Here is a 71,854-nt window from a genome sequence, read left to right on the forward strand (position 1 = left end):
TGTGAAAATGACAGTTGCAGTTTGGGAGTTAATCACAAGGGGGCGATGAAGGGGTTATGTATGACCAAATATGTGTTTATAACTGTAGGTGGCTGTGGCTGTAGGTGTGATGTCATCGATTGTGGTTCCCTATAAAAGGGATCACACGATCGATGACGGAGCCACAGTGAAGAATGGGGAAGCTGTGTTTACACACGGCTCTCCCCGTTCTTCAGCTCCGGGGAGCGATCGCGGGACTCCAGCTGCGATCGGGTCCGCGGGTCCCGCAGCTTCGGACTGGGTTGCGGGCGTGCGCCTGCCTATGTGGAGAGGGGGTGTGTGTGCGCCTTTCCTCCACTCAGCCATGTTATCTATCTTGGCTGTATGCCCAGATATCGCACTCTGTGTTAACCAGGAAGAGAAAATCTCCCAACACGATCTCAACTTTCTAAACAGTATAAAAAAAGTGAAGACAGCAGATCTACATGTAAAACTAATGTAGGGAGATTTGGTTCATCTCTGTGTATCACCTGAGGCTGTTTACTTCACTGGGTGTATGGAGGGTTTACATCCACTTTAACCACTTCAATACCGGGCTTTAAAACCCACCTCCTTCCCGGGCCTATTCTGACACTTCTCTCCTACATGTACAAATCATCATTCTTTTGCTAGAAAATTACTCAGAACCCCCAAACACTATATATGTTTTTTTCGCAGACACCCTAGGGAATAAAATGGCGGTCATTGCAACTTTTTATCTTGCACCGCATTTGCGCAATAATTTTTCAAGCGGCTTTTTTTTGTAAAAAAATTGTTTCATAAATTAAAAAATAACAAAACAGTAACGTTAGCCCAGTTTTTTGGTAAAATATGAAAGATGAGGTTACGCCGAGTAAATAGATACCTAACATGTCATGCTTTAAAATTGCGCACACTCATGGAATGGCGCCAAACTTCATTACTTAAAAATCTCCATAGGCGACACTAACATTTTTACAGGTTGCCAGTTTAGAGTTACAGAGAAGGTCTAGTGCTAGAATTGTTGCACACGCTCTAACGCACGCGGCGACACCTCACATGTCTGGTTTGAACGACGTTTACATACGTGGGCGGGACTTACGTGTGCGTACGCTTCTGAGCGCGAGCTACCGGGGACAGGGGCATTTAAATTTTTTTATTATTATTTATTTTTAATTTTACTTATTTATTTATTTTTTACACTTTTTAAAAAAAAAAATAAAATTCCAATCGCTTTTATTCCTATTACAAGGAATGTAAACATCCCTTGTAATAGGAAATGTGTGTGACAGGTCCTCTTTATGGAGAGATGCGGGGTCCATAAGACCCCACATCTCTCCTGCAGGCTGGAAAGAATGAGATCGTGAAAAAAAATTCACAGATCTCATTCAAACTAGCCGCAATTGCGTTTTGTTTACTTACGGGGACCCGGGCGTGACATCATCACATCGCGCCCGGGCCTCCGACGATCAGAGATGACTGGTGACCATCTGGTCACCAGTCATCTCTATGGCAAACATCCGGCGGACGGCGATCATCTCTCCGGGCCCCCGATGGCACAGGAGAGCCCAGAGAAGCACCAGATGGCGGCGGGAGGGCGGGGATGTCCCCTCCCGCCGCCTGTAAGAACGATCTAGCGGCGGAATCGCCGCTATGATCGTTCTTACCGTGCGCAGGATCCCCGCCGCTAAAAAATGATATCCGAATGATGCCTCTGGGTGCAGGCATCATTCAGATATCCCCCCGCAAAGCCCAGGATGTCATATGACGTCCACCTGGGATAACAGGTCCCCGTTTTGGACGTCATGACGGCGTGCGGGTATTAAGTGGTTAACACTTTCACCCTGAGCAAACGCATATAAGCGTCCTCGGCTTTCGGGGGTTATACTGGATGATGCCTGCAGCTGCAGGCATCATCCCGGTACCGTTGTTTAGAGCAGACGATTAGCTCTTCAGACATAACAACCGTTGCGGCTAAAAGCCGCTCGGTTGTTATGCCGGAGGAGTGGGAGGGGACATCCCCCCCCTCCCGCCGCCTCTCTGACCGGGCCTCCCGTCCCACCGGGACACTCGATCCTCAATCCGGCGCCTTCTGTGTCCAGGCGGAGACTGAAACTAAGCCGTAAACGGCTTTGATTCAGTCTCTGCAATGGAAACACGGAAGCGACGTCACAACGTCACTTCCGGGTTTCTCGGCTGCCAATGGCGCCGGATTTTAAAAAAGTTGACAGTATTCAGAATCACCGTTTTTGGCGATCTGAATACTTTGAAGTGCAAAGGATGGATCGGGGGTCTTTTAGACCCCCGATCCCTCCATAAAGAGTACCTGTCACCACCTATTACTGTCACAAGGGATGTTTACATTCCTTGTGACAGCAATAAAAGTGATCAAAATGTAAAAAAAAAATTCTTAAGGCGCCCCCCTCCCCGCGAGCTCACGCAAAAAAAAAGAACACGCATACGGAAGTCGCGCCCGCATATGAAAGACTTAGTTAGACTTACCGGTGACGGTATTTCTAAGAGCCTTTCAGGACAACCTTGGAGAGAGCGCAGCTCCGCCTCTTCATTAGGAAACACATGCTAATCTTTAAAAGCCCTCCTCTTCCACCATGGCCTCAGTTATTGTGGTCCGACTCTCTGGAAGACATAGCACAGAAAACCACAACACCATGATAGATTTTATAACTTATTACTTTAACATTTAGGGAGGGTAACAGCGGTTGTCCTGAAAGGCTCTTAGAAATACCGTCACCGGTAAGTCTAACTAAGTCTTTCTCCAGTCGCCTTTCAGGACAACCTTGGAGAGGATAAACAAGTAACTTACCCTAGGGTGGGACTACTGCTTGCAGAACCTTTCTGCCAAAGGCTTGGTCTGCTGCAGACAATAGATCCAACCTGTAGTGCCTTAGGAACGTTGAGTAGTTGCTCCAAGTGGCGGCCTTGCAGATCTGCTCAGGTGTAGCGCCGGCTCTTTCGGCCCAGGAGACTGCAGTTGACCTTGTTGAGTGTGCCACAATACCTGAGGGAGGCACGACTCCTTTGGCTTTATAGGCTTCTGAAATAGCAAGTTTAAGCCATCTGGCTAAAGTACTTTTGGATGCTTTTTCCCCCTTGCGGGGACCTGAGAAAGCTACAAAGAGAGCATTTGACTTTCTGAAATCTCTGGTGACAGAAAGAAACTGTAAAAGACACCTTTTCACGTCTAGTGTATGGAACGCTTCTTCTCCAGCATTAGAAGGGTTTAAAGCAAAAGTGGGTAACACTATTTCCTGTGACCGGTGAAATTTTGATGATACTTTCGGAAGAAACGAAGGATCCGTTTGAAGGATCACTCGGTCTGGAAAAATTCTTAGGAAGGGTTCAGTGATGGCCAGAGCTTGGAGCTCACTGATTCGTCTTGCTGACGTAATAGCCACCAAAAAAACTGTTTTGAGGATTAAGTTTTTCAAAGAAATATTCTCCAATGGTTCGAACGGAACTCCCGTCAAACCTTGTAGTACAACCGATAAGTCCCAACTGGGAAAACTTTTGAGGATCACTGGCCTATTTCGAGCTAGTGCCCTAAAAAACCTGGAAATTAAAGGTTCTCTGGACAGAGTTTTTTCTAAGTAAACAGAAAGAGCCGCTACCTGTGTCTTTAAGGTACTGGCTGCAAGTCCTTTTTCCATTCCTTCATGGAGAAATTCTAGCACTGAGACCACACTCTTAGTTTGAAAGGTCTTGGAAGAACACCATGAGTTATACTTCTTCCACACTTTAAGATAAATTGATCTTGTTACCTCCTTCCTACTGGACAGAAGAGTTTTTACAACCTTGTCCGACAAGCCTTTATTTTTCAAAATGTCTTCCTCAGAAACCAAGCGCTTAGATGTAACCTGTCTGTTTCTGGGTGACACACAGATCCCTGTGTTAGAAGGTCCTTCTTGGGAGGCAACTTCCATGGAGGTTTTGCGGCCAGGTTCAGTATGGTTGCGAACCAAGGCCTCTTTGGCCAAAAGGGAGCAATCAGAATTAGGTCTGTTTTCTCTTCTCTGAATTTCCTTAAGACCAATGGAATCAAGGGAAAGGGGGGAAAGGCGTAGCACAGATGGTAATCCCAGGGATGGGCTAGAGCATCTATGCCTATCGGCTGGTCTTCTCTGTGGAGAGAAAAGAAGTTTTGAACTTTCGTGTTTTGCTGACTGGCAAAAAGGTCTACTTGAGGATGTCCCCATTCCTTGGAGATCATGTTGAAAATCTCCTGACTTAGACTCCATTCTGCTTCTATTACTTTCTTTCTGCTGAGAAGATCTGCCAGCAGGTTTTGGGATCCTTTTAGGTGGATTGCTGATAAAGAGGCCACATTTCTCTCTGCCCAAGTCAGTAACTGATTGGCCAGCTCCATCAATCCCTGGCTCCTGGTCCCGCCTTGTCTGGTCACATAGGCCACTGCTGTAGTGTTGTCCGACAAAATTTGAACATGACAACCCTTCAGCATCTGTTGAAAAGCCAGGAGACCCATAAAAATGGCTTTTAGTTCTCGCCAATTCGATGACCTCCTTGCCTCCACTTTGGTCCATGACCCTTGTGCGGTCTGTCCATCCAAGTGGGCTCCCCATCCCCACGAACTTGCGTCCGTTGTCAGACGTTTGTCCGAGGGAAGGACCCATGAGAGACCTTTTGTGAGATTGGAAGGATCTCTCCACCACCAGAGGGACCGTTTTACCTTTGATGATAGAGAGAAGGTTTTCTCCAGTGACTCCTGGTGAGACCACTCCTGTAGGATGTTCCTCTGTAGGGGTCTGGAATGAAGCCTTGCCCATTGAATGGCAGGGATCGAGGCCGTAAGTTGACCTAGGACTGCCATGGCAGAACGTACTGACACTGGGAGATTCGTTTGAATCTGGCTCACTGCAGAAACTACTTTTTCTACTTTTTCTTGAGGGAGAAACACCTTCTGTAGAACTGAATTGATGGTGTAACCGAGGAACCTCATTTCCTGTGAGGGGTCTAGGTTTGATTTTTCTAAATTCAATATCCACCCCAGGCTCTCGAGATGAGCCTGAGACGTCTGGAGATCTGAAACCAGCTGATCCCTTGAACCTGCAAAGAATAAGAGGTCGTCCAGATAAGGAACAACTGAGACCCCTCTCAGTTTCAGAGGCTCCAAGGCTTCCGCCATCACTTTTGTAAAGATCCTTGGTGAGGATGAGAGGCCGAACGGCAGAGCTCTGAATTGGAGGTGCCGTATTGAAGTTCCCAAGTTTATTGCCAAGCGTAGAAACTTTTGTGAGGCCTGCGCTATTGGCACGTGTAGATACGCATCCCTTAGATCCAGAGAGGCCATGAAGCACTCTGGTGTTAACAACTTTGTGATGGAATAAATGGTGTCCATCCGGAAGTGCTTGTACCTTATAGTTTTGTTCAGGATCTTCAAGTTCAAAATTAGGCGATATTTGCCTGAAGGCTTTTTTACTAAGAATATGTGGGAGTAAAACCCTCTTCCCTCCTGATCTTTTGGGACTTGGACAATAACTTCCTGTTGGATCAGATCCTTTAGAAGGTTCATCATTGCGGAAGCTTTTTCCTGATCCCTTGGTAGGGTTGTCACATAAAACCTGCAAGGAGGGCACTCTGAAAACTCCAGACTGTATCCTTGTGTAACTATGTTTTTCACAAAGGGGCTCTTGGTCAGAAGGCTCCACTGAGAAGAGAAAGCGGACAGTCTTCCCCCCACAGGAGTCAGATTGTCACTTGTCTTTTGATGACTGATCCTGGGGTGACTTAAAGAGGATACCTCCTCTTCCTCTACCTCTTTGAGGAAACCAGCGCTTTTTGTTTTCTTCTTTTTTGGAGGTTTGTGGAAAAGAACGAAAATTCTTTTTAACAGGTTGTTTCTTAGCCGGAAAAGCCTTCTTTTTGTCGGCTGTTCTATCCAGAATTTTTTCAAGATCCGGTCCAAACAGTAAGTCCCCTGAGAAGGGTAACCCGCAGAGTTTGACTTTAGAGGCTGTGTCCCCTGTCCAGGTTTTCAGCCATACTGCACGTCTGGCTGAGTTCACCAGGGCAGCGGATCTAGCTGACAACTTAATTGATTCAGCTGACGCATCAGCCATGTACCTGATTGATTTTAGAATCAATGGAAAGGATTCCAAGATATCCTTCCTTGGTGTACCAGCTTCAACATGGTTCATCAGCTTTTCCACCCAACACTCCAAGTTTCTTGCCACCACTGTGGAGGCCATTGCAGGTTTTAGACTAAGAGAAGTAGAGTCCCAAGCTTTCTTTAACAGGGAGTCCGCTCTTTTGTCCATGGGATCTTTTAGTATCCCCATGTCTTCGAACGCAAGATCCGTGCGTCGAGACACCTGGGAAAAGGCAGCATCAACCTTTGGCTTTTTATTCCAGGCTTCAGAGTCTTTATCTTCAAAGGGAAATCTTTTCCTTAGACTTTTAGAAAAGAAGGGGCCCCTTTCTGGATCTTTCCACTCTTTTCTAATAGTATCTGATACTACTTTGTGAACTGGAAAAACCTTGTGTTTGGAGGCATCCAGACCCTGGTACATTTTATCATGAAGAGATAATTGTACCTCCTCTTCTTGAATATCAAGTGTAGTATAAATTGCTTCAAGAAGATCATCTACTTCATCTAGAGAGACTTTATATCTGGAATTTCTGTACTCTCCTTCCTCTTCCTCCTCATCTGAATCCCTGAGTGAGCGAAGAGTACTTGTCCCTTCATCCCCTGAATCCACAACCTCTGACCTCGAGGTGGAAGCTTTTGGGCTGGGTGGTAAATGTTGGGGTTCAGCTTGCACTGCTGGAGTCTGAACCAACATAGATTTGACCGAATTCAAAGAACTTGCAAGTTCTTGCACTGAAGAAAATAACACTTTATATTGCTGGGATGTCTCTTCTTCCACTAAATCCTTAATACAAGATTTACACATTGCCTTCTGCCATGAATCTCTAAGAGGGTTTTTGCAGGAAGGACATTTCCTTTGAGTTGGTGGCTTTTTAGTTTTTTGTTTCTCCTAAAACACAAAAAAGGGTATTTTACCATTGGAGAAACAATAGGTTTTTTACAAACAAGGAAAAAACCGCCACCACTTTAAAAGGAAGATGTGATAGAAAAGATCCACAGCTAATCAAACACCACCCAGTGCAACTGTCAGGGACCGAGAGAAGTTACCTCTGACCCTGCAGTACAGGCTCCCTTAAGGAGGACAAATAACAAATAACCATATAAGCCCAATAGTAAGGATAGAGGCACCGCTGTACCCCCCTACCTGGACCTGAGCAGCGTCTGAGGCGCCTGTCTCCGCCATGGCTGTAGGTTCTTCCATCGCCGAGAGAAACACAGCCGGGACTGAATGATTTTTAAATCTTTCCCGGGCCCGCGCGTCATCAAAGACGGCCGGAACCGGAAGACGCCGCTCTTAGGCCTGTCCCCTGACCTCTGCGTTACTAGGCGACGTGGACCACGCGTCGCCACGCCTCTACAGGAAACTACGCCGCTGTGCATGACGTCACCCGCCCGCCAGGACCCGGGACCGTCATGCGGCGTTTCAAAAATAAACACCGCCAATGCGGTAGTGTGCCGCCCGGCCACCTGAGCCAAAACAGCGGACCCCTGGGCACTCAGCGCCGCTTCCTGTAGAGCCTTCACTCCACTGAGCAGGGAGAGGCTGGAGACTCCGGAGGACTCCCCCCACCCTTAGGGGAGCCTGGGATGGCCACTGCACACCAAACAGATAAGGTAAGGCTTACCCCTCCAACCTTGGAAAGAGCGCAGCACCCCTGGTCCACAAGCATGCGCTTCCACCATGGCGGAGGAAACACAATAACTGAGGCCATGGTGGAAGAGGAGGGCTTTTAAAGATTAGCATGTGTTTCCTAATGAAGAGGCGGAGCTGCGCTCTCTCCAAGGTTGTCCTGAAAGGCGACTGGAGAAAAGGGTGTTCAAATCACACATGTGAGGCATCGCCGCGATCGTCAGAGCGAGAGCAATAATTCTAGCACTAGAGCTACTCCTTAAATCTAGCCTGGTAACCGTAAAAAAAGTTTAAAGCGTCGCCTATGGAGATTTTTAGTTAGCGTAGTTTGTCGCCATTTCATAATTATATAGCGTGACATGCTTGGTATCTATTTACTCGGCGTAACATCATCTTTCACATTATGCAAAAAAATTGGGCTAACGTTACTTTTTCATTTTTTTAAAATTCATGAAAGTACATTTTTCCCAAAAAGTTGCGTTTGAAACACCGCCGCACAAATACCGTCCGACATAAATGATTGCAACAATCGCCATTTTATTCTCTGAGAGAGAATATATATATATATATATAATGTTTGGGGGTTCTAAGTAATTTTCTAGCAAAAAATATGGATTTTAACACCAAATGTCATAAATAAGCTAATGCATGAAAGGGTGAAGGGCTCCATTAAAGAGATTTCCCCCTCACTTCCTGTCCTGCTAGGGTTGCCACCTGTCCAAGATTCACCTGGACAGTCCTGGTTTTGAATCATGTGTCCGGGTTTCAGTCCGCCTGAAACCCGGACACATTATTCAGACAGGAATGTGGCTCGGAACAGGGCTTGACAGGAGGGTGATTAAGCACTATGCGCGCCGTACTAGTAGTCTCTTTGGAGTGCCCAAAGGTGTCCCAGGTCTAGTACAATCCTATAGTGCAGTGGTCTCCAAACTGCGGCCCGAGGGCCGAATGCGGCCCTTTGCTCTCCTTTATCCGGCCCTTGGGCCACTATCCCTCCCACTGATACAAGACGCTATTCTGCCATCTGACACTGACAATGGAGCACCATTTCTCCCACTGACACAACCAATAGAGCACTATTCCTCCCTATGATACCACTAATGGGGCACTATTCCTCCCTATGATACCAGCAATGGGGCACTATTCCTCCCTATGATACCAGCAATGGGGCACTATTCCTCCCTATGATACCAGCAATGGGGCACTATTCCTCCCTATGATACCAGCAATGGGGCACTATTCCTCCCTATGATACCAGCAATGGGGCACTATTCCTCTTCCTAATACCAGATGTTTACTCCCACTGATGCCAGGAAAATTTTCACTCCCGCTGGCCAAAGTCCGGCCCTCCAAGAGTCTGAAGGACAATAAACCGGCCCTTTGTTTAGAATGTTTGGAGACCCCTGCTATAGTGTGTAGTAAAACAAAAAATTTACTATGTGCCACTAAAGTGTTTGGCTTGAATAAAAAGTGGCAACCCTATGAGCCCATTCACACCTAGGCGTTTTGTCGCCTGTAGCGCGACGCTCACAAACGCCAGAGGGACCAAAATACATGAAAGTCTATGGGGATGGTTCACATCTGAACGCTGATGCGCCTGACGCCCATCGCCTGTAGCCAAAAAAAGTTCCGGACCCTTTTTCGACGCACGTATCGGGCGGTTTGGGCGTATTTGAGCGTTTCCATTTCCCATAGAAAGTAATGGAAACGCTCGATTCAAGCGACTTGCGCGACAACGGGCGTTTCGTCGCTTTAATCAATAGAACTTGTCGCCCAGGCAGAAGATTAAAAAAATCTACCAACATAGCAACAAGTGATGAAAAGATGATAGTTTTTCCTATTGGCTAAAATAAAAAACGTCAAAGTACAAAAACGTCGGACAACGCTGTATGCAAACGCGCAAATAAGCATGAATACGCGCGACAAAACGCCGGAAAAAAACGCAGAAAAAAACGCCGAACGACCAACGCTCAGGTGTGAATGCAGCCTATGTCCTGCTGACAACAGTTTCTCCTGACTGGAAGTGAAACCTCCAACAGGGACACTGTCTCACTTTACTAAAGACAAATATTTTTATTTCTCTCTGTGTTGCTGCCGGATAGTTCCTCCCACTTCCTGTTTGGTAAAAATGTTGTCACCAAGACAGGAAGTGAGAGAAAACCTCTAATGGAGTCACAGATAGCAAACCTGACAGGGGATCCAATCCTTCCCCACTCAAAGAAAAATTAATTTCAGCTGGAAAGTCCCGAACAGGACTTCCCCAGCTCCCTTCCTGACCCTCTACTACAGAGCTCAGGACATCAGATGGGTCATTTGTGTTTTCCTTCAGTGGATCATAGTACCATGAGATCCAATCACAGTGCGTTTATTAACTACTTGCCGACCAGCCGCCGTAGAACCGGTTCTACGGCGGCTGGTCGGCTCCCCTGCGTGAGAGCCCGTAAAATAACGTTGGCTCTCTAAGCGGCCACTAGGGCGCACGCGGCCCCGCTTGTCCCTTACTCCGGAGGGCGCGATCGCCGCCAGGCACCCGCGATTGCTCTTTACAGAGCGGGGACCGGGAGCTGGGTGTGTGTAAACACACAGTCCCCGGGCCTGTCAGGGGGAGAAATGCTGATCTTCTGTTCATACAATGTATCAACAGCGATCAGTCATTTCCCCATGTCAGTCCCACCCCCCCTACAGTTAGAACACACCCAGGGAACATACTTAACCCCTTCCCCGCCCCCTAGTGTTAACCCCTTCACTGCCAGTGCCATTTTTATAGTAATCAATGCATTTTTATAGCACTGATCGCTATAAAAATGCCACTGGTCCCAAAAATGTGTCAGAAGTGTCCGAAGTGTCCGCCATAATGTCGCAGTACCGAAAAATAAATAAATAAAAAAAAAAAAAAAAACGCTGATGGCCGCCATTACTAGTAAAAAAAATATTAATAAAAATGCCATAAACTATCCCCTATTTTGTAAACGCTATAACTTTTGCGCAAGCCAATCAATAAACGTTTATTGCGATTTTTTTGATATTTTTTACCAAAAATAGGTAGAAGAATACGTATCGGCCTAAACTGAGGAAAAAAAAATAGTTTTTGTAATATATTTTTTGGTGATATTTATTATAGCAAAAAAATATTCATTTTTTTCAAATTTGTCGCTCTATTTTTGTTTATAGCGCAAAAACTAAAAACCACAGAGGTGATCAAATACCACCAAAAGAAAGCTCTATTTGTGGGGGGAAAAAAAGGACATAAATTTTGTTTGGGAGCCACGTCTCACGACCGCGCAATTGTCAGTTAAAGCGACGCACTGCCGAATCGCAAAAAGTGCTCTGGTCTTTGACCAGCAATATGGTCCGGGGGTTAAGTGGTTAAAGTAGCACATGCATTACTTTTGGTTTGGCCCGGTGCACTTTATGCATAGTTCCCACCTGTCCTTCATTTGGAGGGATTGTCCCTCTAGGGCTGTGGTTCTCAACCGCAGTCCTCAAGTACCCCCAGCAGGCCAGGTTTGCAGGTTTTCCTTTATCTTGCACAGATGGTTTAAATCAGAGTCAATGGCTTGGCAATTTGGACGGCTATTTTATCCAAGAGAAATTCCCAGAACATGGAAGTCCCTCTGTCCCCGTCTCCTCCTCAGTTGTCCCTCTATGGAAGTCCCTCTGTCCCCGTCTCCTCCTCAGTTGTCCCTCTTGTTGGTGTGAAGTGTAGACCTCTATAAAACGTATTATTAATCACCAAACATGTTATATTGCCACTAAATGCCCACCACTATCACCATCACCATTCAATATCACACCCCAGTCCAGTGATCTCCTGACCAGCAGAGGTCCATGTATTGGAGATATTTCCAGGTTATATACAGACGGTGTACAGAGCTCCAGAGATAACCAGTCCCAACCTTCCAACCAAACCCCTAGCCGTGTCCCGGCACTCACTACACAATAGCAGTCCTAGTTCACCGGCTGCACAGTCCTAACACTTGTCAGCTTCACAATACAAACTCTTCCCAGGATCACCAACCTCAGATCTGAACAGATCCCTCCTGTCTGCTCCGCAGACTACAGAGCTCCGCCTGTGTGTCCCATGGGGACCCTAAACCGCCCAATAGGGAGAGAGCAAAACCCGGAGTGTACCGAGGATCAGAGGGCTGGGAAGGGGGAAGAAAGGGGCCTCATGGAACGTCACTTCCGTTGCCAAGTCTGACTAAACACCGGGTATCTGGCTGCAGACTGGAGCTCCGACCTCCACAGTTTACCTTTTCGCTGCCAGAGCTGTTTTTGCGCACATGATTAACCACTTAAGGACCAAGCCTGTTTTTCAGACTCGGTGTTTACAAGTTAAAAACAGATTTTTTTTTGCTAGAAAATTACTTAGAACCCCCAAACTTTATAGTTTTTTTTGTAACACCCTAGAGAATAAAATGGCGGTCATCACACCGTATTTGCGCAGCGGACTTTTTTTTTGGGAAAAAAATCACCTTTTTGAATAAAAAAATAAGACAACAGTAAAGTTAGCCCAATTTTTTTTATATTGTGAAAGATAATGTTACGCCGAGTAAATTGATACCCAACATGTCACGCTTCAAAATTGCGCTCCGCTCGTGGAATGGCGTCAAACTTTTACCCTTAAAAATCTCCATGGGCGACATTTAACCACTTCAGCCCCGGACCATTTGGCTGGCCAAAGACCGGGCCCCTTTTTGTGATTCGGCACTGTGTCGCTTTAACTGACAATTGCGCGGTGGTGCGACGTGGCATCGAAACAAAATTGAGGTCCTTTTTTTCCCACAAATAGAGCTTTCTTTTGGTGGTATTTGATCACCTCTGCGGTTTTTATTTTTTGCGCTTTAAACAAAAATAGAGCGACAATTTTGAAAAAAATTCAATCGTTTTTTATTTTTGGTATAATAAATATTCCCCAAAAATTTATAAAAAAACATATTTTTTCCTCAGTTTAGGCCGATACGTATTCTTCCACCTATTTTTGGTTTGCGCAAAAGTTATAGCGTCTACAAAATAGGGGATAGTTTTATGGCATTTTTATTATTATTTAATTTTTTTACTACTAATGGCGGCGATCTGCGATTTTTATCATGACTGCGACATTATGGCGGACACATCGGACACTTTTGACACATTTTTGGGACCATTGTCATTTATACAGCAATCAGTGCTATAAAAAAGCGCTGCTTATTGTGAAAATTACACTGGCAGTGAAAGGGGTTAACCTCTAGGGGGCGCTGTAGGGTTTAAGTGTGCCCTAGTGTGTGATTCTTACTGTAGGGGGGGCGTGGCTTGGCGTGTGACGTCACTGATCGTCGTTCCCTATGACAGGGAACAGACGATCACTGACATGCCAATAGGAAGAACGGGGAAAGGTTTGTTTACACTCACCTCTCCCCGTTCTTCAACTCTGTGATCGCAGGACACCGGCGGCGATCGGGTCCGCGGGGCGCGGTCAAGGAGCTCAGGACCGGGTCGCGACCCACGGCTGGGCATCTTAAAGGGGATGTACATGTGCCTCCATATGTCCAGCCGTGCCATTTTGCCGACGTATATAGTCGTGTGGCGGTCCTTAAGTGGTTAAAAAATTCTACAGGTTGCATGTTTTGAGTTACAGAAGAGGTGTAGGGCTAGAATTATTGCTCTCGCTCTACCGATCGCGGCGATACCTCACATGTGTGGTTTAAACACCGGTTTCATATGCGGGCGCTGCTCACGTATGCGTTCGCTTTTGCGCGTGAGCTCGTCGGGACGGGGCGCTTACATTTTTTATTCTTATTTATTTTACTTTATTTTATTGATTTTAAAACAGTTGTTTTTTTTAATTAGATCACTTTTATTGCTAATACAAGGAATGTAAACATCCCATGTAATAGAAAAAAACATGACAGGTCCTCTTAAATATAAGATCTGGGGTCAAAAAGACCTCACCTCTCATATTTGGACTTAAATGCCCCAAAAAAATGCAATTTGAAAAAATGGCAACAAAAAAAGTCTCTTTCAGACGTATGGGCGGAAGTGATGTTTTGACGTCGCTTCCCGCCCTGCAGTGATATGGAGACGGGTGGGGGCCATCTTCCCCCTCACTCGATTTCATACACAGCAAAGGAGAGGACCGGATCGCCTCCGCCGGTACCGACGGCTCCGGTAAGTGGCGGAGGGCACCGGAGAGCGGCGGGAGGTCCGGAAGTGGTTAAAAAATCTTTTTATCCCTGAAATGTACACTAAGGGCCAGATTCACATAGAACTGCGGCGGCGTAACGTATCGTAGGTACGTTACACCGCCACAAGTTTTCATCGCAAGTGAATGATTCACCAAGCACTTGCGATGGAAACTACGCCGGCAGCCTCTGGCGCAAGGCGGGCCAATTCAAATGGGCGCGTGCCATTTAAATTAGGCGCGCTCCCGCGCCGGACCTACTTGCGCATGCTCCGTTTCGCAATTCCCATCATGCTTTGCGCGCCGTGACGTCATTTTTTCGAACGACGACGCGCGTAGCGTACTTCCGTATTCCCGGACGTGTTACGCAAACGACGTTAAGTTTTTAATTTCGACGCGGGAACGACGGCCATACTTTAGACAGCGATACGATTGCTGACTAAAGTTAGGGCACCCAAAACGACGACTAACTTTGCGACGGGAAACTAGACTAGCGGCGACGTAGTGAACGCGAAAATCCTTTGTGGATCGCCGTAACTCCTAATTTGCATACCCTACGCTGGTTTACGACGCGGACTCCACCCAGCGGCGGCCGCGGTACTGCATCCTAAGATCCGACAGTGTAAAACAATTACACCTGTCGGATCTTAGGGATATCTATGCGTAACTGAGTCTATGAATCCGCCGCATAGATAGAAACAGAGATACGACGGCGTATCAGGAGAAACGCCGTCGTATCCCTTTTGTGAATCTGGCCCAAAACTCCGAAACATGGTATATGTTCTGAATCACACTCCCAAATTTCCCATGAGGACGCCATTCTTGGTAGGAAGATTATTCGCACCTCGCACCGCCACCAGGGACCCGAAAACCTGCACAACCACCAGGGACCCTGCACAACCACCAGGGACCCCGCAAGCCACCAGGGACCCCGGGACCCCCCACAACCACCAGGGACCCCGCAAGCCACCAGGGACCCCGGGACCCCCCACAACCACCAGGGACCCCGCAAGCCACCAGGGACCCCGCAAGCCACCAGGGACCCCACAAGCCACAAGGGAAACAGGACCCCACACAGTGACCAGGGACCCGGAATAGCCACTTGAGAAGGAAGGGGCGGGACATTTTTAGATGGAGGGGGGCGCCTGATTTTAGTCTTGCCTAGGGCAGCACAACACCAAAATACACCACTGCATTCACAAACCTGTTAACGCACAAGGCTCTGGCCCCAGCTCGTTTTCACAAAGCTGACATGTTGCTGAGAAGCACAGTACAGATCACACGAAGGGTGCACATGCACATAGTAGCCAGAGGTGGCAGTAAAGAGCTTGATGTCGGAGCTCAGTGACACGAGAATAGCAGAAGTTGGGAGATCGTTATTGTACTGCACAGCACGGCTCCCCTCCACCCGTCCTGCCTTCTTCTGGCCCGGGCGGGGCCCCTTACACTTGTGACGGCTGTACCCCCCTGATGGCAGCCCTGGCTCCATGGATCATCCCACTGTAGATGTTCTCCAACATGAGGGGTTTAAGAAGGAAGAGACTTCATAGTGCAGTACTTTTAAATTACCATTTATTAAAAAAAAATATCTATTGCACTTACATGAAAGCAAATAAAAACACACAGCCGCAGACTCCACCTGTAGACTGGTACGTGGTGACGTCACAGAATTCGGCTCCACCCGACGCGTTTCCCCATAAGAGGCATTGACTGGGAAAACGGAGGCCCTGCATGAGGACATGCAATAGAATGAGACAGGCCTGGGACAAAAAATAGGCCTGGGCATTTTGGACTGAGCAGCCGGGGGGAGGGGGCATGGTGGGATGGGATGTGGGGTTCCAGCACACTGTACCTCTGGACCCCTTTACATTACACAGCACCCTGCACCTCTGGGCCCCTTTACATTACACAGCACCCTGCACCTCTGGACCCCTTTACATTACACAGCACCCTGCACCTCTGGGCCCCTTTACATTACACAGCACCTTGCACCTCTGGACCCCTTTACATTACACAGCACCCTGCATCACTGGATCCCTTTACATTACACAGCACCCTGCACCTCTGGACCCCTTTACATTACACAGCACCCTGCACCTCTGGGCCCCTTTACATTACACAGCACCCTGCACCTCTGGACCCCTTTACATTACACAGCACCCTGCACCTCTGGACCCCTTTACATTGCATAGCACTGCACCTCTGGACCCCTTTACATTACACAGCACTGCACCTCTGGACCCCTTTATATTACACAGAACCCTGCACTTCTAGACCCCTTTACATTACACAGCACCCTGCATCACTGGACCCCTTTACATTATACACCCCCCCACAGTTTGTTGCACAGTCACACCCTAACAGTTCTGAACCCCCTGCATGTTACACAGACCCCCCTACAGTACAGACCTCCCTACAGTACAGACCCCCTCCCTACAGTACAGACCCCCCTCCCTACAGTGCAGACCCCCTCTCTACAGTACAGACCCCCCTCCCTACAGTGCAGACCCCCTCCCTACAGTGCAGACCCCCCTCCCTACAGTGCAGACCCCCCTCCCTACAGTACAGATCTCCTCCCTACAGTGCAGACCCCCCTCCCTACAGTGCAGACCCCCCTCCCTACAGTGCAGACCCCCACCCTACAGTGCAGACCCCCTCCCTACAGTACAGACCCCCTCCTTACAGTGCAGACCCCCCTCCCTACAGTGCAGACCCCCTCCCTACAGTGCAGACCCCCCTCCCTACAGTGCAGACCCCCCTCCCTACAGTGCAGACCCCCCTCCCTACAGTGCAGACCCCCTCCCTACAGTGCAGACCCCCTCCCTACAGTGCAGACCCCCTCCCTACAGTGCAGACCCCCCTCCCTACAGTACAGATCCCCTCCCTACATTACAGACCCTCCTCTACAATACAAATTCCCCTACATTACAGACCCTCTCTACAATACAGACCCCCTTACATTACAGCCCCACTCTACAATACAGCCCATACAGACCCCACTACATTACAGAGGCGCGACCTGCGGCCCACGGGCCGCCGCAGCCCACCAGGCATTTGCCCGGTATGCCCTATGGCCAGTCCGGGCCTGGACAGAGATATCAGAATCCCTCATCCGTCAGTCCCCCGTCCATGACAGATAGACGTGTAGGCCCGGATTCTTAAAGCACTTACGCCGACGTATCTTCTGATACGCCGTGTAAGTGCACGGATGCGCCGTCGTATCTCTGCGCCTAATTCTAAATAGAAGATACGCCTGAATTTTGCCCTCATCCGACCGACGTAAGTCTCCTACGCCGGCGTATCTTGGGCGCATACTTACACTGGCCGCTTCCATTGATTTACGCGTCGAATATGCAAATGACCGATATACGCCGATTCACGAACGTACTTGCGCCCATCGCCGTAGTGTACGCCGTTTACGTAAGGCGTACATCCGGCGTAAAGTTATTCCACCTACAGGAGGCGCATCCCATGCAACGGTATGGACGACGGAACAGCCGTCGTATTTTACGTCGTTTACGCAAGTCGTACGTGACTGGGGCTGGGCGTAGGTTACGTTCACGTCGTAGGCATTGAGCCGTCGTATCATAGGGAGAAAATTTTACGTGATTCTGTGCACGCACACGCGCCGTTCGTTCGGCCCATCATTTGCATGGGGTCACGGTTAATTTAAATGTATCACGCCCACTACCTTCCTACTTTGAATTAGGCGGGCTTACGCCGGCCAATTTACGTTACGCTGGCGCAACGTAGGGAGCGAGTGCTTTGTGAATACTGCTCTTGCCTCTCAGAGTTACGTCGGTGTAGCGCATATGAGATGCGCTACGCCAGAACAACGGTGCGCCGATCTACGTGAATCCGGGCCGTAGTTTGCTAGTTGCAGATCTTTTTATAACTAGACCCCTCAGGGTGAGACTTGTTCACCTCGTTATACAGGACTAGGGATGTGGTCACACCCAGCAATGTGTTGTGTTAGAGATGAATGATATCTGAACGGTCTATACAGGTGTGTTATGTTACTAGAAATCCCTCCTCCTCCTCCCTCGCCTCACCCTCCTCCTCCTCCCTCGCCTCAGCCTCCTCCTCCCTCGCCTCACCCTCCTCCTGGAATCTGGAAGGACGTTATATGAGACGAGGCCGAGTATCCTCCTCGCTCACGTCTGGTCTTCATAGGATGAGAAGAAGTTGGCGTGCCGTGTTTCCAGGTTTTCTCCTCCAGGGTCTTCTGTGATTGGACTCTTCACATTTCTAGGAATATTTTCAGCTCTCTTCATTGTCTGGCGGTACAAACAATCTGATTGGAGGATGTATGGGCAGATCTAACATGGTGAGACCCCACCAATCATTCTTCTGACTGCTTTTTTTATATATATATATATTATTGTATTTCAAAAGAAAAGTACAGATAATAGAAGAATCCAACAAAATAGTGAATCATGGTAACAAACGAGTGACAAAGAGATCTCCATTTAGTCATAGCAAGGAATCGGCTGTGACACACATACAGTGGCCCAGATTCAGGTACATTTGCGCGATATTTGCGGGGGGAGCAGGGCAACGATTTTGCCCTGCGCCCCCGCAAATATTTTGCGCTGCCCTCGATTCACGGAGCAGTAGCTCCGTAAACTGCGAGGGCGCGCCGGCAAAATTGCCCGGCGTAAGCGCGCGCAATGTAAATGATCCCGCCGGGGGCGGGAATCATTTAAATTAGGCGCGCTCCCGCGCCGAGCGTACAAGCGCATGCTCCGTCGGGAAACTTTCCCGACGTGCATTGCGGCAAATGACGTCGCAAGGACGTCATTTGCTTCAAAGTGAACGTGAATGGCGTCCAGCGCCATTCACGAATCACTTACGCAAACGGCGTGAAATTCAAATTTCACGTCGCGGGAGCGGCGGCTATACTTTAGCGCAAGGCTGCCCCTTCTAATAGTAGGGGCAGCCAATCCTAAAGTTGCCGTACGGAAACTCCGTACCTGGCTTGCACGGGGCCCGCGCAAGTTTGTGAATCGGTGATAGTATGCAATTTGCATACTATACACTGATCACAATGGGAGCGCCCCCTAGCGGCCAACGCAAGAATGCAGCCTAAAATCTGCGTGGCATAAGAGCCTTATGCCGCGCAGATTTTAGGCTGCAGTCGGTGTAACGAGGTTCCTGAATCAGGAGCACTCGTTACACCGGAGCAAGTAAGCAATTGCGCCGCGTAACTTATGGTTACACGGGCGCAATTGCTTCTTGAATCTGGGCCAGTATCTCACAAAAGTTAGCACACCCCTCACATTTTTGTAAATATTTTCTTGTACCTTTTCATGTGACAACACTGAAGAAATGACACTTTGCTACAATGTTGTGTAGTGAGTGTACAGCTTGAATAACAGTGTAAATTTGCTGTCCCCTCAAAATAACTCAACACACAGCTGGCAACAAAAGTGTCTAAACAGCTGGCAACAAAAGTGAGGACACCCCTAAGTGATTTAGGCCAATCGGTGTGCAGTACCGTGTTTGGCCTGAGGTGGGGGGCGCCGGAGCCAAGTGGAGCTGAACAGCGCCGAGCAGAGCCAAACGGTGCCGAACGGCACAGAGCAGAGCCAAACGGCGCCGTTTGGAAAGACTCGGAAATACTACATTCCCGAGTCTTTCTGAGGTTTGCTGAGGTCAGCCGAGCTGTCCTCGGACCTTTCCGGCTGTTTCTGAGGCTCTCCGGTGCCCCTCTGCCTCTGGACGAATGCAGTATTGCATGCCATTGAAGTCAATGCGGAACAAATTATTTTCGTTTCCATTGACTTCAAGGGGGAAACTCGCTTTGATATCAGAGTACTTTGGATTACGAGCGTTCTCCTGGAACGGATTATGCTCGCAATCCGAGGTTCCACTGTATGGGATATATAAATCTGAGATACAATTGAAACAGGAAGCATGGATGAGGCACTGTCACTCAGACCCAGGGCCGGCCTTAGGTGTTCAGGCGCCCTGTGCGAGCAAAGCCTGTGGCGCAACCCCCCATCATCACCAATCGATAGATAGATAATTTTGAGAAAGAAAGAGGATGAAGGAAGAAAGAAATAAAAAATAGATAGATAAAGGGAGAGAGAGAAAGAAAAGGAGGATGGATGGAGAAAGAAAGAAAGAAAGAAAGAAAGAAAGAAAGAAAGAAAGAAAGAAAGAAAGAAAGAAAGAAAGAAAGAAAGGGAGGAGAAAAAAGAAAGAAAGAAAGGGAGGAGAAAAAAGAAAGAAAGAAAGAAAGAAAGGGAGGAGAAAGAAAGAAAGAAAGAAAGAAAGAAAGAAAGGGAGAAGAAAGAAAGAAAGAAAGAAAGAAAGAAAGGGAGGAGAAAAAAGAAAGAAAGGGAGGAGAAAGAAAGAAAGACAGAAAGAAAGAAAGAAAGAAAGAAAGAAAGAAAGAGAGGAGAAACAAAGAAAGAAAGGGAGGAGAAAGAAAGAAAGGGAGGAGAAAGAAAGGGAGGAGAAAGAAAGAAAGGGAGGAGAAAAAAAAAGAAAGAAAGAAAGAAAGGGAGGAGAAAGAAAGAAAGAAAGAAAGAAAGAAAGAAAGAAAGAAAGAAAGAAAGGAAGGAGAAAGAAAGAAAGAAAGAAAGAAAGAAAGAAAGAAAAGGAAGAAAGGGAGGAGAAAGAAAGAAATAAAGAATAAAAAAAAAGAGAGAAAGGAGAAAGAGAGAGAAAGAGAGAGAAAGAAAGGGAGGAGAAAGAAAGGGAGGAGAAAGAAAGAAAGGGAGGAGAAAAAAAGAAAGGGAGGAGAAAAAAAGAAAGAAAGGGAGGAGAAAGAAAGAAAGAAGGAAAGGGAGGAGAAAGAAAGAAAGAAAAAAAGAAAGAAAGAGAGAAAGAATAAAAAAAAGAGAAAGAGGAAGAAAGAAAGAAAGAAAGATAGATAGATATATAGATAGATAGATAGATAGATAGATAGATAGATAGATAGATAGATAGATAGATAATAGGGAGAGAGAAAGAAAGAAAGGTGAAGAGAGAGAGAAGGGAATGAAGACCACCCCTACATCAGTGTACAGTGTACTCACTCAGAGGCAGGAGGGACTGACTGGATGGATATCACACTCCTCCATCTTTCCCTTCTGTTTGCTGTGCTTGAGAGGGGAGAGGAGTAAAAGAGTGGGCGGGGCAGACACAAGGAGAGGAAGAGAGGAGGGGAGGAGTAAAAGCAGCTCCTCTCCTCTAACTGGCTGTGCGGGCAGCAAGGGGAGGGGAGAGATGTCAGAGCCGGCTGTGATACGCCCAGCTCATCTCTCTCTCTGGAGCTCTCAGTGTGCTCCGATACCCCTGCTGATCTGTCCCACTCGCGGCCGGCGCTGTGCTAGTGGCTGAGCTTGCTGTGAGCTGTGATGGCCGCACGGCGCCCCCGTTTGCTCAGGGTGCTCTGTGCGGTCGCACGGCTCGCACACCCCAAAGGCCGGCCCTGCTCAGACCCCTAACGCGGGTGGTCAGACACTATAGCTAGCTTCTGTGTTCTTCACCCATAGCAGCCCCCTTTACCACACGGCTAGCAGACCTACTGGTACTCGGTTGCCCCCAGGATTTATACACAATGCTATAGTGCCTGGCTACCACGCCAGGGCAGGCATGAACTGAGCAAAGCAAACGGTTGGCACACAGGCAAGATTCAGAATGTTAGTTCCTCCAGCTGGTCGATGGTAACAGTTCTACAAAGTAGGTGAAACATAAGCCCACAGGGTGATCCAGCTCTCTAGTATTCTACCGGGTGGCAGGAATATATCTGGACAAAAACGAAAGGAAAGGGTCATGTCTGCCCTAGTATGATTCAGCTTTAATGATGACACAATAAAATCACTTCAACTGTAATGCCCTGTACACACGATCGGTTTGTCTGATGAATACGGACCGATGGACCCTTTTCATCGGACGAACCGATCGTGTGTGGGCCCCATCGGTGGAAAAAAAAATAGAACCTGTTTTAAAATGTTCGTACGGTTAAAAAAACCGATAGAAAAAAAATGATCGTCTGTGGGGAAGTCCATCGGTCAAAAATCCACGCATGCTCAGAATCAAGTCGACGCATGCTCGGAAGCATTGATCTTCATTTTTCTCTGCACGTCGTTGTGTTTTAAGTCACCGCGTTGGACAAGATCGGATTTTTAAACGATGGTGTGTAGGAAAGACTGATGAAAGTCAGCTTCATCGGATATCTGATGAAAAAATCCATCGGTCCGTTTTCATCAGAAGAACCGATCGTGTGTACAGGGCACTACACTCACATTTTGACAGAAGGCAATCGTTTTTTCAGAAGCAGTGCTTTTAACCACTTCCCGACCGCCTCATGTACATACGTCGGCAGAATGGCACGGACAGGCACATTGGCGTACCTGTACGTCCCTGCCTAGACGTGGGTCGGGGGTCCGATCGGGACCCCCCCCCGCTACATGCGGCGGTCGGATCCCCTCGGGGAGCGATCCGGGACGACGGCGCGGCTATTCGTTTATAGCCGATCCGTCGCGATCGCTCCCCGGAGCTGAAGAACAGGGAGAGCCGTATGTAAACACGGCTTCCCCGAGCTTCACTGTGGCGGCGCATCGATCGAGTGATCCCTTTTATAGGGAGACTCGATCGATGATGTCATTCCTACAGCCACACCCCCCTACAGTTGTAAACACACACTAGGTGAACCCTAACTCCTACAGCGCCCCCTGTGGTTAACTCCCAAACTGCAACTGTCATTTTCACAATAAACAATGCAATTTAAATGCATTTTTTGCTGTGAAAATGACAATGGTCCCAAAAATGTGTCAAAATTGTCCGAAGTGTCCGCCATAATGTCGCAGTCACGAAAAAAATCGCTGATAGCCGCCATTAGTAGTAAAAAATTTTTTTTTTATAAAAATGCAATAAAAATATCCCCTATTTTGTAAACGCTATAAATTTTGCGCAAACCAATCGATAAACGCTTATTGCAATTTTTTTTACCAAAAATAGGTAGAAGAATACGTATCGGCCTAAACTGAGGGAAAAAAATTTTTTTAGATATGTTTTTGGGGGATATTTATTATAGCAAAAAGTAAAAAATATTGCATTTTTTTCAAAATTGTCTCTCTATTTTTGTTTATAGCGCAAAAAATAAAAACCGCAGAGGTGATCAAATACCACTAAAAGAAAGCTCTATTTGTGGGGAAAAAAGGACGCCAATTTTGTTTGGGAGCCACGTCGCACGACCGCGCAATTGTCTGTTAAAGCAACGCCGTTGCCGAATTGTAAAAACCCCTTGGGTCATTTAGCTGCATATTGGTCCGGTCCTTAAGTGGTTAATTATGCTTCAGCCCTGGTTCACACTGATGCGATTTGACATGTGATTGACATGTCAAATCGCATGTCAAATCTGCGGCAATTGCCGGTAATGGCACCATCCTAATTGGTGCGACGCCGCATCTGCGGCGCTACACCGATTTCAAAAGTAGATTCTGTACTACTTTTTGCGATCTGTGCAGATGTCTCTGTAATCGGGGACAGACAGGCAGGAGTGAAATCTTTCCAAATATAGTGCCTGGGGGGTTCTCTTAAAGTACCTGTAAAGTAAAGCATCTGTAGCATGTATAGAACATGCTGCAGCAAAACTGCCCCAAAGCACCTTGTCCCCATGTTGTGGGGACAAGGGCCTCTTCACGACAATCCTGGGCTATGGTTGTTGGGGTCTGCAGCCGGGGGTTTATCGGAATCTGGAACCCTCTTAGAAACAAGCGGACCCCCAGATCCCACCCCCCCACCCCCATGTGAATGGGTATTGGGTACATGGTACTCCTACCCATTCACCAAAAAAGTGTCAAAAAGTAAAAAAAAACACAAGAAATAGTTTTTGACAAGTTCTTTATTGAAAAATGTAAAATAATGAAATGGTGTCCCTCGATGTTAATCCATTATCAATCATGCCACCCGCTGGGGCCGGAAAATAGAAAAAAAAATGCTTCATCGCGTAAGAGGCCGCGCGTCGTGTGCCCACTCTGCGCTTTGTCAGTTCTTATATAGGTAAGGGGCTGGGCCTTCTTCTGATGTCACGTGACATCACATGACCCTCCTTAAAGTGGAGGTTCACCCAAAAACTTAATTTTTAACATTAGATTGAGGCTCATTTTGTCTAGGGGAATCGGGTGTTTTTTTTTAAATCGAAGCAGTACTTACCGTTTTAGAGATAGATCTTCTCCGCCGCTTCCAGGTACGGTCTGCGGGACTGGGCGTTCCTATTTGATTGACAGGCTTCCGTCAGGCTTCCGACGGTCGCATACATCGCGTCACGATTTTCCGAAAGTAGCCGAACGGCGGTGCGCAGGCGCAGTATAGAGCCGCACCGATGTTCGGCTTCTTTCGGCTACTCGTGACGCGATGTATGCGACCATCGGAAGCCTGTCGGAAGTATGTCAATCAAATAGGAACGCCCAGTCTGAAGACCATACCCGGAAGCGGCGGAGAAGATCACTCTCTAAAACGGTAAGTACGACTTCGATTTAAAAAAAAAACACCCGATTCCCCTTCACAAAATGAGCCTCAATCTAATGTTAAAAATAGTTTTTCGGGTGAACTCCCGCTTTAACAACCAGCAAGGTGTTTATTGGGGTGAACAACCTGCAAATTCTAGTGTTTTTGAATAATTTTTGAAGCGAAGCAAAGCAGACACAAGTTGTAAACAAGACTGTAAGCTCACCATTTCATTTAGTGACAGGAGCTTTGACTGGCATTCAGAGCGCTTTAAAAAAAGCCTGTCCAATGTCATGTTTTGAAGCAAGTGAACAAGCACTAACACAATGACATCACTCAGCATGCCGGGCAGAGCGATACGATTGCAGACACTTATACTAGGGTGACCAGACATCCCCGGTTTCCGGGGACAGTCCCCGGATTGAGGACACTGTCCCCGGACCAAGTCTGTCCCTGATTTTGTCCCTGGATTGGATTTGAACAGGGTCAGTGCAGAATTAAAAAAATAATTTAATTACAACCCCCCGCTCTGCCGCTCCTACTAGCTTAGAGGGGTGTATTTTTTTTTTCATGATCTGTGCATCTTTCTGATGATCATGTGCTGGTCGGAGTAGTGGGAATATTCCTTCCGTTTCGGGGTGCCCATTCAGCTCCGCTCGCATGTTCTTCTGCCTTGGCTCAAATCCCGACCAGCCGCCTACCTGCCTATCTCCTTGCCTTCCCTGGCGGAGTGATCTTCCTCCACTCCCCACCCAGTAGTAGCCGGGGGCCCAGAGAGTAAGACTTGACAGGATCAGGGCTCAAGTCCTGCGGGAACACGTGGGAACGGAGTTTCTGCACTTTTTTCACAGCAGGAACTCAGTTCCCTTTGCAGGACTAGAGCAGCCGAGCCGCCCGAGCCAATCCTTCACTAAGCAGCGATGCCCAGCTCGAGTCACTGTCAGGGGCAGGCAAACCTTAGTAATCCTTTATGTTACTGGCCGCTTCCTGTAAATGGATTCATCGGGTAGTGTGCGGGTATTCCGTCAGATCCTCGATGCTGCAATGTCTCCTGGGAGCTTTTGTCATTGTTCCCAGGAGACATTGCGGAGGTATGACGCGAGTTATCGCAGGATTTAGAAAGAACTTGCTTCTTTCTAAATCCCGCGATAACTCGCGGCAGACATAAAGGATTACAGTGGATCGAAAAAAAAAAAACATGCGGTTTAGTAATTATGCATATGAGCGTATCATTTTTTTTTGGTGGGGGAGTAGATCTTGGGTGGGAGTTCCCACACTTTTTTCCCCAGGACTTGACCCCTAGACAGGATGTGAGGCGGTCAGCGGCGGCAACGGGCAGAGAGTCGCTGATTGCCGCCATTACTTGTAAAAAAAATATGTCCCTGGATTTCATTTAAAAAATCTGGTCACCTAAACGTATACAGAACCTCTATACAGAACCTCCATATTTATAGCTGTATTCCTGGGAGACCCTCATGACTGTTGCTCGGGGTTCTGAGCCTTGTGCCCCATGCATCCACCTGAACCTCCATCAGAAAGAGGAGTCAAGGCTCCAGATTCTAGGTGTTTGCCCTTTAAGCCCTGCATAGAGAATTGGGGGCTTTTCTGGTCCCCCCACCATGGTCACATGTCACTGCAATGTGCTGAGATGTTACCAGGCAGACAAAGACCCTCCCCATCACCTGGAGGAGAGACTCCAATCTACAGAGGGTTGGTGGGATGATGGTGTCTGGGAGGATCTGCTACACTAATAATTCTCTTAGTTATTATTTTATACATTTCAGAGGTTTGTCAGGACTAATCACTTCCCTGATCTTATTTCCAGCCAAACTGAAGAAGATGACACATGACAACAGATACTCAGGTTAGTAGGACATCCACGTCTGATATGAGATCTCTTTTTTGGATGAACATTTCATTATGTTGTAGTCTGGATCAGTGGCAGAACTCCCAGGGTCACAAAGTTCGCACTTGTGACCGGGCCCTGACATTCTGGCGCGGTGGGGAGGCCCTAAGACTGCAGGAGGGCCCTGCTGCAGAACATTGGCTTTTTTCACACTGTTGCAACCCCCAAAGTCATGCGACTTGCTTGCAACTTGCTTGTGATTTTCTTGTTACTTTCTTGCAACTTTTGGTATTTGGTCTATGGATATCACACCAAAGTTGTAGTGCAGGAATCTTTTTTTTTTTTTTTTTTGCTGTGACTTGAGTCGCATTGATTAAAGGGGTTGTAAACCTTCATGTTTTTTCACCTTAATGCATCCTATGCATTAAAGTGAAAAACCATCCGTTACTTTCCGCCCCCCAAGCCCCCGTTTACTTACCTGAGCCCTCAAAAGGCCCATGTCAAGAATGGGCTTGCTTCTTGGCTCTTCTCGGCCCGCTCTTTATTGGATAGATTGATGGCAGCGCAGCCATTGGCTCGTGCTGCTGTCAATCAACTACAATGACGTGAAGGCCAGGGGGTGGGCCCAGTCCTGTAGTCAGCAGCTATGGACGCCGGATACAGGACTCGGGAGTGCGCCCGCAAGCTAACCCCCTTGGGCGAGCGCTTCCCAGGGAAGTTACCAGAAGCGAGGAGGAGCCGAGACAGCCGCCAAGGGACCCCAGAAGACATGGATCGGGGGCACTCTGTGCATAACGAGCTGCACAGTGGAGGTAAGTATGTTTGTTATTTAAAAAAAAAAACCCATACAACCCTTTTAAGGTAGCACCCATTGAAATTAATTTATCTTGACTGGTCAGGCAACTTTTTTTTTCGCAAGTCACATGATAAGTTGCAGCAGTGTGAACCGGGGCTTATAAAGGGCCCCATGATAGAAGTAAGTAGGAAGGGCCCCGGGCCAGAGGGAAGGGCCCAAGGCTTGAAGGGAATGAGTGAATGAGTGAGTGAGAAACTTGTAAAGCGCAACACATGCAAACTGAATCGCCTCTGGGCGCTTTTTCCATTTAATGGCCCTTTGACCAGAGAAAGGGTCCCAGAGAGCAATGGAAAGAGCACCAAGACCGATTGAGATGGTGGTCAGAGGGGCCCTTCATGATTTCTTGCACCGGGGGCCCTTCGTTTTCTAGTTATCGTTCTGGTCTGGATGATGACTACATAGTTTGGATAATTACACAATCCTCCTGTAATTTATGGGATACAGTAGGTGTTTGTGATATTGTGTTTTTAGCATGACAGCATCGCGCTGATTCTCGGCGACATGGTGCCGAGATTTCGCCGACATCTCGCACTCACTGGAATAGTGACAGCACATTCCAACGTGCGCGTCATAGAAGCGACGGGAGACCCGACTTTGATTCCCGCCAATTCTACACGTGTGCGGCGCTGGCTCCCGCGATGGGGCTCGTAGGTGGTCAATCTCGCCGAGAAAGGGAGCGAGATTGACACAATATCGAGTTCACCTACTGTACCCCATATCCATTCACTTAGGGTGGGGGGCCGGTATCTGGGGGCCCCCTTATTAAAGGGGGCTCCCAGCTTCCGATAAGCCTCCCGCCCGCATACCCCGACAACCAACGGCCAGGGTTGTCGGGAAGGGGCCCTGTCCTCATCAACATGGGGACACGGTGCTCTGAGGTGGGGGGGCCACAGTGCGCCCCCCTGCCCCAGAGCACCCAACCCCCCCATGTTGAGGGCATGCAGCCTGGTACGGCTCAGGAGGGGGGGGGCGCTCGCTCGTCCCCACTCCTTTCCTGGCCGGCCGGGTAGCGTGCTTTGGATACGGGTCTGGTATGGATTGTAGGGGGACCCCCTACGCCGTTTTTTCGGCGTAGGGGGGGCTCTCCTTACAACCCATAACAGACCTAAGGGCCCGGTATGCTCCTGAGGGGGGAACCCATGCCGGATTTTTATTTAAAAATGCCGGCTCGTAGGTGCTCAATCTCGCCGAGAAATGGAGCGAGATTGACACAATATCGCGTGCACCTACTGTTTCTTCTTTTAAGGTTCCATTATTGGGACTTATGGTTAGAATACTAAATTTCAAACTCTGTCTTATAAATACTATTTCATGTGTGTATGTGGAATAAAATATTCTTCTTTCTCTCATAAAGAAATCGGAAAAGAATACAGAGAGTCTGCAAAAGAGACGTTCCAAAGATTTAATGAATATAATTCCCATATGGAGGAGGATGTTCCTCTACAGAAAAGATTCCCCAAGTACGGACCCCAGAATAAAGAGGGAAAAGATGAAGACATAAGGAGTTCAGGCAGAAGACATCTACAGCTCATGGAGAAAAGATCCCCAACCACAATCCCGGCCCTTTTTGACCCCGATGAAGACGGTTCCATCCCTAAGATTGTGGTGTTAGAAGGAGCGGCTGGGATTGGGAAAACAATGACCTCCAAGAAGATCATGCTGGACTGGGCCTCTGAGGATCTCTACCGAGACAAGTTTGACTTTGTGTTTTATCTGAGCTGTAGAGAAATCAACACCATCCCTGGAGACATAAGTCTTGTGGGACTTTTATCCAGATCCTGCAGACTGAGTTCAGGTGACCTGGTGTCTATTCTGGAGGATCCTGGAAGTCAGAGAAAACTTCTCATCATAGTTGATGGGTTTGATGAACTGAGGTGGACTCTGGAGGGGAAATCTGAGGGTTGTCCTGACATTTCTATGGAAACCCACAAAGAAATAATTCTCCAAAGCTTGCTCAGGAGACAGGTTCTCCCAGAATCTTCTCTGATAATCACCACAAGGTCACTGGCCATGGAGAAACTTAACACATTCATTGATGATTCTCGCAATGTGGAAATCCAGGGATTTACAAGGGAAGATCGGGAGGAATATGTCCATAAATTCTATGGAAATAAAGAAGATGCAGACAAGGTTCTCCGTATAATAAAAGAGGATGACGTTGTGTACACCATGTGTGCCGTCCCCATCACATGCTGGATTGTCTGCACTGTAATGAAACAAGAAATAAGAAAAGATTTGGCTTTAATTCGGTGTCATACGACGACTTCAATTTACCTTCTCTACCTGGAGATTTTACTAACCCATCACAGCAAGACGGGGCCGTCTGTACCCAGGAAACAAACCTGTCTGAAGAAGCTGTGTGCTCTGGCCAATCAGGGAGTTCTGACCCAACAAATCTTATTTGAGAAGAAAGATCTAGAAAGACACGGACTTTCTCTGGATGAGGTGGAGTCCGTATTTCTGAAGGAGAACATCTTTCATTGGGACGTCCGAACCCAGACCTGCTACAGCTTCATCCACCTGAGTGTACAGGAGTTCCTTGCTGCTCTCTATTATGGGATGGATGATGGGTCTGGGTCTATGGAAGGGACTTTCCTCCCGGAGATCTGTAAAGGGGAATCACTCCGTGACCTCAGTTCAGATTCCCCACATTTATCATTATCTGTACAATTCCTGTTTGGTCTCCTAAATGAGAATCAGGTGAAGACATTCTCCGAGATCTCGGGAATCCCCGTCTCACTCCGAGCCAAACCTGCAATCATAGAATGGGCCATGAAGGACATCGATCAGACATTCCCTACTCAGACCATCTTCTGTCTGTATGAGACTCAGGATGAGGACTTCATTAGGAGAGTCATGTCTCGTTGTTCAGATTTGATTCTGTATGGCTCACGTACTGATCACTTGTGGATGGACAGGAATTATTCCAACCAGCTGAGCTATTGCTTGAAGGCTTTGAAGAGAGAAAGTTTTCAGTCTTTATATTTTCTATATCTCACTCTGGGTCCAGAGTTCCAGAAAATTCTATCTCCATTCCTACACAGGAGTCAGAAGGTCAGGTAAGTCAGTGTGAGGAAATCCTAACTGAATTCAGAGAATGGGCAGGAACCTGCATGCAGTATAACCGTGATTATCTAACATGTTCCACCTACCACATTTGTTAGAAGATCGGGGAATTCATGCTTTCCTCAGCCCTAAGCCCTGCAATTTTCCAGTTACCTGTGACATTCTGGCAACATGTAAAGTTGCAGGTTAAGTGAAAACCCATGGATTTGAATCTGTGTTATCATAGGCCTTTGGAGGGGGTGTGCCGGATGTGCCTGGCCACACCCTTATAACCCCCTGTGTCAGTAGTATAAGTTGTCTGCATCTGTCATGGATGAGTGACCCTGACTTCCTGTCAGAGCCCAGACAGCATGGCTCCTCCCCAGAGAGGAGTATGCCTTGGTTTGCTCCTCCTCCTGCCCCTCTTCCCCTGTGCCCGCCAACATTCCGAGCTAGCCAGAAGCTAGTTCCCGCACATGAAAACCATGAAAACCAGGGGAGGAGGCCACTGTGGGGGATTGGGGGGGGGGGGGGAGGCCAGACTGTGGATCCCCAGCAGCTGCAGGGCTCTGAGCTGAGAGTCTCTCTTTCTCACAGCCCGGTGACAGCGCAGACAGTTCTCCCCTCCACGGACTGGAGAGGAGAGGAGACAGAGAGCTAGTTCTGCTCCTCCTCCTCCTCCCCTCTCTGTAGTATAATTCATATTAATATGTTTTTTTGTTTGGTTTATATTGTTGTGGTAGAAGGCAATTAAGAATAATTCAGAAAAGTAAGGAAAACCTAGAGATGGCTTCAATCTTAAGAGCCAGGGATGTCTGAGCAGTTTGGTTGTGAATCGATTTTAATTTGAACCGATTCAAGTGGGGGAATATGTAGTAGTATATGTGGTAATATGTTGGGTGTTATATATATAAATATATGTATATTTATATATATATATATATATATATATATATATTATATAAGTCTAACATATACAGGCCAGATCTCAGTAACCTGTAATTACACGTTACAAGGCAAAAGAATTGTGTCCATTGTCAATGGGTGGGGAGACAGGAAGGGTCTCAAACCACTACTCAATCAGTTGAATTAAATTAAATGATAAGTCTAGTTTACACATCAGACATATAGTTACATAGTTACATAGTTACATAGTTAGTCAGGTTGAAAAAAGACACAAGTCCATCCAGTTCAACCACAAAAAAATAAAAAAAACAAAATAAATAAACAAACAAAATAAAAAACACAATGCAATCCCATACACCCAACTCCATACCCACAGTTGATCCAGAGGAAGGCAAAAAAACCCTAGCAGAGCATGATCCAATTTGCTGCAGCAGGGGAAAAAATTCCTTCCTGATCCCCCGAGAGGCAATGGGATTTACCATGGATCAACTATACCAGGGATATGCAATTAGCGGACCTCCAGCTGTTGCAGAACTACAAGTCCCATGAGGCATAGCAAGACTCTGACAGCAACAAGCATGACACCCAGAGGCAGAGGCATGATGGGACTTGTAGTTTTGCAACAGCTGGAGGTCCACTAATTGCATATCCCTGAACTATACCTATAAATGTTAGTACTCAGTTATATTCTGTACATTTAGGAAAGAATCCAGGCCTTTCTTTAAGCAATCTACTGAGCTGGCCAGAACCACCTCTGGAGGGAGTCTGTTCCACATTTTCACAGCTCTTACTGTGAAGAAACCTTTCCGTATTTGGAGATGAAATCTCTTTTCCTCTAGACGTAGAGAGTGCCCCCTTGTCCTCAGGGTTGACCGTAAAGTGAATAACTGTAATTACATGTTACAAGTCAAAAGAGGTTTGTCTATTGTCAAATAGGCAGAGACAGGATGGAGTCGTTTTTACATATCAAACCATTACTCAGATCACATGCAATCTAATTACTTATTAGAGGGGGCTTATTAGTATGCAAGGATGTATACTAATTAGTGACTTTGGCTGAAGTAATTTACCTGCTACTCTAAAAGACAGGGGCCCAGATTCAAGAAGCACTTGCGCCCGCGCAACCATAGGTTGCGCGGCGCAAGTGCTTACTTGCTCCGGTGTAACGAGTGCTCCTGATTCAGGAACCTCGTTACACCGAATGCAGCCTAGGATGTGACAAACATAAGCCTCCTTATGCCTTCACATCCCAGGCTGCATTCTTGCGTTGGCCGCTAGGGGGCGCGGCCTTTGTGATCGGCGTGTAGTATGCAAATTGCATACTACCACCGATTCACAAAAGTTGCGCGGGCCCTTCTCACGCAAGGTACGGAGTTTCCGTACGGCGCCTTTAGCATAAGGTTGCTCCTGCTATAGCAGGCGCAGCCAATGCTAAAGTATAGCTGCGCCTCCCGCTCGCGACGTTCAAATTTAACGTCGTTTACGTAAGTGAACCGTGAATGGCGCTGGACGCCATTCACGTTCACTTACAAGCAAATGACGTCCTTGCGACGTCATTTGCCGCAATGCACGTCGGGAAAGTTTCCCGACGGAGCATGCGCTGTTCGCTCGGCGCGGGAGCGCGCCTAATTTAAATGATTCCCGCCCCCGGCGGGATCATTTACATTAGGCAGCCTTGCACCCGGCTGCTTAGCATATTGCCCGCGCAATTTACGGAGCAACTGCTCCGTGAATCGCGGGCAAAGCGCAATATTTGCGTGGGCGCAGAGAAAAAAATTTGCTCTTTGCCCACGCAAATATTGCGCGATTCTACTTGAATCTGGGCCCGGATGTGTTTCCTGTCTTTCAAATAAAAGATGACCAATCAAATTGCTCAGCTATTCAATAAAACAAGCAATAAATATCTTGGAAGTTCAGTCTTGTGACAGAGAGAATGCATTCACGGTATCCTCTCTGTATGGGTTTGGAGACATAGGGCTCTGAAGAGATTTGAATTATATTCTGTTGGACTTTTGTATCATCTGTGGACTTTGGACTTTGTAAGTTATTGGAAGTTAATTAAATTTGCGTTCTCTGGAGAACCTGGAGTGAGTTGCTGCGAAACAACTTAATTTATGGTCATCATACTAACATCTAAGATATTAATTATCTAACCAGAGTACTGGACACTATACATACACATCTAGATCACTACACTCTCCTCTATGTTTGCCCCAGTTTTTTTTTACCCCAACAAAAATGCAGCTAGCAGAACTTGTAAGAGCCCTTTCACAATGATCAGGTTTTCAGTTAAAAGTGGAAAAATACATGAAAAAGACACCCCTTTAAATTCTATGGTCACACTGGTCAGTTGCGTTTTTAAAAGTCCTGCTTGCTGCATTTTTTTTTGCATGTTCAGTGAAAGGGTGTACTTAAAATGCACCTCTTCATTAAAATGGCAAAAATGCATCAAAACCCCAACACACCTATGTGAAGTGCTTTGTCCAGTCACATGTCAAGGGGAAAAAACACAGCGCAAATGCATCAAAAACGCAACGCACTGCAGCAAAAATGCAAAGCTTACCATAGTTCCCTGTCCTCTCATAGGATTCATATATACAGCAGAATAGTATAGGAAAGAATAAAACAGAATATAATAGAAAATAGACTATAAAATAATAGAACAAAATAAAATAGGATAGAATAGAATGAATATAGCCATCTTCCAAGTCTCAAATCTTTTTCAAATCAATTCGAAAATAAGTACAGATTTAGAATATATGAAACAAATTCCGAAACCGAATCATGCTAATATGACAAAACAAAATTTCAACTTAACGAACAAATCCAAAAACTATACATTTTTTTTCAATGTCTATGGCCTTCCCATTGTGACTGCACCTCATAGAGTTTGTCCAGTGTTCAGCAGTGGTGCCATCTGACATATTGCCCTCCTCCTGCCGGGTCAGGTATGATCTGCCCGTCATTCCTTGGTGGGCAGGAACAGGGCTGTGGAGTCGGAGTCGGAGTCGAGGAGTCGGAGTCGGGGGAAATTTTAGGTACCTGGAGTCGGAGTCGGCAAACAATGCACCGACTCCGACTCCGACTCCTACTAAATTTAGATTGGAATTTAAAAAAAAATTCCAACAGGAGTTTTATAAAGCACTAAAAGAAGTTGAAAAGTATGATCGCTCATCAAAACTTACTGTTGAAGAAGCCATCCTTGTTTATCCAGAGATCGTTAGTGATGTGGCCAGAATAGTTACTGCAATGCCACCCACCCAAGTCAGTGTCGAAAGATTATTTTCAGCCCTAAAAATAATAAAGTCTGACTTAAGAGCCTCTATGAAAGAGGATCTGGCAGAGGCAATTCTCTTCCTTAGAACTCTACATTGAATTGATTTGCATTTGCTAAGCCTAGAACTACATTTCAAGATTAATATAAACCATTTCTAGGTTTTACAGATTTTGTTTTTGGTTCATTATAGATAAGCTTTGTTTTTGTTCTAAAACAACCAAATACTGTGGTTTGTATTTTTGAACTGGTAAAGATCCTGTTCCTGATGTTTATGCCTGCTGCTACTATCCAGCCACTTGATTGATTAATATTTTTTTTTTTTATAAAACTTTGTTTTCATTGTGTTTGTCTTTTGCTTAAACTGTGCAATACAGTAGACTGTTGGCTTCCCAGCCAGTAGTCCTGTGGTAGGCAGGGCCATCTTTTCCATTGGGCACGCTGGGCAGTTGCCCGGGGGCCCCGCTTGCCTGGGGGGCCGCACCGGCTGCCCAGCAACCCCAGTAAAAAATTATGGAGAGTGACGGGTTAGAACTGCCCATGCCCAGTTCGCGGAAATCACAGAGAAGATCCGGTCCTCCACGAGTGCGGGGGGGGGTTGCTGATGTAAGGGGGGAGTGAATGCAAAAATGTAAGGGGGCACTGATATAAAGGTTCCCCCTCCTATATTAGTGACCCCCCTTACCTTAGTGTATTTAATCTAAGGAAGGTGGTCTCTGGTCACCAGAGTACCCCCCACATCAGAGTCTGCAGGATTCCCCCTTACAATGCAAGGGGGAACTCAGTCTGCGGACCCTGATGTAAGTGGGAAAGAGAAAGCAGTGGACTCTGATATAAGGTTGTCTCTGGTCACCAGAGCCCCCCTCCACATCAGAGTTCCCCCCTTAGATCATGATCTGCAGCGTTCCCCTTTACATAAGAGTTCCCTTTCACTGTAAGGGGGAATCCTGCAGACTCTGATGTAAGAGGAAACTCTGTGCTGGCTGGGTTATAGTAACCTGACCTTCATGTCAATGAAGACATTTTTTTTTTTTTACTTTTGTTTAACTTAAACACATTGCTAATAGCACTAGCTATATGTTTATAGTTTAAATACTGACATTTGCATTGTCCGGCACTGAAAACTGAAATTTTAGGTACTTTTTTTTGCAGTGGCAGTAAAAAATGTGGTTCTGCCAGTAAATTTTATGATTTTTGTCAGTAAATTCTCGTGCGTGATTGTGTAGACAGGGCCCCAGTGCACTGTATTGCCCGGGGGCCTATAATGCTCTTAAGATGACACTGGTGGTAGGTTGCGTTTCTTTCCCTCAAGGAATGTATAAAATACATTTGCATATTAATACAGAGGAGTCGGAGTCGAGGAGTCGGAGTCGGAAGTACATAAAACTGAGGAGTTGGAGTCGGAGTCGGAACATTTATCTACCGACTCCACAGCCCTGGGCAGGAATGGGTGTGTCCATTCGATGGAGGGAAAGCTTAGTGTTCAGAGATCTTAGCGAAGGGAAAGCGATACCAACTGTGAATTAGAGTGCTGCACACCCCTGATCAAACTTGAAAAAAGGAAAAAGTACCCCTAGGGGCTTTGAATTGCAGCGATAAGTAGAAATGATTGAGGTAAGAGTTGTAAAAAGGTATAACGTTTATCTCTGCAATTCAAAGCCCCTAGGGGTACTTTTTCAGTTTTTCAAGTGTTCAGAGATGTGGGGGGTGGAAATAATGCCATGGGGTGTGACATCATCATCTCAACAACATTGGAGGGGGCGATTGTCTGCAGAAGTGGGTGGAAATGGGAATGTCTAGATTGCATTTTATGTTTGGAACCAAAGTGATGTTCCAGGATTTTCCAGAAACTGTCGCTGAATGGAGACCCCTGCGTAGGTAGGCTGGAGATCCTGTATATATTTTAGGGGTCTCCTTTAACCACCTCAATACCGGGCTTTAAAACCCACCTCCATACCGGGCCTATTCTGGCACTTCTCTCCTACATGTACAAATCATCATTCTTTTGCTAGAAAATTACTCAGAACCCCCCAAACATTAACCTGAAATGGCGCCAACACCGGACCTGACAGGGGAGGAGGATTAAATACTCAGCAGACTCCGCCTACAAATACAGGCTAGCCCTCAGCCAGCCTTATACATGTTTTTTTAGCAGACACCCTAGGGAATAAAATGGCGGTCATTGCAACTTTTTATCTTGCACGGTATTTGCGCAATAATTTTTCAAACGCCTTTTTTTTGTAAATTGAATTAAAAAATAACAAAACAGTAAAGTTAGCTCAATTTTTTGGTAAAATATGAAAGATGATGTTACGCCGAGTAAATAGATACCTAACGTGTCATGCTTTAAGATTGCGCACACTCATGGAATGGCGCCAAACTTCGTTACTTAAAAATCTCCATAGGCGACGCTTTACATTTTTTACAGGTTACCAGTTTAGAGTTACAGAGGAGGTCTAGTGCTATAAATTGTTGCAGATGCTCTAACGCACACGGCGACACCTCACATGTGTGGTTTGAACGACGTTTACATATGTGGGCGGGACTTACGTGTGCGCTTGCTTCTGAGCGCGAGCTACCGGAGACAGGGGCGTTTTAATTTTTATTTATTTATTTTACTTATTTATTTATTTTTTACAGTTTTTTTTTAAAAAAAAAATTCGATCGCTTTTATTCCTAGTACAAGGAATGTAAACATCCCTTGTAATAGGAATAGTGTGTGACAGGTCCTCTTTAAGGAAAGATGCGGGGTCAATAAGACCCCACATCTCTCCTCCAGGCTGGAAAGAATGAGATTTTGAAAACAAATTCACAGATCTCATTCTTTCTAGCCGCAATTGCGGTTTGTTTACTTCCGGGTACCCGGGCGTGACGTCATCACATCGCGCCCGGGCCTCCGACAGTCATAGAGATGACTGGTGACGAGTCATCTCTATGCTGCACATCCGGCGGACCGCGATCATCTCTCCGGGCCCCCGATGGGATGGGAGAGCCCGGAGAAGCACTGGATGGCGGCGGGAGGGGGGATGTCTCCTCCCACCGCCTGTAAGAACGATCAAGCGGCGGAACTGCCACTATGATCGTTCTTACGGTGCGCAGGATCGCCGCCAGAAGAAAATTATATCTGAAACATGCCTCTAGGTGCAGGCATCATTCAGATATCCCCCCCCAAAGCCCAGGACGTCATATGACGTCATATGACGTCCACCCGGGATAACAGATCCCCTTTTTGGACGTCATTTGGCGGTGTGCGGGTTTAAAGTGGTTAAGCTTGTCTGGAAACTGCTCCCAGCCTCCAATGAAAAGTCCTCATCAGGTCCAGTATGAGACTGTAGAGCCAGAGGGAAGGCAGCCAAGTGGAAAGGAAATGTTGGGTGTTGCATTGTTATTCTTATGCCGCGTACACATGATCGGAAATTCCGTCAAGAAACCCGTGGATTTTTTTCCGACGGAATGTTGGCTCAAACTTGTGTTGCATACACACGGTCACACAAAATTCCGACCGCCAGGAACGCAGTGATATACAAAACACAACAATCGGAGAAAAATTAAAGTGGAGTTCCACCCATTTTTTTATGTTTGTCTGTGCTGCATGCCCTAATCTCATATTGTTCAGAATGGACAATTTTTATTTATGTTGTTGCTTGTAAATACCTTTATTTTGTAGTCCTTCATTACTTCCTCCTCCTTATTAGCCTAGGCTATTAAGTCACAAGGCTATTCGCAAGGTTTTCTGGGATAGGCATCAGGTATCCCAGTAGTCCTTGCAAATAGCCTATTTGCATAGAGAAGGGGCGGCAACTTCCTCTGACACTCCCGTTGCTATGGAAACCTGACTGAAACCTATTACATCGCTTGTGCATTACTGAGCATGTGTGAGATCTGCAAGGCTGAAATCCAGGAAGTCATACAGTCTGGCTTCATGATGCCCACACTTAAGATGGCCACGGTCAATTTCTAGATTATAAACGAACTAAATGCTCTAACAACCTAACAAAACGGACCTTAGTTTTCAGACTAACTTTACTAGACTACATTAAGCTTGTGTATTACAGGGGTATTTATATTTAAAAAGTGAAATTGTGGGTGGAACTCCCCTTTAAGTTCAATGATTCCGAGCATGCGTCGCATTGATTCCGAGTATGCATGTTTTTTGCACGTCAGAAATTGCATACAGACGATCGGAAAAATTGAGAACCAGCTCTCAAATTTTTGCTGGCGGAAATTCCGACAGAAAAAGTCAGATGGAGCCTACGCACGGTCAGAATTTCCGATCAAAAGCTTACATCAGACTTTTGTCGTCTGAGTTTCCGGTCGTGTGTACGCGGCATAAGTGTCAGAGGTCATACATTTTTGGTGGTAATTATTATCTCACTGTTGTGTTTTAGATTTGAGGATTGTACATTCTCCAGTAAAGATTGTCTGGGAGAGAACAAAGCAGAAGATGAAGAAGAGTCCTCCTCTTCAGGAGATAATATGGATTTTGCTAATCTTTCCTTCCTGATGAACCCGGAGAGTAAAATCCAGATATTATAGTAAGAGAAATGTGTGATGCGGAAATGTAATGTCTTGTGATTGTTCCCGTCTCTCAGTGTTTTCCATATTTTCCTTCCTCAATGACGTAGAATCTTCCATCACCTCTCCTCTTCTCGTGTCTCCTCTCTCTGAGGGAATCTTTCTCTTTGTAATCTCATTAATGGGATTCGGGGGTTCCCCTTAAAGTAGAATTGTGACCCGGGTCATGTACAGATGGAAAGAACATCCATATTCCTAACAAGCAGTAAATAGGATTTAAACAAGTTTTTACTGACCTCTGTAGCTGCAGACACCATGGATCAATTCATTCTCAGTTTTCACAGTCAGTGACATTCCATGAAGACAGAAGGGTGTGGTGCCACCAAGTGACACAACCATGTGGCCCCACCCCTTACCTATATAAGAATTGTCAAACGGTGGAGCTTGCAGTAGGCGGCCTTTATAGATGGCAGGGGCGTTTTTGTTGGGGGGTCCGGAGGGTGGCGTGATTGACGATGAATTTACATCGGGGGACACTGTTTTTTTTATTTTGGCTTTTTTAATAAAGGAATTTTCAAAAACTGCCTCTGTGTTTTTATTACTTTTTTAACCACTTCCTTACTGGGCACGTATACCCCTTCCTGACCAGGTGAAATTTCAGCTTCTGGCACTGCGTCGCTTTAACTGACAATTGCGCAGTCGTGCGACGTGGCTCCCAAACAAAATTGGCGTCCTTTTTTCCCCACAAAATAGAGCTTTCTTTTGGTGGTATTTGATCACCTCTGCGGTTTTTATTTTTTGCGCCATAAACAAAAAAAGAGCGACAATTTTGAAAAAAAGTCAATATTTTTTACTTGTTACTATAATAAATATCCCATTTTTTTTTTTTTTTTTAATATTTTTTTTTCTCAGTTTAGGCCGATACGAATTCTTCTACATATTTTTGGTAAAAAAAAAAAAAAGTCGCAATAAGCGACTGGTTTGCGCAAAAGTTATAGCGCTTACAAAATAGGGGACAGATTTATTATTCATTTTTATTATAATTTTTTTTTACTAGTAATGGCGGCGATCTGCGATTTTTATTGGGACTGCGACGTTATGGCGGACACATCGGACACTTTTGACACATTTTTGGCGCCATTCACATTTATACTGAGATCAGTGCTATAAAAATGCACCGATTACTGTATAAATGTGACTGGCATTGAAGGGGTTAACACTAGGGGGGCATGGAAGGGGTTAAATGTATTCCCTGGGTGTGTTCTAACTGTGGGGGGAGGGGGGTGACTGGGGGAGGTGACCGATGCTGTGTCCCTCTGTACAAGAGACACAGATCGGCCTCCTCTCTCCCTGACAGGACGTGGAGCTCTGTGTTTACACACAGAGCTCCACGTCTTGTCCCTGTAGCCGCCGATCGCGAGTGCCCGGCGGACATCGCGGCCGCCAGGCACGCGCATCGGTATCTCAGGAATGCGGCGGGCACGCGCGCGCCGCCTGCGGCGCTCGCGCGCCCTCTAGTGGCCTGGAAGAGCGGAGGACGCATATATGCGTCCTGTTAGAGATTTAGAACCACCCTGCGGCCGCACATATTCGTACGGCCGTCGGGAAGTGGTTAAGCGATTTGGGTAGGGGTACGATGTACCCGATACTCGTTCACACAGAGGGCAGGATGTGGGGGCCCCCTGGTGAAAGATTATGATAAGCCTCTGCCCACAGACCCCCACAACGACCAGCCCCAGTTTTGTCCCTATTCATGGGGACAAGGTACTTTGGGCCCCAAAGCACCAACCCTCCCATGTTGGGGGCATGTGGTCTGGTATGGCCCAGAATGGGGGACGTTCGCTCGTTCCCGTGACCTGCCAGTCTGCATGCCTGGAATGATTACATCCTGTGGGTGGTCTCTGGTATACAGGACTATAAATGGAGTCCTGGCCATGGGGAGGGAGGAAGTCTGTTTGGAGCTGTGGAAAGATGCAGCCAAGTTTTTGCATTGTCATTGTTCGGTTCCAGTTTATCCAGATATCCAATGTAAGCTGTTGCCATTCAACTACCAGAGCTAAGTATTATTTGACCTTTCTTTGAGATATTGGAAGTATTCCTGGACTTTTTAGGCTACAGTGGAACCTCGGTTTAAGAGCGTCTTGTTTTGCAAGCAACTTAAAAAAAAAAATTCTGACTCGGTTTGCGAGTGTTGACTCGCAAGACTGGTAGAATTCAAGCTACCGTATTTATCGGGGTATAGCGCGCTCCGGCGTATAGCGCGCAGCCCTAAAGTTGCCCCGAATTCCTGTGGAAAAAAGTTTTTTTGTACTTACAGTTTTGGTGTCTTGCGCGGCGTCCATCGGCGGCCTCGTCGGGTCCGGCGTCCGTCTGCGGCTTCGGGTGTCCTCTTCATCGGGTCCGGCGTCCTTCTGCGGCGTCCTCCCCGCTCGTTTCCCGCGCCGAGTTTGAATACTGCGCCGACATATACCGAGCGCAGTACACTTGTGTATTGTCGGGCAGGCTCGGCTACTCTCGCGCTGACGTCCTGTACGTCCAGGACGTCAGCGCGAGAGGCGCCGAGACTGCCCGAAGATACACGAGTGTACTGCGCTCGGTATATGCCGGCGCAGTATTCAAACTCGGCGCGGGAAAGCGGGTATCGGCGTATGCCGCACACCCACGATTTTGCCTTTCAGGGCAAAATAGTGTGCGGTATACGCCGATAAATATGCCTGCAGTACCTTATTTGGCCTGAGGTACGGGGGCGCAGAAGCCGAGAAAAGCCGAACACTGGCCTGCAGTACCTCATTTAGCCTGAGGTACGGGGGGCGCAGAAGCCGAGAAAAGCCGAACATTGGCCTGCAGTTCCCTAATTTGGCCTGAGGTATGGGGGCGCAGAAAACTAGCCAAAGTGACTTGTTATTTGATGTTATGTTTATGGTAACTTTTATATGTGAGGAACTTTTATGTATTTTAATGTCCAATAAAGTTTTATGCTCTTGGTGTGTCTGTTCATTATACTGTTAATATTCACTAGATATTTGTGTAACTGTCCAGTATACCTGTATTTTTAGTATGTTAGTATGTTGTGCTACATTAAGCTCAAGCGTATGCAGTCTTTTTTGCTTTTATAAATGTTGTTGCTTCTCACAGTTAGATTACTATTTATAATCCAATACTAGCCTTATATTTTCCACATTTGATACAGAGAGTCATTTTAAATGTGAGTTGACTTTTTTTTTTTTTATAAATGTAATTTTTACTGCAGCAGGTTGTATACATGGTACAGATGTGCCACTTTACAGGCAGACTAAGGGGACCTCCCAGGCACTATATTTAAAGGAGTTTTTCATTTTTATTGTTTGCATTGATACATGTCCCCCAGGTCAGTACCGGAACCCCCATACCCTTTTTATGTCCAATTACTTGCATATACAGTAATTCTTCAAAATGGCGACTTTTGATTTTTCTTATAGACTTCAATGGGGTTCCCCGTTGGGGTTAGAACTTTTCCCTGTTTGGGAGTTCTGCTGCAAACCAAACAGGGGGGTGTTTGGCCCATCTCTACAGATGACATGTTGCTATGTCATTTATAACAGATTTTGACATCGTGGTGGCTGGTGGTACTTTTTGGGGGGCAGCAATCCGCCCATCATTCGCCTCCCCCATAGTCGGACAGTCAGTCTAGTCTCCCACCCCCCAGGTCAGTCGATCGGTCCCCACACTTACCCCATCTAGGTACTCCAGACAAAGGGTAGCATCTTCTCCTTCCTTGGCTTTACGATGGCACGGTTTTCCCTGCGTCTCTTCCCTCCTCCTCCTAGGGGGCCAATAGGATCCCCTCTCCTTTCGGACAATCGGGAAGCAGATCTCATGACCAGCTTCCTGATTGGACGGGAAGAGAATCAGTGTGACAATAACAAATATTCATTCGGTTAGCCCCTAATCGGTCTGCACACTTACCGCATCTAGGTCTTCCGGTCCTCTGGGCGACAGGTGGTGTCACCTTCCTCGGCTTGATAGGAGCGCGGCTTCCCCTGCATCGTCTCCCTCCTCCTCCTAGGCAGTCAATAGGATCGCCTCTCCTTTTGGCCAATCGGGAAATGGGTTGCACAACCCACTTCCTGATTGGCTGGGAGGAGAATCAGTGTGACAATAGCGAATATTCATTCAGTTAGCCCCTAATCGGTCCACGCACTTACCCCATCTAGGTCTTCCGTTCTTCTGGGCGACAGGTGGTGTCACCTTCCTCGGCTTGATAGGAGCGCGGCTTCCCCTGCATCGTCTCCCTCCTCCTCCTAGGCGGTCAATAGGATCGCCTCTCCTTTTGGCCAATCGGGAAACGTGTTGCACAACCCATTTCCTGATTGGCTGGGAGGAGAATCAGTGTGACAATAGCGAATATTCATTCACTATTGTCACACAACTTGCTGGGCTTAGGAAGAAGTGTTCTGTGCCCGAGCCCACCCTTTTTAAAAGTCTATTAGAGCCTCCAGCTCTAATCACGTGCTTTAAAAAAAAAAAAAAAACTCATATTGGAATCCATGTGTCCGGCGTTCTGCACGTAGATTAGGGGGCCGGACGCATGGATGGGGTGGTGGCGCCCCTAATGGAGGGGCCACCACTGCTCCAGATTAACCATTAACTGGGATAAATCCACAATATTGCCACTAGATGGTGGAGACTAGGGTTGTCCCGATACCAATACCAGTATCGGTATCGGGACCGATACCGAGTATTTGCGGGAGTACTCGCACTCCCGCAAATACCCCCGATACTGAAATAGAATACTTGCCCCCCCCCCGCCGCCAACCGCAAAGCCGCCGCCTCCGTTAATCAGCGCGCGGGGAACATTACAGCTTTAGTTTGAATAGCTGTATCCCCGCCGCCTATAGACACTCCCCCTTGCGCGGGATTGGATGGATGATCTGTCCAATCCCGAGCAAGGGGGAGTGTCTATGCGCGGCGGGGATACAGCTATTCAAACGGAAGCTGTAATGTTCCCCGCACGCTGATTAACGCGGCACGTGCGGCATCATCAAGGTATGTGGGACATGGCTGCAATATGTGGGGGGACATGGCTGCATTATGTGGGGGACATGGCTGGAATATGTGGGGGACATGGCTGGAATATGTGGGGGACATGGCTGTAATATGTGGGGGACATGGCTGTAATATGTGGGGGACATGGCTGTAATATGTGGGGGACATGGCTGCAATATGTGGGGGACATGGCTTCATATGTGGGGGGACATGGCTGCATTTGGGGACACATTTAAAAAAAAGTATCGGTATTCGGTATCGGCGAGTACATGAAAAAAAGTATCGGTATTCGGTATCGGCGAGTACATGAAAAAAAGTATCGGTATTCGGTATCGGCGAGTACATGAAAAAAAGTATCGGTATTCGGTATCGGCGAGTACATGAAAAAAGTATCGGTATTCGGTATCGGAGAGTACATGAAAAAAAGTATCGGTACTTGTACTCAGTCCTAAAAAAATGGTATCGGGACAACCCTAGTGGAGACAATCCTCAGTTATCTTCCTTTTGTCCAATTCCTGTTACATCCTTAGATAAATTAGATAAGATAACAAGATCTTCCCAGTTGAATACCTCTCCATTGTTCCCTAGATTTTGGGACAAAACTGTAAAAAAAAAAAAATAGTTTTCAGCAGAATCATTTCTCATAGTCATCATAAAATATATCACGTGTCTGGATTTGTCTCTGCAGTTTGTTTGGATGTGATTTGACCTCCTCCTGCTGTGATGCTCTCCGATCCATTCTTGTCACTAACCGATCCCTCACCAGACTGGATTTATCAGATAATAATCTGCAAGACTCTGGGATACAACTTCTATGTGAGGGGCTCAGACAACCTGGCTGTACTCTGCAGGAGCTGAGGTGAGTCCTTGTCCGCCATAAAAAGCCTCAAGGCTTCCTCTGTCTTGGCTCTGGGGGGTTCTGCTCAGGTATGAAGGTCATATCTTATGGACATAAACCCCCTCCGAGTCCCCCCCACAACCATATATTATACTATATTATATTATACTACATAGAGCTGGCCAGGCAGCTTCATCTTATAGAATTTTGTTCTTTTATGTTTGATTTCCTCTTTACAAACTACCGTATATACTCGAGTATAAGCCGACCCGAGTATAGACAGAGGCCCTAATTTTACCACAAAAAAACTGTGAAAACATATTGACTCGAGTATAAGCCTAGGGTGAGAATGCAGCAGCTACTGTAAGTGGAAAAGAGGGTCAACAATGCCCATTTGCAACCTTACTGTGCCCATTGCAGCCTTACTGTGCCCAGAGGTGATTCAGTTTGCATGTGTTGCACTATATAAGTTTCTCACTCACTCACTCACTCACTCACTCACTCACTCACTCATTGCAGCCTTACTGTGCCCATTCTCACTATGGCCATTGTAGCCTTACTGTGCCCATTGTCACTGTGACCATTGCAGCCTCACTGTGCCCATTGCAGCCTTACTGTGCCAATTCTCACTGTGCCCGTTGCAGCCTTACTGTGCCAATTCTCGCTGTGCCCATTGCAGCCTTACTGTGCCCATTCTCACTGTGCCCATTGCAACCTTACTGTGCCCATTCTCACTGTGCCCATTGCCGCCTCACTGTGCCTATTCTCACTATGGCCATTGTAGCCTTACTGTGCCCATTCTCACTGTGCCCATTGCAGCCTTACTGTGCCCATTGCAGCCTTAGCCCACATTCACATCTAGGCGTTTTTACGCCTGTAGCGCTACGCCGCTGCCGCCAGAGGGCTGGAAACACATTTCCCTCTATGGAGATGGTTCACATCTCCACGCCGAACGCCGGACGCCTGACGCCTGAAAAAAGGTCCCGGACCTTTTTTTCAGGCGTCTTTCGGCGTTCGGCTAGGAGATGGGAAGCATCTCCATAGAGGGGGGTCAATCCGGGGCACATCTAGGCGGACAATACCGGCGTTTTGTCGGCGCAAATCGCGGTACAAAACGCCGCCTTTTTGTACCGCGATTTGCGGCGACAAAACGCCGCGATTTCGTCCGCCTAGATGTGAATGGAGCCTTACTGTGCCAATTGCAGCCTTACTGTGCCAATTCTCACTGTGCCCATTGCAGCCTTACTGTGGCCATTCTCCCTGTGCCCATTGCAGCCTTACTGTGGCCATTCTCACTGTGCCCATTGCAGCCTTACTGTGCCTATTCTCACTATGCCCATTGTAGCCTTACTGTGCACATTATCACTGTGCCCATTGCAACCTCAGTGTACCTGTATTGTTGACAGGCTGCGGGCATCCATTTTTCAAAAGTCGCGGCTTCCTCTTGGTCCCATTCAGTCAGTGTACCTTTTGGGTCGCGGGCATTCATTTTTCAAAAGTCGCGGCTTCCTCCTGGTCCATGATAGGCGTTTGACACTGTGTTTGGCTACAGCCTATCACGGAGGTCCTCTCAGACTCAGTTTCACAGCAGACACTGTGTTCAGTGTTCCGCCAATCACGGACCTTCTTTCATCCTCGGACAAGAGGATGTCCATGATAGGCGGAACACTGAACTGCTGGGAAAGTCAGAGGATGAGAGGACCTCCGTGATAGGCGGTATCGGAACACAGTGTCAAACGCCTATCACAGTGCTCTGAAAAAGTATTCATACCCCTTTTTTCATGTCTGCTCTCAGCAAGGACTTCACCGGTGCTGAATTAGAGATCATGCCCTCATTCGTGATTAGTTCTATTTCTGGAGTATCCTATTAAATCTCCTTCCCTATCCAAGTTCTCCAAAAATAAAACTACAAAACAAAACCCCTAGACTGGTCATTGAAGACAACAAGTGGAAGTGTGTGTGCACCTGGCAGTGTGAATCTACCTTGTGCCTGGGAAGACATGGGCAAAATACCAGAGGCACCTACGAAGGTTAGGCCACAGAGTGAATGGACTGCTGGAGATATTTACACCCTCTTCCATGGATCATAATTTTTTTTTAAATTTTTCCTATTCTATTAGTTTTATTAGGGTTGTCCCGATACCAGTTTTTTTAAGACCGAGTACAAGTACCGATACTTTTTTTCAAGTACTCGCCGATACCGAATACCGATACTTTTTTTTTTTAATGTCATGTGTCAGTATTTTTATTTTTTTATTTTACAATTTTCATTTTTCACTATTTTTTGTTTTTTTTATACAATGCTTTCTTGAGGGGGGGATGGATGTGTCAGTGTGATTTTTATTTTAATATGTATTATTTTTTACAATTACTTTTATTATTTATTGCTATTTTTTCTTTCTTAGCCCTGTTGGGGGGCTTTGATGAGATATCAGGGGTCTTAACAGACCTCTGACATCTCCCCTTTGAGACATAGAAAGGGACTAGGGACACAGATTCCCCAGTCCCTTTCTCAGCTGCACTGGAAATTAATGGACAGGAGACAAGAGGCTCCTCCATTCATAAACTGAAGCATTGTAAACACAGTTTATGATGCTCAGTTATATGAATGGACAGAGGCAGTGATCACTGACTCTGTTCATTCAGAAAAGGTAGGAGCCTGACAGAGGGGGCGGAGGAGGACATGAAGGGGGACACAGACCACGGAGGGGGGACACAGACCACGGAGGGGGGACACGGAACATGGAGGGGGGAGAGCAGAATAGAGGACAGCTGCGGCACGGCACGGAGGGGAAGGACAGCTGTGGCATGGCACGGAGGGGGAGAACAGAACGGAGGACAGCTGCGGCACGGCACGGAGGGGGAGAACAGAACGGAGGACAGCTACGGCACGGAGGGGTAGAACAGAACGGAGGACAGCTGTGGCACGCACGGAGGGAGTAAGCAGAATGGCAGCGGCACGGAGGGGGAGAACAGAACGGAGGACAGCTGCGGCACGGCACGGAGGGGGAGGACAGCTGCGGCATGGCACGGAGGGGGAGAACAGAACGGAGGACAGCTGCGGCACGGCACGGAGGGGGAGAACAGAACGGAGGACAGCTGCGGCATGGCACGGAGGGGGAGAACAGAACGGAGGACAGCTGTGGCACGCACGGAGGGAGTAAGCAGAATGGCAGCGGCACGGAGGGGGAGAACAGAACGGAGGACAGCTGCGGCACAGCACGGAGGGGGAGGACAGCTGCGGCATGGCACGGAGGGGGAGAACAGAACGGAGGACAGCTGCGGCATGGCACGGAGGAGGAGAACAGAACGGAGGACAGCTGCGGCACGGAGGGGGAGAACAGAACGGAGGACAGCTGCGGCACGGAGGGGGAGAACAGAACGGAGGACAGCTACGGCACGGAGGGGGAGAACAGAACGGAGGACAGCTGCGGCACAGCACGGAGGGGGAGGACAGCTGCGGCATGGCACGGAGGGGGAGAACAGAACGGAGGACAGCTGCGGCATGGCACGGAGGAGGAGAACAGAACGGAGGACAGCTGCGGCACGGAGGGGGAGAACAGAACGGAGGACAGCTGCGGCACGGAGGGGGAGAACAGAACGGAGGACAGCTACGGCACGGAGGGGGAGAACAGAACGGAGGACAGCTGCGGCACGCACGGAGGGAGTAAGCAGAATGGCAGCGGCACGGAGGGGGGGGGACATAGGAGCATGGAGGAAGAGAGCAGATGGGCAGCAGCACGGAGGGGGGGACACAGGAGCATGGAGGAAGAGAGCAGACGGGCAGCGGCACGGAGGGGGGGACACAGGAGCATGGAGGAAGTAAGTAGAATGGCAGTGGCACAGAGGGGGGGGGACACAAGAGCATGGAGGGAGAGAGTAGACGGGCAGGGGCACGGAGGGGGGGACACAGGAGCATGGAGGAAGAGAGCAGACGGGCAGCGGCACGGAGAGGGGACACAGAGCATGGAGGAAGTAAGTAGAAAGGCAGCGGCACAGAGGGGGGGGACACAAGAGCATGGAGGGAGAGAGTAGACGGGCAGGGGCACGGAGGGGGGACACAGGAGCATGGAGAAAGAGATCAGAACGGATGGGGGAACTGGAGATGGATACAGGGAAAGTCAGGTATCGTGTAAAGTATCGGAGCATTTTCCACGAGTACAAGTATACTAGTATCGGTATCGGGACAACCCTAAGTTTTATAATCACCATTCCCTAATGCCGCATACACACGATCGAAAATTCCTTCAGCAAAAGTCCGATGTGAGCTTTTCATCGGAGACTCCTACCGTGTGTAGGCTCCATCAGGCCTTTTCTGTCGGAGTTTCCACCAGCAAAAGTTTGAGAGCAGGTTCTCAATTTTTCCGACGGAAAAAAATTCCAATCGTCTGTGGCAATTTCGATGGCGCAAAATTCCGACGCATGCTCGGAAACAATTCGATGCATGCTCGGAACCATTGAACTTCATTTTCTCGGCTTGCCGTAGTGTTGTACGTCACCGCGTTCTTGGCGGTCGAAAGTTCAGAGAACTTTTGTGTGACCGTGTGTATGCAAGCCAAGTTTGAGCGGAATTCTGTCGGAAAAAAACATCCAACGTTTTTCCGACGGAAAATCCGATCGTGTGTACGTGGCATCAGGGTTTTTGGTTAATACCCTAATGCCCTGTACACACGATCGGAGTTTCCATCGGAATAAACTCTGATGGGTTTTTCCGACGGAATTCCATTCAAGCTTGTCTTGCATACGCACAAACACAAAAATTCCGACCGTCAAAAACGCGGTGACGTACAACACTACGATGAGCCTAGAAAAATTGTTCCCGAGCATGTGTATTTTTTCTCCGTCGGAGTTCCAAACAGACGAACGGAATTTCCGATAGATTTTTTTTCTGCCGAAAAAAAGAGAACATGTTCTCTTTCTAACTCCGTCGGAATTTCCAATGGAAAAAGTCAGATGGGGCCATACACACGGTCCGAATATCCGATGAAAAAATTCCGTCTAACTTTTTCCATCGGAAATTCAGATCGTGTGTACAAGGCATTTCGAGTTTGTGGGTTTTTCCCTAATCATGTGTCTGTATTTGTCTTTGCAGTTTTGTTTGGTGTGGTGTGACTTCCTCCGGCTGTGATGATCTCCATTCCATTCTTATCACTAACCGATCCCTCATCACCCTGGATTTATCATATAATGATCTGCAAGACAATGGAATAAAATGTCTGTGTGAGGGACTCAGACATCCTGGCTGTACTCTGCAGGAGATAAGGTGAGAATTATAACATACATGATATAATATTCTGCAGGACAGTATACATTTTCTCTGTGAGGGACTCCAGGATGTACCTTGAAGTAGATGAGGTGGAAAATATACTATAAATTATATAATATTCTGCCGAATTTCAGAAAAAAAACTTCTGTGTTAGGGGTCCAGACATGTTAACAAAAGTTATACAAAGACAGGGCCAGATTCCCAAAAGAATTACGCTGGTGTATCTACAGATACACTGGCGTAATTCGAAAATCCCGCCGGCGTATCATTGTTTTGTATTCTCAAAACAAGATACGCCAGAATTAGGCTAGGATCCGACTGGTGTAAGTCACTTACACTGTCGGATCCTAAATGCAATACTACGCTGGCCGCTAGGTGGCTTTTACATCAATTTCAGCGTCGCATATGCAAATGAGCCGAATACGCCGATTCCTGAAAGTTTTTGCGCCACTTCGCCGTAGTTTACATAGTTTCCGTAAGCGTAAGGTTACCCCTGCTATATGAGGGGTAACCTTACGTCTGTCCGCCGTATGCCATGTTAAGTATGGCCGTCAGGGACAGCGTCGGGTTTTTCCGTCGTTTACGTTGTTTATGTAACTCGTTGTGAATAGGGCTGTGCGTTAATTACGTTCACGTTGCAACCAATGTATTTGCGGCGTACTACAGAGCATGCGCAGTGGCCTACGTTTAAGGCCGGCGCATGCGCAGTTCTTTCGGCACGGGGGCGCGCCTAATTTAAATACAAGCCCGCCCCCTTTGATTTACGCGGGGATACGCCGGGCCATTTAGACTACGCCGCCGCAAATTACTGAGCAAGTGCTTGGAGAATACGGCACTTGCTCCAGTAAGTTGCGGCGGCGTAGTGTTAATGGCATATGCTACGCCCCGCTCGTAGATACGCTGATCTACGAGAATCTGGCCCACAGACTTTTTCTTGGCAGGTTACATTGGGAGTTTTCATCATAGTCCTTCAGGTCACTTGCCGTTATTGGCTTCCATCTCCTCCACCCCTCCACTGATTATCAGAGATCAGACTTGATGTGTGTGTTGAGGAGGATTGTTGTTTGTATGATATAAAAATCCAATTAAATGTATTTGGTCCATAGAGACTGAGTGATAATGTTTTTCACCCAATACAACAAGGTCCAGATCTCTCCATCCACCAGACAAATGTTTCTTGTATAGACTGTATAACGTAGAACATCAGATGTGTACTGACTAGTAGGGATGAGTGAATCTGCCTGGGTTCAGGTCCCTGCAGGGTCAGGATATCCTGTCTGAAATCTGTGTAATGCTGTGCATTGTTACTGTAATGCCAATTTATATTTTGACCACAAGATGGCAGTGTTTAACTTCTTTGCTCAACATGGTTTTAGTACTGGAGTGCAGGGACTGCTGTAATTTGTATGCTGGAAGCAGACCTTTTCTTCACAGTGGATATGAATCTAAACTACAGTACAAGACCCTGAGGCAATTGCCAGGGGGCGGGAGAATATTGTCAGAAACCATGAATCAGACCGAGACAGAAGTAGAGTAATTAAATCACACTTGTTTAATAATAATAAAAAAAAGAGAAACAAAGTAAGCATAGTCAAAACATAGCCAGAGTTCAGGGATCGGATCGTCAGCCAAGCCAAATGTCAGAGAGCCACAGATATACGTATTAGAACAGCAAGCAGGATCAGAAGCCAGAAGGGACGTCAGCCGAGCAAAGTCTTCAACAGGAATGCAGGAGAAAGTCTCTGTGATGTTGACCAAGGCGAAGGCAGAGATCATCTGAACAGGAAGCCATAAGTAGGCAGGACTGACGAGCAGGATACTGTCACTGTGGAGAGATAGGAGCTGCCAATTAGCCGACAGCTCAGAGAAGGAAGGGCCTAGCCCAGCCCTGACAAATATATAAGTAAAAGCTCAGCAACACAAAGGGGTGTTGAACTTGGCTGATGAGAGGAGGTGTATATGTGTGAACACTTTGAGGAGCCATGTGGGCCTGGACCCGACAGGGTGAAGCCTAGAAGTCAAAACATACAGTGTCTGGGCCTGGACTTGAACCTGGGACCTCTGCTGTGTCTGGCACTGATTCTTTTTGCTGAGCTACCTGAAATCCTGAGCAGCACCCTCTCTGATCCATTGGACAATCCTTGTGCCTTGACTCATGCAGAACCTTGAACTCTTTGCTCCTCCCATGATCTTCCCGATTTTAAGCCATATGTCTGCACGTCCTGTTTGCCAGATTATTATGCTTTCTCCAGACAATATTTTGCACTTGTCTCTCCTGCTGCTGTCTGTATCTTTGCCACCATTCATTACCGATATTTGGCTTGTTTTGTGACTACACTTCTGCTTATCCTTACCTGGTTAATCTCCTACTGGACCCCGGCTTGCTTGCCTCCTGGTTGAGCAAACCTGAGGATTGCAACCTGGTACTAACATGCAGCAAAACACAACTCCACCATCAGGAGCTCTGGTGAATACCAGTTAGTACTTAAAACCCGCACCTCAGAAGAGCCAGCATCATCTGCCAGGGTAACCTGCTTGTACACCTGTCCTGCTGGTTGGTGGGTGCCGTTGCTATAGCTACTGGTCTCCGAGACTGACTTCAGACCATGACACACAGAAAAGCCGGGTGCCCTGTAAAAGGCAGACTGGTGGAGACCTGTTCACTGCAGGATCGAAGAAGACATCGTCATAATCTTTTCAGCTGCATTATTCAAAGGGACAAGAGCCTCCCCCCAGCTGGATGCCCATTACTTCACCCTGATTAAAGGAGAAGTCCAGCATGTGCTTTTTTGGGTCAAAGGAGTGCATTTTGTTTTGCACTCCTGTGACCCAATATTCCATAAAATCATCAATCCAAATGTCCAAACATTTAATTTTCTAAGACTCCGCCCACTGATTATTCATTGGAATGTGTCTTCTTCTGCCAGTCACTGGATAAACATTTCACCTCTCTTTCCTGTTTAACCCAACAGTTTTGTTGGCTGTAATGGGACTTTATCGTGCTGTGATGATCTTTGTTCCATTATCAACACAAACCAAACTCTGACCAGACTGGACATAAAATTGGATGATGATGGGAAGATGTCCGACTCAGAAGTGGGAGGTTGTTTTGAGGTCCTCCGGAATGCTGGCTTCACTGTGGATAGATGGTAAGAACTGTTATACTGGAGGTAACACACGGCCGGGTTTCCCGGAAGACTTTTTACCGCCAGGAAACCCGAGGGGAAAGCCGAGAACCTGCTCGGTCAGTCTTTCCCCCTACACATGTACGGGTTTCCCGGCAGACTTTTTACCGCCGGGAAAGGGGAAAGCCGAGAACCTGCTCGGTCAGTCTTTCCCCCTACACGCGGCCGGGTTTCCCGACAGGAAAACTGCCATGAGAGCTTTAGTTGGGAATCCCGGCCGTGTGTATGCTCCCCACAGGCTTTCCCCATAGGAACACTGAGGTTAAAAACCGCCGGGAATCCCGGCGGAAAAAAAGGAAACGTGTTCTAATTTTTCTTGTCGGGAAAACTGCCATGGAACCTACACACGGGCAGTTTTCCCAGCCTAAAGCTGTCATGGCAGCCCTTCTTTTCCATCATTTGCACAATACGAGCCCCCCTTTTCCATAATTTCTTACAGAGCACAGTATGAGCCCCCCCTTTTCCATAATTTCTTACAAAGCACAGTATGAGCCCCCCCTTTTCTATCATTTATTACAGAGCACAGTACGACCCCCCCTTTTCCATCATTTCTTACAGAGCACAGTACGACCCCCCCCCCCTTTTCTATCATTTATTACAGAGCACAGTACGTGCCCCCCCTTTTTTTATAATTTCTTACTAAGCACAGGAACATTTTCTCATCTAACATTCTCATTTTATTCTCCTATGAAGGGGACAAAACTGGTTTGTATCTATAGACAGAAGAAGAGTAGAACATGGTCTTGGTGAAGACGTCTCGTCCGATGCAGGTAATACACGACTCCTCCCCCTCTTAGAAAATACACGGCTCCTCCCCCTCTCAGGTAATACACGGCTCCTCCCCTCTCAGGTAATGATATGATATGAAGAGAATGTCCAGAATGGAATGATATCAGAGTAACTTGTTCATGACGCTGATAATTTATAATTTTCCTTTTCTTCACATACAGAAGATGAGGATTCTACTGACTGATATCTACTGAACGTTATTCCCGGAATGATCTGAGTGGTGATCTGTCTTTTCTCTGATTCCTAAATTTCTATATTGTATTGTATTGTTACTCCATAATGTATGTATTACTACAAAATAAAAATTAGATTTTTGGATCTTTACACAAAAACTGCCACCACTAATGAGACCAGCACGCTGGGGAAATTCTCAAGCCCTCAATATATGCTTAGCCCCAGGGAGGCTGATAGAAATCATGGGGCCCCATACAGCCTAGCTGACGGGCCCCTTCAGCTCCACCCCTGGTTTCCCCTTTAGCCCCACCCCTGGCCCCTCCCCAGACCCTGCCTTGAAACAAAGTCAATATGGCCAATGCCATGTTGTGCTGCAGACAGTGCCACCCATGAAGCTAATGCCATAACGCATGTGTTACCTGCTGACAGTGCCACTCATGCCGCCAATGCTATATTGTGCTGCAGACAGTGCCACCCATGCTGCCAATGGCACAATGCCATTGGCATCATGGGTGGCACTGTCTCTGCAAGCAGCACATGCGTTATGGCTGGCACTGTCTGCAGCACATTACGGCATTGGCGGCATGGGTGGCACTGTTTCTGCAGGCAGCACATGCGTTATGGGCCATAATGCATGTGCTACCTGCAGACAGTGCCACCCATGCTGCCACGTGGAGAGAGAGGAATCACTTTGCGGCACCAGGGGGACGACACTATAGCGGACACGCTGGCTGTGACTTGATCCAGCATGAGGAGCAGGCACGGAAGAGGCATTCTTCTGTGACAGAAACAGAAGAAATAGTCACTCCCCTGCCACCACCTTGTCGGCAGATAGCTATAAAAAAAAAAACATAAAAAGTTAAAAAGTAAACAGTGGGGGGGGGGGGGGTTGGTTCTACTGGTTGGATTATGTTAGGTCTCGGACGGACTCTGATCAATGATGGCTGGCAGATTTTTTTTATTTTGTTAATATTATTACTTATCTGTTCGCGTTGCCCAGGCCCCCCTGCTGGCTGGGCCTGGTACAACAGGGCCAGTTGTACTGGCCTATCAGCAGCCCTGCTTACCCCCCTCAAAGTTATCTGAACTCCAACAGGTCCTACCATTTTCTTCTCTTTTTCACCTCAATACATTCCTTATCTGGGAATCAACTTGACTGCAGACCCTACTGCGCTGTATCCCACTAACAGCCGCACAGTACCAAAAGACAGGGAAGCTGGTGACATCATTGACCTAATATGGCCACATAGACATTAACTAAATATGGTCATGTAGCCATTATTAGGGAAATTATGTCACCAGCATTCCCGTCACTTTCTTACACATGGCTGCGGGTCTGGGAGTTCATTGAGTGCAGCTGATTGGTGACCTTCTATCATCTGACAGTTCCCTGTGTTCACCCCAAACCCTAGCTCCTTACAAATTTTTAACCAATGTTTTTAGTGCGGGTAAATGTGTCTGTGGGCAGTATAAGATTATGGTTGTTCAAAACCACAGTCAGGTTTTTCAAGTTGTCTGTGTCCCCACAGGGGGAGATTCCCCCTTTTTAACTGTTGTGGTGACCATTTTTACTGAAACAGGAAGTGATGGGAAACCAGATAAAGAGAAGTTGGGAATTGAAAAAACAAACAAACAATCATACTCACCTAGATGGCCGCAGCACCGATCACAGCTGCCGATTGTGTGTGGGCCCCATAGGTTATTTAACCATTGGTTAAAAAAAAGCCAACTTGCTTTAAATTTAACTATTTAAATAAAATCCATGCATGCTCAGAATCAAGTCGACGCATGCTTGGAAGCATTGAACTTCATTTTTTTCAGCACGTCGTTGTGTTTTACGTCACCGCGTTCTGACCTGATCGTTTTTTTAACTGGTGGTGTGTGGGCGCAATGGACCATCAGTCAGCTTCATCGATTAGCCTCTGCCACAGGCCAATTACAATAACTGAGCTAGATGGATAAATGGAGCGAATCCTCCCAGTAGTTTTCTGCATTGGTTACCAGATGACAGCAAACACACCTGTCAGTACTCTGGTCCAGGGCCGGACTGGCCTACAGGGAGACCGGGAAAATTCCCGGTAGGCTGGCTGCCTGGCTGCGCCTGAGGCCGCTGTGAGGGCAGCGGCTCCCGGAAAATATATGGCTGTGGCTGGGCCGACATGCACCTGCGCATGCGCCAGCTCAGTTCCGACGGTAGCCGTGCTCAGGAAAGCTCGTACCCGCTCGGCAATTTCTGGAAAGGCGGGCGCATGTTCAGTGACACGATGGCGCAGAGCGGTGCCATTTTTAAAAACAAAAGCAGTACCGCGCCGCTCAGTGAGTTCTCGTCTGGCACGCGTGTGCCTCTTCCTATGCCCCCCTCCCCCTCCGCAGGCTCTGACCTCCTGGAACAGCCCCTGACCTCCTGTCCAGCCCTCACACAGCCTCTGACCACCTGTCCACCCCCCCACAGCCTCTGACCTCCTGGAACAGCCCTCACGCAGCCTCTAAACTCCTGTCCACCATCCCCCTGCCGCCTCTGACCACCTGTCCACCCCCCTGCAGCCTCTGACCACCTGTCCACCCCCCTGCAGCCTCTGACCACCCATCCAGCCCCCCTGCAGCCTCTGACCACCCGTCCAGCCCCCCTGCAGCCTCTGACCTCTTGTCCACCCCCCTGCAGCCTCTGACCACCCGTCCACCCCCCTTGCAGCCTCTGACCACCTGTCCACCCCCCCTGCAGCCTCTGACCACCTGTCCACCCCCCTGCAGCCTCTGACCACCTGTCCACCCCCCTGCAGCCTCTGACCACCTGTCCACTCCCCCTGCAGCCTCTGACCTCCTGTCCACCCCCCCTGCAGCCTCTGACCACCCGTCCACCCCCCCTTCAGCCTCTGACCACCCGTCCACCCCCTCTGCAGCCTCTGACCTCCTGTCCACCCCCCCTGCAGCCTCTGACCACCCGTCCACCCCCCTTCAGCCTCTGACCACCCGTCCACCCCCTCTGCAGCCTCTGACCTCCTGTCCACCCCCCCTGCAGCCTCTGACCTCTTGTCCACCCCCCTGCAGCCTCTGACCACCCGTCCACCCCCCTTGCAGCCTCTGACCACCTGTCCACCCCCCCTGCAGCCTCTGACCACCTGTCCACCCCCCTGCAGCCTCTGACCACCTGTCCACCCCCCCTGCAGCCTCTGACCTCCTGTCCACCCCCCTCTGCAGCCTCAGACCACCCATCCACCCCGCCTTCAGACTCTGACCACCCGTCCACCCCCTCTGCAGCCTCTGACCTCCTGTCCACCCCCCCTCAGCCTCTGACCTCCTGTCCACCCCCCCTGCAGCCTCTGACCACCCGTCCACCCCCCTTCAGCCTCTGACCTCCTGTCCACCCCCCCTGCAGCCTCTGACCACCCGTCCACCCCCCCTTCAGCCTCTGACCACCCGCCCACCCCCTCTGCAGCCTCTGACCTCCTGTCCACCCCCCCTGCAGCCTCTGACCTCCTGTCCACCCCCCCTGCAGCCTCTGACCACCCGTCCACCCCCCCTTCAGCCTCTGACCACCCGTCCACCCCCTCTGCAGCCTCTGACCTCCTGTCCACCCCCTCTGCAGACTCTGACCTCCTGTCCACCCCCTCTGCAGCCTCTGACCACCCGTCCACCCCCCACGCAGTCTCTGACCTCCTGTCCACCCCCTCTGCAGCCTCTGACCTCCCGTCCACCCCCCCTTCAGCCTCTGACCACCCGTCCACCCCCTCTGCAGCCTCTGACCTCCTGTCCACCCCCCCTGCAGCCTCTGACCTCCTGTCCACCCCCCCTGCAGCCTCTGAACACCCGTCCACCCCCCCTTCAGCCTCTGACCACCCGTCCACCCCCTCTGCAGGCTCTTACCTTCTGTCTACCCCCTCTGCAGCCTCTGACCTCCTGTCCACCCCCTCTGCAGCCTCTGACCTCCTGTCCACCCCCACGCAGCCTCTGACCTCCTGTCCACCCCCACACAGCCTCTGACCACCTGTCCACCCCCCCTGCAGCCTCTGACCTCTTGTCCACCCCCCTGCAGCCTCTGACCACCCGTCCACCCCCCTTGCAGCCTCTGACCACCTGTCCACCCCCCCTGCAGCCTCTGACCACCTGTCCACCCCCCTGCAGCCTCTGACCACCTGTCCACCCCCCCTGCAGCCTCTGACCTCCTGTCCACCCCCCTCTGCAGCCTCAGACCACCCATCCACCCCGCCTTCAGACTCTGACCACCCGTCCACCCCCTCTGCAGCCTCTGACCTCCTGTCCACCCCCCCTCAGCCTCTGACCTCCTGTCCACCCCCCCTGCAGCCTCTGACCACCCGTCCACCCCCCCTTCAGCCTCTGACCTCCTGTCCACCCCCCCTGCAGCCTCTGACCACCCGTCCACCCCCCCTTCAGCCTCTGACCACCCGCCCACCCCCTCTGCAGCCTCTGACCTCCTGTCCACCCCCCCTGCAGCCTCTGACCTCCTGTCCACCCCCCCTGCAGCCTCTGACCACCCGTCCACCCCCCCTTCAGCCTCTGACCACCCGTCCACCCCCTCTGCAGCCTCTGACCTCCTGTCCACCCCCTCTGCAGACTCTGACCTCCTGTCCACCCCCTCTGCAGCCTCTGACCACCCGTCCACCCCCCACGCAGTCTCTGACCTCCTGTCCACCCCCTCTGCAGCCTCTGACCTCCCGTCCACCCCCCCTTCAGCCTCTGACCACCCGTCCACCCCCTCTGCAGCCTCTGACCTCCTGTCCACCCCCCCTGCAGCCTCTGACCTCCTGTCCACCCCCCCTGCAGCCTCTGAACACCCGTCCACCCCCCCTTCAGCCTCTGACCACCCGTCCACCCCCTCTGCAGGCTCTTACCTTCTGTCTACCCCCTCTGCAGCCTCTGACCTCCTGTCCACCCCCTCTGCAGCCTCTGACCTCCTGTCCACCCCCACGCAGCCTCTGACCTCCTGTCCACCCCCACACAGCCTCTGACCACCTGTCCACCCCCCTGCAGCCTCTGACCACCTGCCCACCCCCCCACACAGCCTCTGACCTCCTGCCCACCCCCCACGCATCCTCTGACCTCCTGTCCACCCCCTTTGCAGCCTCTGACCTCCTGTCTACCCCCTCTGCAGCCTCTGACCTCCTATCCACCCCCTTTGTAGCCTCTGACCTCCTGCCCACCCCCCACGCAGCCTCTGACCTCCTGTCCACCCCCTTTGCAGCCTCTGACCTCCTGTCTACCCCCTCTGCAGCCTCTGACTTCCTATCCACCCCCTTTGTAGCCTCTGACCTCCTGTCCACCCCCTCTGCAGCCTCTGACCTCCTGCCCACCCCCTCATCAGCCTCTGACCTCCTGTCCACCCCCCCCCCCACAGCCTATGACCTCCTGTCCACCCCCCACGCAGCCTCTGACCTCTCCTGTCCACCACCCACGCAGCCTCTGACCTCCTGTCCCCCCCCTCTGCAGCCTCTGACCTCTCCTGTCCCCCCCTCTGCAGCCTCTGACCTCCCCTGTACCATCCTCTGCCTCTGACCTCCCCTGTACCATCCTCCGCCTCTGACCTCCCCTGTACCATTCCGCAGCCTCTGACCATCTCTTGTCTTACTGTATATCACGTCTGCAGTCTGGAGAGGAGTCAAGAATGGTAGCGCCGCCAGGATGGGGGTCATGGGAGTCAGACATGTATGGACTGTGGAGAGGAGACTATAGGAATACCAGAGCCACTAAGCTGGAGCCGACTGACTGAGCCCCGTGCAGTGCACCTGAGAGGAGGTCAGTGACAGCGCCACCAGACCAGTCTAAGGGGGGGGGGCACTAATGTAAGGGGGCACTGATATAAAGGTTTCCCCCTTATATTAGTAAACCCCCTTACTTTAGTGTTTTCTTTCTGCAGAAGGTGGTCTCTGGTCAGCAGAGTCCTCCCCACATTCCCAGAGTTCCCCTTTACATCATAGTCTGCAGGATTCCACCTTTTAGCGCAAGGGGGATCTCTGATGTAAAGGGGAATGCAGTAGACTCTGCTATAAGTGGGGTCTCTGGTCACCAGCGCCGCCCCTTTATATCAGAGTTCCCACTTAGATCATGATCTGCAATGTTCCCCTTTATGTCAGAGTTCCCTTGCACTGTAAAGGGGAATCCTGCAGACTCCTGATATATGGGAGAACTCTGTTCTAGCTGGGTTATATTAATCTCGCCTTCATGTAAATGGAGATATTTGGTTTTTTACTTTTGTTTATAGCCTAAATATTGATATTTTAGGCACTTTTTTTGCAGTGTCAGTAAAAAATGTGTCTGTGCCAGTAAATCGCATGATTTTTGCCAGTAAATTGGTGTTGTTTGTAAATTCAGTCTCTCTTATCTATATGTAATACACTCTTCAAATGTGCTTTAAAATGTATGGTTTTCCCTTTTATGAACAAAAAAAATGATGACGTTATGATGTTGGGCTGGTATAATATTGCTGTGGGGCTGGTATGAAATTATTTCCAGGGCTGGATTTTATTCCCAGTCCGGCCCTGCTCTGGTGACCGGATCCCCAATTGGTTTGTTCAGGCTCTGTTGGACAACCTGCCTCTGGGTCCTCCTTAAACCGACTCCCCAATCGAACGGCACCCAGCCTGGGATCCTTTTAATAGAACTGGGAACCCAGTAAGTCACTAGGGGTCCCCTTGTACCACCGGATGAGGTTCCAAGTAGTCTGCAACTTTGGCCAGGTGGGCCGAAGCCGGCTTCTGACGGCAACTCCGCTCGCGCCGCAATCGGCATGTTTGGGGGGGGGGGGGAGTTCTCCATTAGGAAGAATAAAGGTTGCACCTTCTTGGATCCATGGGCATCTTGTATAGTGACCACATTTAAAGGTACCCCGAGGGCCCCCCGCAGCCCGTGGGTTGGCTCGATAATGACTGCTGATATAATAGTCCCTCAGGGTAGTGGCTCTCCTAAACACAAGTTCCGGGTTAGGTCTTACATATTTACCCAGAACGTGGTGATTTGTCAGAGGATGGCAATGCTCGGATAAAAGTGTACGTAGTTGGTTGTGGTAAGTGGAGAATTTGGCGACTATTTTGAACATTTGAGGTGGCTGTCACGATCAGGCGTCGGGCTTGAAGGCCAGTAGCAATAGCAGTTGCATGACTATGGTATACCAGAATATACCCTGACCGCTAAGACCCCTTTACAGTTAATACCCCCACATTAACCCTTAATAAATAATGAGACCACTACTTTAATTTTGGAGTAAAAACTGGCCGTAGCAGCCTCCTTTATTTTAAATACTCTTTAAATAATAAATAACCAATAACACATGGAAAAAACACATACTTCCTGAGATAATAACCTCTCCTAAAATGGTGCTGGACTTTGCAGGACCCATTAACCACTAAACTTGTTAACATTTTAACTTTGTAACCTTGTAACACTTTTTTGGCACTGCGGTGTCCTAACCTCTGGTCATAGGCCTCAAGCCGAAGCTGGCTCAAAGACGACCATTGACCGCAGTGCCCCCATTCACCAACCTTCCAGTTACATTAGTAGACTGCCAACTAGAAACCCCTTCAGAACCCGTCCCACCGCTGGGTACTGGCGTCCATCTTTGGGGTAATATCTTCTCCTGCAAAGTCCAAAACACCCGCCACTGCCACGACGACGTGATCCTTAAACCTGCAATGAAACAAACACAAAAACAGCACCAAAACACATACTAATTTATCAATATACCATCAGTACCGTAATCAATAAACCAACAAGAAGGGAGGGTGGGTGGGAACTTCGTTCCCCCACGCTGCCACTGCCCGGGAAAAACGGAGGGTAGGAGATATATATAATCTCCCCTCCCACCGCTCTTACTCCTCCCCCTCCAGCTACCAGGGTTTCTGTTAACCCTGTCATGGCCGGCCCTACGCTGACTTTCAGTTGCTCCGGGCCTCACTGGACAGGTATATAGGCAGTCACTTCTGGCAGATGACACAGGCTCACCTGAGGTGCGGAGTCTAAGTACTAGCTGGTTCTCCCCAAAGCTCCTGATGGTGGAGATGGATTTAGCTGCAAGCTAGTACCAGGTCGCGGTCCTCAGGTTTTCCCCACCAGGGGTTGAGCAAGCCGGGGTGGAGCCGTCGTTAGCGGCGGAGGCGATCCGGTCCTCTCCCTTGCTGTGTTGTGACAAGTGAGGGGAAGATGGCCCCCACCCGTCTCCATATCACTGCAGGGTGGAAGCGACGTCAAAACGTCACTTCCGCCCATACGTCTTAAAGGGACATTTTTTTGTTGCCATTTTTTCAAATGACAATTTGTTTTATTTTATTGCATTTAAGTCCAAATATGAGATGTGACGTCTTTTTGACCCCAGATCTCATAATTAAGAGGACATGTCATGCTTTTCTCTATTACAAGGGATGTTTATATTCCTTGTAATAGGAATAAAAGTGACCCACTTAAAAAAAAAAACAGTTTTAAATCAATAAAAACATTTTTTAAAGCGCCCCGTCCTGATGATCTCACGCACAGAAGTGAACGCATACGTTAGCATGCGCCCGCATATGAAAAGGGAGGTCAAACCACACATATGGGGTATCGTCGCGATCGTTAAAGCGAGAGCAATAATTCTAGCCCTAGAGCTCCTCTGTAACTCAAAACATGCAACCTGTAGAATTTTTTAAACGTCGCCTATGGAGATTTTTAAGGGTAAAAGTTTGACGCCATTCCACGAGCGGGCGCAATTTTGAAGCGTGACATGTTGGGTATCAATTTACTCAGAGTAACATTATCTTTCACTCAATAAAAAAATAATTGGGCTAACTTTACTGTTGTCTTATTCTTTAATTCAAAAAACTTATTTTTTTCCAAAAAGATGCGCTTGTAAGGCCGCTGTGCAAATACGGTGTGACAAAAAGTATTGCAATGGCCGCAATTTTGTTCTGTAGGGTGTTAGAACAAAAATATATAATGTTTGGAGGTTCTAAGTAATTTTCTAGAAAAAAATTATTGTTTTTAACTTGTAAACACTGAGTCTTAAAAACAGGCTCGGTCTTGAAGTGGTTAATAGCCACCACTTGGCATGGCTGGTGGCTCTGAATCCATAAGAAGTCCTGTTTGCAGTTTGTGAGAAGCCATGTGGGGGACACAGCAAACATGTGGAAGAAGGGGCTCTGGTCAGATGAGACCAAAATTTTACTTTTTTGGCCTAAAAACAAAACATTTTAGCCCGGATTCACAAAGCACTTACGCCGACGTATCTCGAGATACGCCGCGTAAGTCTATCTATGTGCCGTCGTATCTGTGCGCCGTGCCCACAATCTGAGATACGCCTGAAAATAGGCTTCTTACGACCGACGTAACTTGCCTACGCCGTCGTATCGTGGGCGCATATTTACGCCGGGCGCATTTTCCGCTCCCATAGATTTTCTATGCACATATGCAAATGAGGTAGATACGCCGATTCACGAACGTAGTTGCGCCCGGCGCATAATATACGCGGTTTGCGTAAGGCGTACGTCTGGCGTAAAGTTATTCCCCATGTAGGAGGCGCAACTCATGCAAAAGTATGGACCAGGGAACACAGCCGTCGTATTTTACGTAGTACGTGAATAGGGCTGGGTGTAGGTTAAGTTCACGTCGTAGGCAGTGATCCGTCGTATCTTAGGGAGTAGTTCCGACATGATTCTGCGCATACGCACTGGGATGCGTCCACGGGACTGCGCATGCGCCATACGTTATTCGTATCTTTTTGACGCTTAATCCATCATTTACATGGGGTCATGCCTCATTAGCATTGCTCACACCCACTTACTACTATGCTGGTTTACGCCAAGGAAACCCAGCGTATCTTTAAGAGCGAGTGGAAGTGTCTGCTTTGTGAATCCAGTGCTCGCCTCTGTGCGCTGCGCTGGCGTAGCGTAAAAGAGATACGCTACGGCGGCATAAATATGTGCCGATGTATGTGAATCCGGGCCTATGTGTGGGGGAAAACTAACACCGCACATCACCCTGAACACACCATCCCCACCGTGAAACATGGTGGTGGTAGCATCATGTTGTGGGGATACTTTTCTTCAGCAGGGACAGGGAAGCTGGTCAGATTTGATGGGAAGATGAATGGAGCCAAATACAGGACAATCTTAGAAGAAAACTGTTGGAGTCTGCAAAAGACTTGAGACCGGGGTGGAGGTTCACCTTCCAGCAGAACAACGACCCTAAAGTACAGCCAGAGCTACAATGGAATGGTTTAGATCAAAACATATTCATGTGTTAGAATGGCCCAGTCACAGTCCAGACCTAAATCCCATTGAGAATCTGTAACTTGAAAATATCAACCAGTTTAATTTACGTCTTACATTCACTTATGACTAGAACCAGATTTATTTCCTTGATTTGAAGATCATTAAAAACCCTGCTGGCCAAATAGTAACGGACCTTTTAAAAAAAAAAAAACACAGCGGGCAACACGCTGCTTCATGTTTCCAACTCTCATCCCCGTCCTCTGATACGTATTCCTTACGCTCAGTATCTTAGACTGCGTCATTACTGCTCAGAGGAAAGGGATGTTTACATCCAAGCAGCACTGGATGTGAACGCCTCCTTATTTGTAGCTACACCGGTACCAACCTCAGAAATGCCCACATCAAGGCCTTTGCACAAACTAGGTTGTCAGTTCTGTTTGGCCCTCCCCGTGTAGAGCCACTGTCAGGACCTGGGCTTGAACCTGGGACCTCTTCTGTGTCTAGCATTAACTCTTCCCATTGAGCTGTCTAGGATGCTGGACAGCTCCCTGTCTGATCTGCTGGACAGCTCCCTGTCTGATCTGCTGGACAGCTCCCTGTCTGATCTCCTGGACAGCTCCCCGTCTGATCTTCTGGACAGCTCCCAGTCTGATCTTCTGGACAGCTCCCAGTCCGATCTGCTGGACAGCTCCCAGTCTGATCTGCTGGACAGCTCCCAGTCCGATCTGCTGGACAGCTCCCTGTCTGATCTGCTGGACAGCTCCCTGTCTGATCTCCTGGACAGCTCCCCGTCTGATCTTCTGGACAGCTCCCAGTCCGATCTGCTGGACAGCTCCCCGTCTGATCTGCTGGACAGCTCCCAGTCCGATCTGCTGGACAGCTCCCAGTCTGATCTGCTGGACAGCTCCCTGTCTGATCTGCTGGACAGCTCCCTGTCTGATCTGCTGGACAGCTCCCAGCCTCATCTGCTGGACAGCTCCCTGTCCGATCTGCTGGACAGCTCCCAGCCTCATCTGCTGGACAGCTCCTCGTCTGATCTGCTGGACAGCTCCCTGTCCGATCTGCTGGACAGCTCCCTGTCCGATCTGCTGGACAGCTCCCTGTCCGATCTGCTGGACAGCTCCCTGTCCGATCTGCTGGACAGCTCCCCGTCTGATCTGCTGGACAGCTCCCAGTCCGATCTGCTGGACAGCTCGACAGCTCCCAGTCTGATCTGCTGGACAGCTCCCAGTCTGATCTGCTGGACAGCTCCCTGTCTGATCTGCTGGACAGCTCCCTGTCTGATCTGCTGGACAGCTCCCTGTCTGATCTGCTGGACAGCTCCCTGTCTGATCTGCTGGACATCTCCCTTTTGGATCCGGGATGGTCATGGCACAGGTTTTTTTGGCTGGGCGGTGGGGGTAAGCTCACTTGCTGGTTGCTGCCTGGCTTACTACATAAATTTTAAACACTAAACTCACCTACCTGACACACTGACCATTACACTGACTACCTGACATACATACACCACCTACCTGACATACATACACCTACCTGACCTACATACACTCACTCACACTACCTGACATACATACACCTACCTGACCTACATACACTCACCCACACTACCTGACATACATACACCTACCTGACTTTGCATTTACATTTACTTTACTGCCTGTTGGACCTAGTGGCCTTTTTATCTTTCTATCACCCGATCGCTCCTCCGCTGGCCTGATCTCTCCCGATCGATGCGTGAGCCGCCCGCCCAAGCTCCGAATGGGGATCATCTCAGTGATGTGGCGCGGCGCCGCAGTATTGTAATTCCCGCCTTCTGGAGCTTCAGGCGCCTATGATGGACATCACACGTCCCGCGGTCCCGGCATTGGATCAGTGGGACGTCCATCATAGGCGTTGGGCTCCAAAAGGCGGGACCAGCCTGCTGTCGCACTCGGCAGGACTTGGCCACAATTGGCGCACTGCGTCGGCACTCGGCAGGACTAGGCCACAATCAGCACGCCGCGACAGCACTCGGCAGGACTCGGCCACAATCGGCGCGCCGCTGCACTCGGGATCAGAGCGGTCCTGGTGCTCGGGGCTAACAACGGCTAGCTAAATGCCCGGGACACGGGGCTTTACGGGGACCCATTCGGGGCTCCAGCCCCCTAAGCCCGGGCCTAACGACGCCCTTGCCTTGAACCTTGAATCCCTTGCTCCTCCCATGAACTTCCTATATAAGCCTTGTCTCAGCACTTCCTCTTTGCCAGGTTATTGTGCCTTCCCAGCCAGTGCCTTGCTATTTGTCTGCGCTGCTGCCATTTGTACCTGCAACCACCCGTGTTTGACCCTCGGCCTATTCCTTAGACTACTCTACTGCCTGATCCCAATCTGCAACCGCCCATGTTTGACCCTCGGCCTGTTCGTTGACTACTCTTCTGCTTGATCCCAACCTGCAGCCACTCGTGATCGATCCCTTGGCTTGTTTACTGACCACGCTGCTGTTTCATCCCTGTCTGCTTAGCCGCTATTGGACTAGGGTGACCACATTTCCAAACTGCCATTCAGGGACACGCCCCCTCTCTCACCTTCCCCAACAAAAAGATAAGGGGGTGGTGGGAAATGTAGTCTCAGGGGGTGATGGGGAATTTGGCCATGGGTTATTTGTCAGGTGAATAGGCCACTTGCCACCAGATGCAGTGCCGCTTGCCACCCATAGACTGCCACCAGATGCAATGCTGCTGTCACTCCCTCTGTATGAGCCGCGTGCATTGAAGGAAAGGAGGTGGCGTCACTATCTGGAGAGGGAAGATCACACCAGTCCCTGCTGGGTGCCGGAGAAGGAGGAGGTTCTAAGGTGGGTGGGGACGGCAGTGCTGCACTAGGTGCAGGCCTCACTCCCGGTCTCACTGTTTGAGAGTAAATTGACACTGGTAGCAAGACGCCAGGCATTGCCGACCCTGGCAACCAGTTCCGGAACTGTAGTTACTAGTTAGTAGGGGGTGACTGTGACCTCTATTTCATTCTGGGACATCATATTGTCCCAGAATGAAGGTGCCCGGGACCCAGGGCAGACATGTCAATTGTGGGACAGTCCCGGGCAATCCGGGACACATGGGTACCCTACTCAGGATCGCCCGTCAGTGCCCAATAAAGTGCCAATCAGTGGCAATTAGTGCCCATCACAGTGCCAGTCAGTGCCCATCACATTGCCAATCAGTGGCAATTAGTGCCCGCCACAGTGCCAGTCAGTGCCCATCACATTGCCAATCAGTGGCAATTAGTGCCCACCACAGTGCCAGTCAGTGTCCATCACATTGCCAATCAGTACCAATTAGTGCCCACCAGAGTACCAGTCAGTGCCCATCACATTGCCAATCAGTGCCTTCAGCCCCAGAAAGTTTTACCCACTTCCTAGCCAGGCCATTCTTTGCGATTCAGCACTGAGTCGCTTTAACTGACAATTGCGCGGTCGTGCGATGTTGTACCCAAACAAAACTGATGTCCTTTTTTTCCCCCACAAGTAGAGCTTTCTTGCATTCATCTAATCTATGTTTTATGCATATAGGCAGGGCCGCCATCAGGAATTAAGGGGCCCCTTACACAGCTTCAGGCCTGGGATCCCTGGAGCAGAGAACCGGGGGGGGGGGGTGCTGCCGCCTCAAATTGAGAAGCTGGGGGGCTGCCGTGAATTGTGAAGCGGGGGGGTGGCACCGCTAATTGAGAAGCAGAGGGGGTGCTACGAATTGGGGGGTTGGCCCTGGGGACCTCTGGGCCCCTTACAAAAAAAAGGAAATAAAAAAAAATATATATTAAAAAAAATTATAAAAATAAGGGGGGTAGCAAGGAGAGAGGGGACGGCGCTTGAGCGCCCCTAGTGGACAGGCCTCCAATGGTCTTCTGGTTCTTGTACGTCTCTCTATCCCATCATCTGATTTTAAAAGAATCCCCAGGTTCACTGTTTCTGTTTTTGTTTTATATAAAGTTTTGCCCTTTTCTCCTCCTCTGCTTGCCCCCCCCCCCCTTTTTAAAAATCATATTCCATTCCTTTTCAAAGTATGAAACATTCCTCAAACCGCAGATTTTCTGGGTTATAGTTCAAACACAAATTATTACTTTTTTTTTTAAATGTACTGGGCCAGATTCACAGTCGAAATACGCCGGCGTATCTACTGATACTCCGGCGTATTTTCAAATTTGCCGCGTCGTAGCGTAGTTTTGAATCCTCAAACCAAGATACGACGGCTTTAGGCGTCGATCCGACAGGCGTACGGCTTCGTACGCCTGTCGGATCGTAGGTGTAATTCTCCGGCGCCCGCTGGGTGTAGTCCTCGTCGTTTTCCGCGTCGGGTATGCTAATTAGCAGTTTACGGCGATCCACGAAGGTACGCGCGTTCGTCGCATTCGCTTACGTCGTCGCTAGTCGGCTTTTTCCGTCGTAGAGTGACGAGGGCTATTTAGGTGGTGTAAAATTAGACCATCCATGTTAAAGTATGGCCGTTGTTCCCGCGTCGAATTTCAAATTTTTTTTTTTTTTTGCGTAAGTCGTCCGGGTATAAGAAAGGACGTAACGCACGTCGCCGTTCAAAAAACACGTCGGGGCGCCGTAATTTCGCGCAAAGCACGGCGGGGAACTTTCCTAACGGAGCACGCGCAGTCGGTTCGGCGCGGGAACGCGCCTAATTTAAATGACACACGCCCCATTTGAATTAGGCGGGCTTGCGCCGGACGGATTTACGCTACGCCGCCGCAAGTTTATAAGGAAAGTGCTTTGTGAATCAAGCACTTGCGCTGAAAAGTTGCAGCGGTGTAACGTAAATGAGTTACGTTACGCCGCAGCGCAGGTACATGAATCTGGCCCACTGTATGTATTATAGTTCTCTGTGACACAAAAGTATATTTTAGCTAAAAAAAAGAACTTTATTTTTTTATCGGATAAAACACCTTCAAGGAATAAAATAAAGTTGTTTCGTGTCCAGTCCATTAGGTCAGCCGTATAAAAGCTGGTGGTTAGGAATGGCGGTCGGGTTCCCATCCCGGCCTGTGTGCAGTTCATGGTCTGCCCAAACTTCTTACCATGTTTGTCAATCCAAACCGCTTCCTGGTAGAAGATTCTGGCCCAGATTCAAGAAGCACTTGCGCCCGCGCAACCATAGGTTGCGCGGCGCAAGGGCTTACTTGCTCCCGCGTAGCGAATGCCCCTGATTCAGGAACATCGCTACGCGGACTGCAGCCTAGGATATGACAGACGTAAGCCTCCTTATGCCTTCATATCTCAGGCTGCATTCTTGCGTTGGCCGCTAGGGGGCGCGGCCTTTGTGATCGGCGTATAGTATGCAAATTGCATACTACCACCGATTCACAAAAGTTGCGCGGGCCCTGCGCACGCAAGGTACGGAGTTTCTGTACGGCCACTTTAGCATAAGGCTGCTCCTGCTAATAGCAGGCGCAACCAATGCTAAAGTATAGCTGCCCTTCCCGCTCGCGACGTTCAAATTTTACGTCGTTTACGTAAGTGAACCGTGAATGGCGCTGGATGCCATTCACGTTCACTTAGAAGCAAATGACGTCCTTGCGACGTCATTTGCCGCAATGCACGTCGGGAAAGTTTCCCGACGGAGCATGCGCTGTTCGCTTGGCGCGGGAGCGCGCCTAATTTAAATGATTCCCGCCCCCGGCGGGATCATTTACATTAGGCAGCCTTACGCACGGCTGATTAACATATCGCCCGCGCAATTTACGGAGCAATTGCTCCGTGAATCGCGGGCAAAGCGCAATATTTGCGTGGGCGCAGAGAAAATTTTTTGCTCTTTGCCCACGCAAATATTGCGCGATTCTACCTGAATCTGGGCCTCTGTATTACTATTATTATTAACCACTTCCATACCGGGCACTTCCGCACCTTCCCGCCCAGGCCAATTTTTAGCTTTCAGCGCTGTCGCACTTTGAATGACAATTGCGCGGTCGTGCTACACTGTACCCAAACAACATTGGCGTCCTTTTTCCCCCACAGATAGAGCTTTCTTTTGGTGGTATTTGATCACCTCTGCGATTTTTTTTTTGCGCAACAACTAAAAAAAGACTGAAAATTTTGAAAAAAAAAAATGTTTTTATTTTTTTCTGTAATTTTTTTTGTAAATAAGTATGTTTTCTCTTTCAATTACGGGCACTGATATGGCGGCACTGATGGGCACCGATGAGATGGCACTGATGGACATCGTTGAGGTAGTACTGACGGGCACAGATGAGATGGCACTGATTGGCGGCGCTGGTATGCGGCACTGATGGGTACACATAGGTGGCACTGATGTGCACACATAGGCGGCACTGATGGGCACACATAGGCGGCACTCATGGGTGGCACTGATGGGCACTCATGAGCGGCACTGATGGGCACTCATAGGCGGCACTTATGAGTGGCACTGATGGATACTTATGGGTGGCACAGATGGGCACTGATAGGTGGGCACTGGGCATGGATGTGCACTGTGGGGTGGCACTGATGGACACTGTGGGGTGGCACTGATGGACACTGTAGGGCGGCACTGATGGACACTGTGGGGCGGCACTGATTTACCCATGTTGCCAGTCAGTGCCCATTTGTGGGCACTGATTGGCATCTTTTTTATTTTTTAATGCTTTTTTTTTCAGACTTTTTTTTTTTTTTTTTTTTTTTGCCCCTTCCCTGGTGGTCCAGTGTGGCGATCCGAGGGGGGGCTGCGCTGATAAACAATCAGCGTGAAACCCCTCTGTCAGGAGAGCCGCCGATCGGCTCTCCTCTACTCGCGAGTGAGGAAGAGCCATCAACGGCTCTTCCTGTTTACATCGTGATCAGCCGTGATTGGACACAGCTGATCACGTGGTAAAGTGTCTCCGCCGGAGGCTCTTTACCTTGATCGGTGTTGCGGGGTGTGTGACTGACATCCTGCAACAACGATCGCCGCGATGCGCGCCCCCGGGGGCGCGCAGCGGCTCAGAATCCTGAGGACGTCATATGAAGTCCAGTCAGGATTCTACAACCACTTTGTCGACGTCAATCTGTCATTGGCGGGCGGCAAGGGGTTAAATGACAACTTCCCTCGGTAAAGTCCATTGGGCCCCCAAGTTCCCCAGACCAGGAATGTGAGGGAGAGGCCCCTGTCCCCACCCTTGATAAGAATATAGTATGGATTTAGAGGGGGACCCATGCAAAAAATAACAGTCTGCATCTCCCAATCAGATCAGTAATGGACCTTTATCCTTGATAATGGTCTGGTATGGATGGAAACCACTTCCTTACCGTGTCATAGCCAAATGAGGGCTACAGGGCGGCGCTCATGTTCCTGGAGGACATCCTCCTGAATCCACGCCTCTCACGCTCCCCTGATCACTTTGTACTTTGGACACAGCTGGTCGCAGATTGTGGTAAAGGGTCGATCACAGTGGCCCTTTACCATGTGATCAGCGGTGTCCAATCCAATGTAAACAGAGTTGGTGGTTATCGGCTCTCCTCGTGCACTTTCACAGCATGAGGAGAGGAGAGCCGGTAACCTGCAATCCTGAAAGGAGACATGTACAAAGTTACTCAGGATACTAATCATCAGTGCAGCCCCATCAGTGCCCATCAGTGCTG

At 48.6% G+C, this 71,854-nt stretch overlaps 2 protein-coding genes across 4 annotated transcripts; both read left to right on the top strand.

Moving 5' to 3' along the window:
- The first annotated feature begins 18,034 nt into the window (after positions 1 to 18,034).
- On the top strand, positions 18,035 to 29,580 carry LOC120930815 (NACHT, LRR and PYD domains-containing protein 3-like). The gene is made up of 4 exons (XM_040341993.1): positions 18,035 to 18,238; positions 26,180 to 26,218; positions 28,411 to 29,506; positions 29,556 to 29,580. The coding sequence occupies exons 2-4, from the start codon at positions 26,194 to 26,196 to the stop codon at positions 29,578 to 29,580; spliced, it is 1,146 nt and encodes a 381-aa protein (XP_040197927.1). The 5' UTR covers positions 18,035 to 18,238; positions 26,180 to 26,193.
- Positions 29,529 to 54,221, top strand: LOC120933763 (NACHT, LRR and PYD domains-containing protein 3-like). Of its 3 annotated transcripts, none has more exons than XM_040347154.1 (7): positions 29,529 to 30,115; positions 38,670 to 38,816; positions 44,510 to 44,680; positions 49,752 to 49,922; positions 52,898 to 53,074; positions 53,804 to 53,934; positions 54,061 to 54,221. In XM_040347154.1, the coding sequence occupies exons 1-7, from the start codon at positions 29,616 to 29,618 to the stop codon at positions 54,081 to 54,083; spliced, it is 1,320 nt and encodes a 439-aa protein (XP_040203088.1). In that variant the 5' UTR covers positions 29,529 to 29,615; the 3' UTR covers positions 54,084 to 54,221. The 3 variants fall into 3 exon arrangements, with proteins under 3 accessions (XP_040203088.1, XP_040203089.1, XP_040203087.1); XM_040347155.1 differs by having other exon boundaries at positions 53,804 to 53,880; XM_040347153.1 differs by having other exon boundaries at positions 53,804 to 54,221.
- The last annotated feature ends 17,633 nt before the right edge of the window (positions 54,222 to 71,854 follow it).

Source organism: Rana temporaria, chromosome 3 (genome assembly GCF_905171775.1).
Source record: "Rana temporaria chromosome 3, aRanTem1.1, whole genome shotgun sequence".
In the NCBI taxonomy this organism is placed as follows: domain Eukaryota; kingdom Metazoa; phylum Chordata; class Amphibia; order Anura; family Ranidae; genus Rana; species Rana temporaria.

Excerpts from the sequence above, each read along its gene's own strand:
- LOC120930815 (XM_040341993.1), top strand. The coding sequence starts at position 26,194 with ATGACACATGACAACAGATACTCAG. Across the intron at positions 26,219-28,410 it reads ACATGACAACAGATACTCAG|AAATCGGAAAAGAATACAGA; the intron begins GTTAGTAGGACA and ends TCTCTCATAAAG. Across the intron at positions 29,507-29,555 it reads CTTTCTCTGGATGAGGTGGA|ACCTGCTACAGCTTCATCCA; the intron begins GTCCGTATTTCT and ends GTCCGAACCCAG.
- LOC120933763 (XM_040347153.1), top strand. The coding sequence starts at position 29,616 with ATGGATGATGGGTCTGGGTCTATGGAAGGGACTTTCCTCCCGGAGATC. Across the intron at positions 44,681-49,751 it reads TGTACTCTGCAGGAGCTGAG|TTTTGTTTGGTGTGGTGTGA; the intron begins GTGAGTCCTTGT and ends TTGTCTTTGCAG. Across the intron at positions 53,075-53,803 it reads GGCTTCACTGTGGATAGATG|GGGACAAAACTGGTTTGTAT; the intron begins GTAAGAACTGTT and ends TCTCCTATGAAG.